We start from the raw sequence: 72,089 nt of genomic DNA on the forward strand, positions 1-72,089 counted from the left end.
AAATGGCGCAAATCATGAATGGGCAAGTGACTATTATTACACATGGAGCACTGGAAATAGATTAACTTCCCGATGCTTTGTCAAGTCTGCGTGACTGTCTTGCCTGAACACACATCCGTGGCATAGCTAAGACCACCTATTTCCACCTCAACGTTTCCCACCTCGGCCCTTGCCCCAGCTCATCCGCGACTGAAATTCTCATCTGTGCCTTTCTAGACTTAACTGCTCCAACACACTCCTGGCCGGCCTCCCAAATTCTGCCCCACATAAACTGGAGGTGATCCAAAACTCAGCTGTCCGTATCCTAACTCGCACCAAGTCCCACTCACCCATCACTCCTTGTGGTCGTTGACCTACATTGGCTCCCGGTTAATCAATACCTTGATTTCAAAATTCTCATCCTTGTTTTCAATTCCCTCCATGACCTCGCCTCTCCCTATCTCTTTAGTCTCCTCCAGCCCAACAACCGCCTCCCCCCCCCACCCCCCCCGAGATGTCTGCGCTCCTCTAATTCTATCTCCTTGAGCATCGCTGATTATAATCGCTCAACCATTGGTGGCTGTGCCTTATGTTGCCTGGGCCCCACATTCTGGAATTACCTGCCTAACTCTCTCTGCCTCTCTTCCCCCTTCAAGACACTCCTGAAAACCTACCTCTTTGACCAAACCTTTGGTCATCTGCCCTATTTTCTCCTTGTATGGCTCGGTGTCAAACTTTTTGACTTGGAATACTCCTGTGAAGTGCCTTAGGACGTTTCACTATGTTAAAGATATAAATAAAAGCTGTTGTAATTGTAGTTGTACATGATTTGCGACCAAATTATGTAAGATTTACGTTGAGTCCCTCTGCTCAGGTGTCAACCGCAGCTCCATGAATAACAACTCTCGCCACTGAGTCAGAAGGTCGCACTCCAGAAACTTGAGCACATAATCCAGGCTAATGATCCCAATGCAGTGCTGAGGGAGAGCTGCACTGTTGGGACGTGCCATCTTTTGGATGAGACATTAAACCAAGACTGCCCTCTCAGGTGGACGTAAAAGATCTCATGGTACTATTTCAAAGAAGAACAAGGAAGTTCTCCCTGGTGTCCTGGCCAATATTTAGCCCTCAACCAACAGATTATCTGCTCATTGCTGTTTGTGTGCAATTTTAGCTGACACCTTTCCGACATTACACCAGTGACTATAGTTCAGAAGAACTTCATTGGTTGCAAAGCACTTTGGGACGTCGTGAAAAATGTTGCATAAAAATAAGTCTATTTCTTTTGTTAAGTGCATTAATTTTGTTTTATTCATTCACAGGATGTAGGTGCTGCTGGCAAGACCAGCATTTATTGCCCAGCCCTAATTGCCCCTTGAGAAGATGGTGGTGAGCCGCCTTGTACCGCTGTAGTCCGTGTGGTGAAGATACTCCCACAGTGCTGACTTTGTTGTAGTGGTTTGGTACAACTGAGTGGCTCGCTTCAGAGGGCAGTTAAGAGTCAACCACATTGCTGTGTGTCTGGAGTCACATATAGGTCAGACGGGTAAAGATGGCAGATTTCCTGCCCTAAAGGGACATTAGTGAACCAGTTGGGTTTTCACGACAATCCAGTAGTTTCATGGTCACCATTACTGATACTCACTTTGTAATTCTAGATTTATTTGATTAACTAGATTTGAACTCACTTATCCGGATTATTAGTCCAGTAATATAACCACTATGTTACTGTACCACCTACAGGCCAGCAAGGTCCAGAGTCTCATTTCTACCTCGGATAGCTATGTTCTCGCTTCTGAGCCCAAAGGTCCTGTAGCATTGCCCCCTTGGTCTGGCAACACGATGACCCTTACTGTGTGGATGTTGGGGGAGGGTTGTGATCCTTCCACCCTCCTTCGGCTAACTCTCACAGCTGAATATACTGCTAGTTCTCACTGTCCTGGCTGATGCACCTCCCAGATGACAGTTCTTCATGTGTCAGTGCGATGCCCATGATTATGACACTGCACTGCAGCAAGAGTCGGTGGTCTTGAGAGAAGTAAAGCAGCAATATGGAAAAAAAAATCCTTGTGTGTTAAAATTCTATGGGCTAGAAATTCGCCCGGGGAGCGCTATCCACCTTATCGCCCAGGTGCGACATTGGCAACGACTCCCGGCATATTGGGCAGGAGTTTAGTGGCAGCGCTGCACCCCGATCTCCTGCGCTTCGAGATTGTGATGTCATCGGTGTGCGCATCGGACTGCTAGCACTCCGGCAGCGAGATGTAGTTTCGCCCCCTGCAACGGTGCCAGGTGATTACACCAATAACTGCAGAGGACACGTGTCGGGTGTCTGGCCACTACCGGGGCGAAAATTAAAGGCGAGGTGGCCGAGTGGGGGGGGGGGGGGGAAACAAAACTTACCTTTCCATTAGCCGCTCCAGATGTGGTTTCTTCGCGTGGCCCTGGCCGCGATCACTCAGCCCCGGTACTCTGCTCGCGTGACGGGATGATCGCGCGGCACTCCCTCCCACCGGTGGTCCAGGTAGGTGCTTTTTCCTTATGCAGAGTCGACAGCATGGGCCCTTCCCTTTAAGGGAGGGAAGGACCCCTCAGATGCCGCAGTGCTGCGTGGCCCTCTGTGCAGCGATACTCTGGCGTCCACCCCGTTAGTGCCCTCGGGAGGAAGTGCAGCCCATGATTTAGTCCTCCACCACCTTTCGGAGGCGGTAACCCGAATTTCTCAATGGGGCGGGGCTTCCGCACCTGCCGCTAAGTTTCTCAGCTCCCGGATGTTACCACCCCCAAACGGGCCCATAATGAATCCCACCCCCTTAAAATATTGGGTGCAATATAGTAAACTAAATAGGTCTCCAAGTTCAGGGGTTGGATTAATCCCCCAGTAAGAAAAGAAAATCAACCTAAATCGATATCGTTCAAGAACGAACTCTCACGATCATGGGCACCAGAGGCAAGTGCCTGGGAGTGACTGCCGGTAACCTCTGCTCCTGACCCCGCCACAATAACCAGTGTTGGGGGAGGTTCCATCATTTGTGTGTAACTGGCTATCCAAGTTATTGGGTGATGGGCCAAATGGCTGGCAGGGGGAGGGGAATGGGAACAGGCACCTGTAACTTGGTGCCAGCAAACCACTCATGGGCGTGCCTGCAACGCTAACATCATTAGAAAATATGTTGGCCAATTTCTTGTTAGTATTGAGATATTTTTCCGGGCTCCAGGTGTGGGCGGCCGGGATGGGGCCCCAATCTCACTGGGTCAAGGATCGGAATGCCTCATTGGACCCAGCGAATGAGTCACTCTGCATTACAGAAAATAATCGTGGAGACTGGGAGTTGGCACAGTTTCTGGTCCCTCCATTACACTCTGGGCAGAATTATGCTGGGAATGTGCCATTAGCAACACAGATTCTTGGCTCCAATATTTTCCCATAGAATTTTGCAACTATAGAGTGCCATCTCTGAATCTGTGATTAGTCTCTTGGTTGTTGACAAAAGGAAAACCGGCTAGTATTCTTCAATTAGGGCCATTGGATTTTTATGTCACATGAACCACTGCGGCATTGGTTTTATGCCTTATCCAAAAGACGATACCTCTGACACTACATCTTGCTGCACTCAAGGACCAGCCAAGACCATGGAGTTGGATTGGGGCTTCGAACCCATGGCCTGCTGAATTCCATCCATCCATCCATCCGTCCCTCCCTCCCAGAGCCAACATTTCATCATAGGCAGTCCCTCGAAATCAAGGAACACTTGCTTCCACTCTAAAAGTGAGTTCTCGGGTGACTGAACAGTCCAATATGGGAATTACAGTCTCTGTCACAGATGGGACAGACAGTCGTTGAAGGAAAGGGTGGGTGAGACTGGTTTGCCGCACGCTCCTTCCGCTGCCTGCGCCTGGTTTCTGCATGCTCTCGGCGATGAGACTCGAGGTGCTCAGCACCCTCCCGGATGCTCTTCCTCCACTTAGGGCGGTCTTTGGCCAGGGACTCCCAGGTGTCAGTGGGCATGTTGCATTTTATCAGGGAGGCTTTGAGGATGTCCTTGAAATGTCTCCTCTGCCCACCTGGGGCTCGCTTGCCGTGTAGGAGTTCCGAGTAGAGCGTTTGCTTTGGGAGTCTTGTCCGGCATGCGAACAATGTGGCCCGCCCAGCGGAGCTGGTCGAGCATGGTCAGTGCTTCGATGCTGGGGATGTTGGCCTGATCGAGAACACTAATGTTGGTGCGCCTGTCCTCCCAGGGAATTTGTAGGATCATGCGGAGACATCGTTGGTGGTATTTCTCCAGCGATTTAAGGATTGCCCTTGAGAAGAACCATTGTTATTTTTATAGCAGATTGGTACAACTGATTGGTTTGCTTGGCCATTCAGAACCCAGTTAAGAGTCAACCACATTGATGTGGGTCCGGAGTCACATATAGGCCAAACCAGGTAAGGACAGTAGTTTCCTTCCATAAATGTCATTAGTGAACCAGATGGGTTTTTAAGGCAGTCAGCTAGTTTCATAGTCACCATTACTGATACTAACTTTTTTAAAATTCCAGATTTATTTAATCAACTGAATTTATCCCCGCTTTCAAAAGCCACCTTAAAACATTTTGACACCACCTTTTTTCTTGGCACCTTGCTTCATCCCCCTCCTCCTGAGCACATGGCCGCCAATGGTGGAGTGATGAAATCGGGGATAAGCAAGAGGCCAGGACTGGAAGAACACAGAGATCTCTGGTGCCGTGGGCGGTGGGAGAGGTCTCGGGTGGGGAGTTTGGATATGCGCAGCAGGGTTTTGGGTGAACTCGTGTTTACGGATGGTGCAAGGTGGGAGGCCGGCCAATATAATGGGAACATTATGCAAATAGATATAGTGGAGTAAAGACCAGTTTAAACTCATGAAATGCTTCAGAACGCCTTGTACACTAGATGGAAATCCATGTTGAAAATCATCTGCAATAAATGACAGTGAAGTACATTGCACCTGCCGTGTTGACCTGCTTCTTGTGAATACAATAACACAAGTGGAACAAAAGTACCTTGGAAATGGAGCAGCAAAGCAAGAAAATAACACAACAGTTTATGAGAAGAAACATCTTGCAAAAAAAAACAGTGACACAGAACTAAATTTACTTGGAAAAATATCAACAATCAATTGACACGCTAACATTGTCACAGTGGGCAAAACTGATCCAACATTGACCTGATTTTGCTGACTGCGGTGGGTCCATGGCGGGTGACGTCAGAGGTGGGTCCTGACCCCGCTGCTGGCTCCATCTTGCTTTGTGAAATGAATTTCCCCTGATTGGGGCTTGTTAAGCCCGCCCAGCGCGTTTTCTGATCCCATTAGAGGAAGCGGGTCCTGTTGATGTCATGTGATGACACGTCATCAGCCAGTTTCCTTAAAGGGATCATGTCCACATTGATTTTAACAGTTGTGCTATCAGTGCTCTACTGCATTGAGGTGCTGTAAACACTGACAAGCACTGCACAGAGGGGCAGGGCTGCACCCAGGCTCTCCCATCACTCCCTCCATATGCTTATGGAGGGAGTCACAGCATGCAGGGAGTTTCTCCTCCCTTCCCATGGGTGAAAGAGACATCCCCAGGGCACCAACACAGCCTGGTTGCAAATTGCACAGGAGGACACAAGCCGGGATGTGGTCAGGAGGACCAGGCTGCAGTGGTGCAAACCTTTCAATGATCTCAGTGGATCACAAAATGTTCGGACAAAGCCACACTCAACCTCATCGTGCTGTGCCACTCATCACATCCCCATCACTCTGCCTTCCCAACCCTACTCCTGCACATCCTTACTCACACCAAGATACCTTGCACCTCTACCCCATTCCTCTCTATCTACATTATCACTTCCCCATCTCACTAGTCACCCCTCACACTCGCCCTCATCTGTGTCCAATCATAACAACTAACAACACACAAGGGTAGGGACTTGGGTCTTTTAGCCAACATTCATGTAAAGTTTATGTTAATGTGTTGTCAAACATTGAAACCTTTATTTTCAACAATTTCCATTCTTGGACAGATTTGTGTGCACCTTTTGAAGTGGCTTAGCGAGTTGCAGTGATGGTGAGACATAATGTTACTGCCCCACGTTGGTGATGAGTGTGAAGGGAATGGCTTGGGCATGGTAGGGATGTTTTATGCTACTGGTCTGGGGTGGTGCCAACCTGGCGCATCATGTGGCAGCCAGGGTGTACAGCGTCAAGTGAAGTAAATCTGGCCATGGTGAGGCCATCACTGGCATCCTGGGCAGCAATGTGGTTGGGTGCTGATGCCCTGTGTCCTGTGTAGGATCAGTTGATTGTGGAGATAGTTGGTGTTGGTGCTGGTGTGCCTGTTGCTGCTGATGGGGCTGATCGTGGTGGCATTCTGAGGGCCAAGGTGAGACCGTTGTGAAGGGCACCCCTGTTGATGGAATAGATGGCAGGTGAATTAGAGATGACAGAAGTGATCTGTCAATGATGAGAGAGTTCTTCTAATGAGATGAGAGAGAATGGAGAGTGGAAAGTGGAATGCTTGCAGAATCTGTGCTGGAAATGGACTGAGAAACAGCTTGCGGCTGAGGAAAGTGAAGATCTGTCAGCTGGGAGCTTTTACTGTACATTTAAAGCTGTCAAGGAATCAGCTGGAGCAATAGCCGCCCGACCAGCGTGGTTCCCGTGGGTGTGTAGTTAAACAGAAAAGGTAAGGCTAAATGTATTCTTAATGCTCTCTCAGCAAGGCAATAATCAGATTAATTGGGGTCTTGACCCGCTGTCAAAAAACACTTTGCCACCGATCGCACCCGCTCACCCCTCAAAATATTCCAGCTATTGTCACAGCAGTCAGCACTGGTCCAGAAACCTCCAAAGCAACGACTGTAAGCTACACTGCAATGGGAGGCTGGAAACTACCAGTACATCTGCATACTGACCTCCCAAAGAGACCAATTTGGCCATCAAACCTCTTCCTCCCACAGTCCATGGATGATCGTGATTGAGCACTCAACCAGCCCATTGAACCTTATCTGAGAAAAGGTTTCTCCAGAATCCCTCAACAGTAAATTAAAAAAAAACAAGATATAAAAACAGAATATTTCGAGGTTCAATCTATGTGTTGAGTGTGACCTGTAATGTATGTACATAAGGTCTGCCCACCAACAGGGGGCACTACCGTCGGAGGTCCTAGGGTCATAGGTACACTCGTGCTGGGCCCGGTATACCATGTGGACTTCACCTTTGTATCCTCACTTCTGGAAGCCTTTAAAGATTGATCAGGTCACACCTCGCTGGCTCACAGTACGGAGTTCATTGTATCATTGCATCCACCACATGACCCTTCATTAGAACCCCACCTTAACCTGTCTTTTATTTTCTGGTGCCGACTAGCCTGCTGTGAATTAACAGCATTTTTCTCTTGTTGTTTACAGAGTTCATGGATTTTCTTGTTCTCAATGGAGCATCTATCATATATTCTTGACTTGTTGATGAGACGAGTCTGTGATCCAAGCAGTTAAGCAGCGCACGTTTTCCATTCAATATCTGATTTGCCTCTCTCTTTTGAAGCTTCAGTCTTGTCCCGAACCAGGTATTCATCCAGTTCAAAAGGAGGCCATTCAGCCTGCAGTGCCTCTGTCGGCTCTTTGGCAGAGCTGTCCAATTAGTCCCACTCCCCCTGCTCTTTCTCCATAGCCCTGAAAATGTTTCCTTTTCATGTATTTGTCCAATTCTCTTTCAAAGGTTTCCATTGGATCTGCCTCCGCCGCCCTTTCAGGCAGAGCATTCCAGTATATCAGCTGCGTAAAAAAGATTTCACCTCATCTGCCCTCTGGTTGTTTTGCCAGTTACCTTAAATCTGTGTCATCGAGTTACCGACCCGATTTGATCTATTAATACCTCTCAATTTTGAACATCTTCAATTGAATCCGCTCTTCGCCTTTTCTCCTCCAGGGGAACATTTGTAGCTTCTCTCGTCGCTCCACTCAACTGATGTTCCTCATCCCTGGCCACCTTTCATATATCTCTGTGAGGAAAGAAAGACTTCTTTGTGGTCTCCAGTCTTACCCGAGGCTTGTTAATTAAATACCTGTTGCCTCCATCGTTTTACACCCACTACCTGCTTCTATGTACATTTACCATTCTCTGTATGGGCCCCCAAATGGCAGTGGTAAAGACCTAGGTCGCAACATGTTCACATCCTTGTGCATTAAGATGAATGCTGCCCTTGTAATTTTTTTGGTTGCCACTCTTTCCAAAAGGCGGCAGCTCATGGCAAACAATTTGACGGAGGGAGGTGATTGTAGCTGCGCTTGCTCGTCTTGTCACAGGTACATTGACTCTCCAGCTAGCATTATTGCATCATGATGAGGACCAAGGACCCTGGCTGGTTTTTATGATTAGGGGAAGCCAGCCATAGTGCCCCCACCCCCGTCCAGTGACGTCCCTGGTGGGATTGGTTAATTCAGTTCAAACAGGGAATTGGACCTTGCACCTCTCTGGTCTCAGTGATTCAGTTGCACACTAGATCACGCACATAACCAGGGTAAGCCTTTGCAGGAGCCCAGTACCTATATATTCCTTCATTTAATTCTTCTGGATTGTCTCCTTGATATCACTCACTCAGTGATTTATCATCTGATGCTATTTGACATTACTTTACAGTTGCTATTTTAACGCCAGTCATTTTTGGTAGGAAGTTGATGGGAATGGCATGCTACGAGATAAATATAGAATATTAAAGGAGCTTTTGAGCTGATAATTTAAGTAGCCTAGTGCTCTCGCTCTCTCATTTAACCCTCAGCCTCACATCCTCTCTCTGTCTCCTTTTCTGTCCCCTCTCATTTCCTCCCTCGCTCACTCACTCTTTTACGCTCCCTCTTTTGCCCTCTGTCTCTTGCTCTCCCTCTCTTTTTATCTCCTCTCTCTCTCCCCCTCTCTCTCTCTTGCTTTCTTTCTCTTTAACCCTCTCTCTCTTCGCTCTCTCTCTCGTGCTCTCTCTCTCTCTCTTCTGTCCCTCTCTATTCCGTATGTTTCATTATAGATAGAATTTTGCACACTCGGGGAATCCAGGGATATGGAGATTAGACAGGAAAGTAGAGTTGAGGTTGAAGTTCAGCCATGACCTTACTGAATGGTGGGCCAGGCTCGAGGGGCCTTATGGCCTACTCCTGCTCCTATTTCTTATCTTATTCTATACAGCTAACATGCCTCACTGTTCCTGAGGGAAAATAAAGAAAGAAAATCATAACCAAATCTTTTCTAAGCTGATTTAGCTGATGTAATGTTCTATTTTAACACCATGGCGATAACTTGATCTTTTGAATCCAATCAACACATTTTGCATGCATGCTTGTAAATGAGTTTCATTACTTGCCATTTCTGTTGCAGTGCATATAGATCTCTCTCTTTTTTAACTATTCCCTGGATTGGCTTACCTAATGCTTCACCTCATCTTTTCAAAGATTGTTGAAAGTATTTGAGTTATACAGGGTAGTAGCAATGTTTTGAATAATAACCAAATGTTAACCAAGACAGGTGGCTTTGATTAGAGTACCAGTACTTGTCCTGTCTATGCTATGCTGTCAATAGATAAGTATTTGAGGGAGAAAGGAACAGAAGGATATGCTGGAGATGGCAGGGGATGATGTGTTGTATGTGGATGCTGATGGGGTGGAAGTTGAGGACAAGGGGCACCCTTCTGTGGTTCTGGGAGGAAGGGGAAGGGGTGTGTGCAGAAGTGCGGGAAATAGAATGGACACAGTCAAGAGCCATGTCAACCATGGTGTTATGTATGTAAAACTTTACTAGTGTGTAAGACTTGCCACCAGGGGACGCACCTGTTGGAGACCCAAGGGTCACTTGCACACCCCGGGCAAGCAGGTATAAAAGGCAGTCTACCATGCTGCTCCCTCACTCCGGAGTTACATTAAAGAGACCAATGTCACAACAGTTTGAGCTTACAGTATACAGTCTTGTGGAGTTATTCTGAACGTAACACACGGTGGACGGGAATCCTCGGTTGAGGAAAAAGGAAGAGCTATCGGAAGCACTGGTATGGAAGGTGGTCTTGTCAGAACAGATACAACGGAGATGGACAAACGGGGAGAATGGAATAGAGGCCTTACAGGGAACAGGGTGGGAGGAAGTATATTCAAGGTAGCTGTGCGAGTCAGTGGGCTTATAGTGGATGTTGGTCAATAGCCTATGCTCAGATACAAAGAGAGGGAAATCGAGGAAGGGAAGTGAAGAGTCAGAGACGGACCAGGTGAAGGTGAGGGAAAGGTGGAAATTCGAAGGAAAGAGAATGAAAATTTTGAGGTGCGGGCGAGAGCAGGGAACAGCCTTGATACGGATTAGTCAAGCTGTAAACACAACCTTTTTCCAAATTATGACCATTTAATTAATGAGCTTATCAAAAAATCTGATTCTTTAAATTTATGATTATGTTAAACTGAAGTGAATCCCAAATTTAATCTGATGATCCAACAATTTCACATCCAACATTCATAAGGAGCTCACCCCATAGCAAAAAAAGAAAGATTTTTAGTTATATAGTGCATTTCACATCCGAAGGACATCCCAAAGCACTTTAAAGCCAATGAAGTATTTTTGAAGTGTAATCACTATTGTAATACAGAAAAAGTGGCAGGCAATTTATGCACAGCAAGCTCCCACAACCAACAATGCGATAATAAGCATATAATCTGGGTTTTTTTGTGATTTTGTTTGAGGGATAAACATTGGCCAGGATACCGGGAATAACTCCCCTGCTCTTTTTTGAAATAGTGCCTTGGGATCTTTTACGTCCACCTGAGAGGGCAGATGGGAACTCGGTTTGATATCTCATCCGAAAGAAAGCACCTCTGACACTGCGCTGGATGTTAACCTAGATTTTTGTGCTCAAGTCACTGGATCTTTGACCACCTGACTCTGAGGCAAGAGTGCTACCCACTGACTCATGGCTGACCAGAAAGCCTGGTATTCAAAACCCATTCTGCACTGATTTAACATGCCTCCGCTGTGGGAGCGTTGGTTGTAATGTTGCATTTAACTTCAGTGCTCCTGGTCTGGAGAAGATTCACTCCCGAGTTCCCATTCCTAATTCAGATTTGTCGGTATTAGATGAGGGCAGGATTGAGCTTGATTGTGATGGCTCAGTGGTTGATTAACCTGCCCACTCATGAAGAGTGGTGACTAAGGAACATTGGAACTGCACGAGGCCATTCTCTGCTATTCAATTAGTTTATAGCTGATCTGTGTCAAAGGCCTTTGTGAGATCGAAAAAGGCCATGTATAAGGGCTGGCGCCGCTCCCTGCATTTTTCCTGCAGTTGTCACGCTGCAAAGATCATGTCCGTCGTTCCCTGTAGGCGACAAAATCCGCATTGTGACTCCGGGAGGAGCTCCTCGGCCACAGGGAGAAGGCGGTTGAGGAGAACTCTAGTGACAACCTTCCCAGTGGTTGATAGTAGGAAGATTCCCCTGTAGTTGCCACAGTTGAATTTGTTCCCCTTTTTAAAAATGGACACGATCACTGCATCTCTGAGATCTCCCGGCATGCTCTCCTCTCTCCAAATGAGAGAGATGAGGTCATGTATCCGTGTCAACAGCGCCTCTCCACCATATTTTAGCCCCTCAGTAGGAATTCCATCCACACCCGTAGCCTTGTTATTCTTGAGCTGTTTAATGGCTTTGCCGACCTCGTGCAGTGTTGGGGTTTCACTGAGGTGGTGGCGGGTGGCATTCTGTGGGATGGAGTTGAGAACACTCGAGTCAAAGGCAGAGTATCTTAAATCCATTTACCCACCTTGATTCCGCAACCGTTAATAAACTTGCCCAATGAAAATCTAGCAATCTCAACTTTGAAATTTTCAATTGACCCCCAGCATCAACAACTCTTTGGGGCAGTGTTTTCCAGATTTCCACTACCCTTTATGTGAAGCAGTGCTTCCTGACATCAACAACTTCCATTGATATAGTGCCTTTATCATAGTAAAATGGCCCAAGGTGCTTCACAGGAGTATTTTCAAACGAAATTTAACACCGAGCCACGTAAGTAGTTTTGGGACAGATGAACAAAAGCTTGGTTGAAATGGTAGGCTTTAAGGAGCATCTTAAAGAGAGTGGAGAGGTTTAGGAATGGACATCCAGAGCTTACAGCCTGGGCAGCTGAAGGCATGGTTGTCAATGGTGGAGGGATTAAAATCAGGGATGTGCAAGAGGTGGCCTAGCGCTAATTTTAACGTTATGGCCCCTTGTTCTAGGCTCCCTTTCCAGAGGAAATAATTGCCGGGAATTTGCGGTGGGTAATGGTGTGAACTGTCAGCGTTCGGCGTCAGTGCCCCTCTGAAACTGACCGTAATTCAGGATTTAGCGCATGCGCAGCTAAAGGCGGAAACCCTGAAGTTGCAATCAGTCATTCAGTGCTCAGACACAGGCAGCGCTATAGAACCCCTCCACCCCCAATATATCAGTGGACCGCAATCAGCGGAACTGCCAAAAACGTAAGCTTTTCCGCGCTAATATCTGTTAAACATCCCATTAAATGTTAAGCCTTGTTGGAATAGGTGTAAATGGGGTTTTAAAAGCATATTGACTGCTAAATAACTGTTCTGGCCATGAAAAACTGATTTTATTTGTGGAATCTCAAATTTCTCCATTATGATAATTATATAGATTTTTTTCAAGATAATTATTTTTGAATTTTTTTCATGATATTTCAGCATCTACTGTAACCCCATGTGTAGGGCTAAATCTTTATTTTGCTCTCTAATATTTTTTAGAAGTGCGGATGTCAGTGCTTTTTATTTCCTGGTTTGCTGTCTGTGAGAATTCTTCAATGTGATTGGCTGCTTAAACAGCTTGATGACAACCCTGCTGCTCCAAGCTTGGAATCCCCTTTTGACATCGCTACAATCAATTTCATGTCGAGGAAGCTGAAGATCTCACCACAGAGAGATCGCAAGATCTCTGTGGGCAACATTCTGCGAGTTCCGTGGAGATCGCTGTCCCTTTGCCGCTGACCGCAAATTATGGGCCAATTTCTCTACCAAATCCATTCATCATCAATGAACGCCTCAACTAGATCAGCCCTTAATCTTCTATTTTCAAGGAATGCAAGCCGAGACTTGCATGAGGTATTTTAAGGTTGCCGCTGCCTTAGACATGGTATCCTTAGAAATGCCAGTACCTTTAGGGGCAGAAGCAGGTGAAATCTGTGGGTCAAGGATTGATTGAAAACTAAAAGGAAACCCTGATTAGCATTCTGAATAGTAATTCTTAAAGAATCGTCGTGCTAATGGCAGTGAAGCACTGAAAAAACTTTACAAATGCAAAACAGAAGACCCATTAGGCTCAATAATGGGAGTGGAGGAGAGCTGCTGTTCACTATTGATAAAATGCAATCGTAACAAAAGTGCGATTAAAAGGAGATAGCAGAAATATTCACTCAAGAATGTCACTCTTTAACAATTCTAATCCCCCCACCCCCCCATCTCTAAATCCCTTCAGCTGTGGCTCAATGGGCAGCACTCTCGCCTCCTGAGTCAGAAGGTCGTGGGTTGAAGTCCCACTCCAGGGACTTGTGGACTTGAGCTCAAACTCTTGGCTGACCCTCCCAATGCAGTGCTGAGGGAGAGCTGCACTGTTGAAGGTGCCGTTTTTCAGATGAAACGTTAAACCGAGGCTGTGCCTGCCCCCTCAGGTGGACGTAAAAGATCCCATGGCCATTAATTGAAAGAAAAACAGAGGAATTCTCCCCAGTGTCCTGGCCAATATTTACCCCTCAAGCAACCTCAACTTAAAAAAAAAACAGATTATCTGGTTATTCTCACATTGTTGTTTGTGGGAGCTTGCTGTGCACAAATTGGTTGCAGTTACAATAATTACTGCACTTCAAAAAAAAATGCTTCATTGGATGTAAGCCCTTTGGGGAATCCTGAGGTTGGGAAAGTTATTATGAGCAAGCTATTAATTAAATGGAGAAAGATTTCAAAGTGCTGCAGTGCAGTGGGACCGAGGGGTCCTTGTGCATGAAACACAAAAGGATAGTATGCAGGGACAGCAAGTGATCAGGAAGGCCAATGGAATCTTGGCCTTTATTACAAAGGGGATAGAGTATAAAAGCAGGGAAGTTTTGATACAGTTATACAGGGTATTGGTGAGGCCGCAGATGGAATACTGCGTGCAGTTTTGGTTCCCATATTTACGAAAGGATATAATTGCTTTGAGGCAGTTCAGAGAAGGTTCACTAGGTTGATTCCGGAGATGAGGGGGTTAACTTATGAGGAAAGGTTGAGTAGGTTGGGCCTCTACTCATTGGAATTCAGAAGAATTAGAGGTGATCTTATTGAAACATATAAGATTATGAGGGGGCTTGACAAAGTGGATGCAGAGAGGATGTTTCCACTGATGGGGGAGACTAGAACTAGAGGGCTTAATCTTAGAATAAGAGGCCACCCATTTAAAACTGAGATGAGGAGAAATTTCTTCTCCGAGGGTTGTAAATCTGTGGAATTCGCTGCCTCAGAGAGCTGTGGAAGCTGGGACATTGAATAAATGTAAGACAGAAATAGACAGTTTCTGAAAAGATAAGGGGATCAGGGATTATGGGGAGCCAGCAGGGAAGTGGAGCTGAGTCCATGATCAGATCAGCCATGATCTTATTGAATGGCGGAGCAGGCACGAGGGGTCGTATGGCCTACTCCTGTTCCTATTTCTTATGTATATCAATGCAAATTTTTTTCTCGTGAGATGTTCCTCTAACGCCCCCACCACCACCCCCGCCCTTTGTGTCTATATGCACTCTAGTAATGACTCCATGAGGTAAGGTATTGTACTTGAACTGTTATGATCTTAGTCCATTTATTGCAGCTCCTGAATGAGGGTACAGTAAGGTGAGCTCCCTTTTATACCTGGTTACCTGCAGTGTACAGGTGACCCATAGGCCTCCACCAGTTGCACCCTCTGGTGGTACAGTCATAGTGTATACAGTGTGAAGATACATTCAGTGGTCTTGTTTAACTGTACATTGAATGTACAGGGTATATACATATTTTATATATACACAACACCCCCCCTTCCCCCCTTCCCCTCTTCCCCCTTATACTATCCATTTCACGACTGCCTTCATAAGCTACTCCAAAACTCTGTTATCCTTTTGGGTGAGAATGTTTTTTCTAACTTCCCTTCGTAGTCCCACGTGTGCAGTTGGTCTGCTGCCCAAACAAACAATAAGTGGCTTGAATGGTGGTGCTTTGTTACTCCTAACAATTCTTGTCAACTTGCTTGACCTCGCCATGCTGTGCTAACTGGATTGAATATCTGTCTACTTAATAGACTAAAGGTTACGATGCAGATTCTAAACGGTAGACTTCTAGGTGCTGAGTTTTAATTTCAATCGGAATCCAAAATAAAAATCAGGCCTGCTGTGATATTTTGATGATTTTATTTAGGTAAAGCTGCCAGGATGAAGGGTTTGTAAATATTAAATCGTGGGTTTAATATGTAAAGCACGTAACTCCATTAACCCAGGTCTCGGGCAGCTTGTTGCTTTTCTCAGTTCAGTGCTGGAAAGTGTAAGGTTTTCAGACTTCACTGGCCTTGCCGACTGCTCCAGAAGGGAGCGCCTCCTAAATGGGGGAACAGCCATTTCCCCCCCGGAATGCGATGGGGAAGTCCGTGGAAAAGCAATTCTTGCATGTCTACTCGGGAAGAGGCTCAGGAGCCAATCTCTCCATTGGAAAAGATTCTTGGCCTGGGGAAGCTTCAGAGGAAGGAAAACGAAAATTTTTTTTTTCGATTTGACAGGCTGAGCAGCTCTAAACAGTTGGAGACCCTCAGAAGGGCTGAATACCACAGAATCACTACTATAGTCAGATAGTCGCTCTATCATTTTCTCTCTCTCTCTCTCTCTCTTTCAGGCCAATATTTATCCCTCAATCAACATAACAAATACAGTTTATCTGGTCATTGTCACATGGCTGTTAGTGGGAGTTTGCAGTGTGCAATTTGGCTGACGCATTTCCCATCTTCCAACAGTGGCTACACTCCAAAAATACTTCACTGGATGTAAAGCGCTTTGCGATGTCCGGTGGTTGTGAAAGGTGCTATATAAATACAAGTCTCTTTCTCTCTCTTTCTCGCTCTCTCTCTTTATCTCTCTTTCTCTCTCTTTTTCTCTCTCTCTTTCTCCCTTTCTCGCTTTCTTTCTTCTTTCCCCCTTTCCCTTTCCCCTTCCCCCTTTCCCTTTCCCTTTTTCTCTTTCCCTTTTTCTCTTTCCCTTTCCATCTTTCCCTTTCTCCTTTCCCTTTTCTCTTTCCCTCTTTCTCCTTCCCTCTCTTTCTCCCTTTCTCTCATTCCCTTTCTCTCTCTCTCTCTTTCTCTCTTTCTTCTCTTTCTCTTTCTCTCTCTCTAGCTCTCATCTTTCTTTCTTTTTTCTTTTCCATCTTTTCTCTCTTTCTCTCTTTCTCCCTTTCTCTCTTTCTCTTTCTCTCTTTCCCTTTCTCTCTTTCCCTTTCTCTCTCTCTCTCTCTCTCTCTCTCTTTCTTTCTCTTTCTCTTTCTCTAGCTCTCATCTTTCTTTCTCTCTTTTTCTTTTCCATCTTTTCTCTCTTTCTCTCTTTCTCTCTCCCCTTAAGCGAATGGAATGAATGCACCTGATCCATGGGTTGGAATATGCTGAGTTGCGCTGTGGGGATGTGGTGGGAATGGGTAGTGGTGCTGACTGTGACTGCTATCTTGGCTGTCCCTCTGAGCACCATACATGGATGCCGGCAGATGAAAAAAAAACATTCCTGGTGAAAATTTCAATGAACTACACCCACACTTTCCCACTACTCCAACAAATAAATAGAAGTTTAAAAACTGAAAGGTCAGCAGTTACCTTGCACTCCGGACGATATCGCCCCGGGATCATCGCTGAACGGACTACTTTCCGGCCGGACGCTACCGTCGGTGAAAGAGTGAATTTTCCAAACGCGCCGCTACAGGGACGTTGCGGACTTGGTGATGTCACTGAGTTGGAGACGCCGTTAAACCTTCACTAAAGTTCGCGGACAGCACGACACTTGGGTGGCTGGTGTTTAGCGGACCTTTAGCGCCCTGCTCTGGTGCTAATGGAAGCTCTAAACAACCGAATTTCAGCCCCTTTACATTTCACAGCATTGTTTTTGAGAGTGGCAGCCCGATGTGGTCCCCATTCGCCATGCTCTGTGCGTTGTCCACCGCGGGCTACTTGCCGATCAGGAGTGAACGTCCCTGCCGGTTTTTTTCCCCCTCTGACTCGGGAGCTCTGAGGCTAGCTTTAGAGGTGACCCAATAGATGCTGAAAAATAACTAAAGGGCCGGATGGCGTGCCTATTGCTAGCCCTCCCCAATCTGTTAAACTGGAATAATCTGAGAGACACGAGTTTAAACTGTGGAATAGACTGGATTTTAGGGGATACTTTTCCCAGAGAGCAGTGAGCCTCTGGACTACATTGCCGCCTGGTGCATTGGGTGCAGACTCTCGGGGGCTGAAATTCAGTTTTTAACGCCTCCCATTAGCGCCGGAGAGGGGCAGCTAAGTGCCTCGGCGGCGACCGGGTCCCTCGGCTCATGGTTAATTTAGTTGGGCGGTGGGAGCGGCGCCCAGACCTACCTCTGCGCGCTCTGCTGTCACCCGCATGGTGCTGTCACCGAGCGTGCAATGCCCCCTTGCCGCGGCGGCGGCGGCGAACTTAGATGAGTGCGATGGCCTTACCGGCAGGCGTCTGTACATCCCCAGAAAGGTGGTGGGACAGCGGGGATCTGGGGAGGCAGCGTCCAGGGGTCAAGGTAAGTGGTTAGGTTCATTTTTTGTAGCATTTATGTCTTAATGGGGCCAGTGGGGAAGTGTGGGTGTGGGTGGAGGGAAATTCACCGTCTGGGAAATTCAGTCGGCTTCCTGAGATCTTAGGCAGTCCCTCGGAGTCGAGGATGACTTGCTTCAACATTAAAAATGAATTCTCAGATGACTGATAAGTCCGATGCAGGAATTACAGTCTCTGTCACAGGTTGCACAGACGGTGGTTGAAAGGACGTTGGTTGAAACGTCTGTTTGTTGAAATGTTTGGTTGATGCGCTCCTTCCACTGTCTGCGCTAGGTCTCTGCTTGCTCCCAGCGAAGAGACTCCAGCTGTTCGGTGCTTTCCCGGATTATTCTCTTCCACTTTGAGCGGTCTTGGGCCAGGGATTCCCAGATGTCGGTGGAGATGTTGAACTTCTTCAAGAAGGCCTTGAGGGTGTCCTTGAAGTGTTTCCTCTGGCCGCCGGGCTCTCGCGTGCCCTGACGGAGCTCCGAGTAGAGCGCTTGCTTCGGGATTCTGGTGCCAGGCGTGCGGACGATGTGACCCGCCCAGCGGAGCTGATCAAGCGTGGTCAGTGCTTCGATGCTGAGGATGTCAGCCTGGGCGAGAACACTGATGCTGATGAGCCTATCCTGCCGATGGATTTGCCACTTTTCGCGCTGCTCGCTCATCTTTGGGAGGAAAAACTGAATTTTGCAGTTTGAGGCTGCACGTCCCGCCTGGCTCAACACTCAGCCGGTGTCACTGCCTCGAATACGGTCGCACCGAATTTCAACCCCTCTGCCTTTGAGAGGGAGCTGGGCCAGTTCATGATTGGGACAGAGAAGCCAAAATATAGACGGCAAGTGTCTTTTTATAAAGGACACTTAGTCCATGTGATCACCTGGACTGGTTTTGATCACCTGAGGGGATCGGACGGGTATTTTAGAGTATTGTTCTCAGTTGTGTCTGTTTCTCAGTTTTTGCCTCTCCCGGGAGATGATATGGCCGCGGGCGTGAGGGAAGGTTGAGCCACGATGCTCCGGCCATCATTAGAGTGGGGACAGGCTTGATGGACCAGCTGACCTTTTCCTGCCCATCATTTTCGTATGTTCGTAACCCCTTGCTGCAAGTCAGCATAGACGAGGAACTGGAACTTGGGATCAATGGCTTGTGGTCTGCCCCATGCGGTGCAATTAGTGAGCAAGATATCGGGGAGAGCAGTATAGCGTGGGAGCAAAGAAGGTTAATTGGTTAAACTGCTGCATTGCTTCTCTATCAATCAAGTTCATTCTCATCAGCAAAATGGTCTTTTGTAATGAGGGGACTTGACAGCAGCCAAGGCATTTCATGCAAATCGCTGTATTAGCAAAGTTGTTGATGACAAACAAGGTTATTGCAACACAAGCAAATTACCTTTTTTTCCCCTCTCATATCTGTAATTTTATAATCTCACGGGCGTCCTCTGAGATCCTCACCGCTGCAGTCGACAGAGTGCTTCAAAATAATTACACAACTTGAAGAGTTGTGTCACTTTTGCTATTTTTCTGAATAGAATTGTTGGAATACGAAAGGGCCATTAACATGACTTGCACCATTTAAAAATCCATTAAATGTGCTGTTTGCTGTTGAGGGACGAGAGTGTTGTAGACAGAAGAGGCGGCCATTCAGCGAGCTGAAACCGCGAGGGACTACGGAGCGTCCTCCTCCGTTTCGACTGCCCCCAAAAGTTTGTCACCATCCCCCGCCTGCTCTGCGACGACATGCAGGCCGTGACCCTGATCAACGGATCCACTACAGACCCAATCCATGTCCGGACTAGGGTCAAGCAGGGTTGCGTCATCGTTCCACTCCTCTTCTCAATCTTCCTCGCTGCAATTCTCCAACTAATGCTCAACAAGCTCCCCGCTGGAGTGGAACTAAACTACAGAACCAGTGGGAACCTGTTCAACCTGCGTCATCTCCAGGCCGGATCCAAGACCTCCCCAACCTCTGTCATCGAACTACAGTATGCAGGCAACGCTTGCATTTGCTCACATTCAGAGGCTTGTCGACATCTTCACCGAGGCGTACGAAAGCATGGGCCTTACAGTAAACATCCATAAGACAAAGGTCCTCCACCAAACTGACCACACCACACAGCACTGCCCCCCAGTTATCAAGATCCACGGCACGGCCTTGGACAACGTGGACCATTTCCCATACCTCAGGAGCATATTATCAGCAAGGGCAGACATCAACGACGAGGTTCAACACCGCCTCCAGTGCGCCAGTGCAGCCTTTGGTCGCCTGAATAAGAGAGTGTTTGATGATCAGGCCCTCATATCTGGCACCAAGCTCATGGTCTACAGGGCTGTAGTGATACCTGCCCTCCTGTATGGCTCAGAGACATGGACCATATACAGAAGACACCTCAAATCGCTGGAGAAATACTACCACCGATGTCTCCACAAGATCCTGCAAATCTCCTGGGAGGATAGTTGATCAGGCCAACATCCCCAGCAACGAAGCACTGACCACACTCGACCAGCTCCGTTGGGCGGGGCACATTGTCCGCATGTCCAACACACGACTCCCAAAGCAAGCGCTCTACTCGGAACTCTGACACGGCAAGCGAGCCCCAGGTGGGCAGAGGAAACTTTTCAAGGGCACCCTCAAAGCCTCCTTGATGATAAAGTGCAACATCCCCACTGACACCCAGGAGTCCCTGGTCCAAGACCACCCAAAGTGGTGGAAGAGCATCCGGGAGGGCACTGATCAGGCCCCCCACCCACCCTTTCCTTCAACCACTGTTTGTCCCACCTGTGACAGAGACTGTAATTCCCGTATTGGACTGTACAGTCACCTGAGAACTCACTTTTATAGAGTGGAAGCAAGTCTTTCTCGATTTCGAGGCACTGCCTATGATGATGATGATCCTGTTCCGCCATTCCATTAGATCATGGCTGATCTGTATCTTAACTCCCTCTACCTGCCTTGATTCCATGTCCCTTAATACCCGTGCCTAAAAAAAAAATCTATGTCTCAGTTTTGAAAATTTTCAATTGGCCCCTCAACCTGAACAGCATTTTTGGGGGAGAGAGTTCCAGATTCCCACCACTCTTTGTATGAAGAAGTTCTTCCTGACACCACCCCTAAATGGCCCTGCTATAATTTTAAAGTTCTACCCCCTTGTTCTGGGCTCCCCCGTGATGGTTCTTCCTGGCCATTTGCGCTGAAGTCTATGTTTGGGTGTTATTGGACATGATGATCTGCCGGTGGGCCACACTGCAGAGATGTAGAGTGCGGATTCTGTCTTTTTTTATCCTCCCCCAATCTCTCTCATCTCCTTTCACGGTGAGCCTCCCAATCCTGGCGAGATGCGAGTCCTAAAGACAGGGGAAAGGGAGAGTTAACCAGAGTGGTATTGGTAGAAGTTCCTTGCAAGTCCGTTCCTTTGCTCCCTTGACGTCTGCACTTTCTCGACATGCAGTCAATCCTCACAACATCACTGACACAAACACTCTACAAGATGGCTCCATACAGAATCTGTCATCATGTGATTTTATCACATGACCCTTTTATTGTATTTACATCAGTAGTTGCAGTGCATCAGTAGTCCACTAGGTGGAGCTCTCTATTACACAAACCACTTCTCGCGCTCGTTGCTTTCACTTCAAGTTGCTGGATGTGGATGTCAATTTCTTTGTCAATAAAATTAAATCTACAAGTTAAAGATCAAGTGTATTGGATGTTAGTTGAGGGATAAATTTTGCCCAGGATAACGGGAGAACTCTTCTTCCAATAAGGCGCTGGGATCTTTAACATCCACCTCAAGAGGGCAGATGAGGCTTCGTCCTTTCTAGAGTGTGAATATTAACGTAGCTTGGCTCAGTTAATAGGGCTCTTGCTTTCTGAGTCGGAGGTTTGTGAGTTCAAGCCCTGCTTCAGGACTTAAGCACATAATCTGGGTTGACGTTTCACAGATAGAGGCAGCCATCTTCCAGTTGCGACATCAAACTGTGTCTATGTATCTTTTTTTTTTAAGCGCGATAAATTTGCGGTTTGCCCAGATTGAACATTGGTCCCTCCGTGAACACCACTAGAAATGGATTTACTGGTCATCAATCTCCTTCTTTGTGTGTGGGATCTTACGGTGCTGTGGTGGCCAATGTTACGTCGGTACTTCTGTGTACGCTGCAAAGAGCTTTTGAACATCCCGGGGACATGAAAGATTCTATATAACTGCAATATCTTTTAAATTCAGAGTCACGTTGTAACTAGTCTGTAAAGCAGGACTGCAACCTACATCTTCTTCAATAAATCCATTGATGCCGCATGACCTGTGATCCCTTTTGAACATGGTTGCCACTTGGGAGTGCAGGATTAGTGAATCTGTGCTTTTTTATCTTAACGATTAACTTACCAGTTTTATTTTTTTTTAAATAAATAGCTCTTGCAGTTCCACGTCTTCAGTTATTAAGCATCACCATGCTGGACAACAGTCCAACTATCCTGGTGAGTAAAGCTGCCTCCTGAATGTAATAACGCCTCGATTTCAAAATTCTCATCCTTGTTTTCAAATCCCTCCCTGACCCTCGTCCCTCCCTATCTCTGTAATCTCCTCCAGCCCCACAACCCCCCGAGATGTCTGCGCTCCTCTAATTCTGTCCTCTTGGTCATCCCTGATTATAATCGCTCAACCATTGGTAGCTGTGCCTTCTGCTGCTTAGGTCCAAGCTCTGGAACTCCCTCCCTAAACCTCTCCACCTCTCTACCTCTCTTTCCTCCTTCAACACGCTCCTTAAAACCTACCTCTTCTGACCAAGCTTTTGGTCATCTGTGCTAATTTCTCCTTATGTGGCTCGGTGTCAAATTTTTTGTTTTATAATACTCCTCTGGAATGCCTTGTGTCATTCTACTATGTTACAGGCGCTACATAAATACAAGTTGTTGATGCACCAAGACAAACCAAGAATGTCCCAAGTCTCAAGTTCAGTTCTTCATCTTGGATGAATTAATTGATTCCATCCATGAGTACAATCCAGGGGCCTCGACACCCTGAGGTAAGGGGTGAGGGGTGGTGATAATCAACTAAAAGTATACCCCCCCCCCACCCCCCCGTCTCCCCACCCACCCGATTGTCATCCTGCGACACTGGTGCAAAAGTTCAACTGTCTTTGCATGTACCAACCGTTGGGTTGGGGAGAGGAGAGCGGAATTTGGAACTCCACTATCTGAGCAACCTGCCAGGACTCCCAGTCGAGGCCCACATGTGAAGTGATGAAGTTGTGAAGAGTAAACTGCCAGCAGTTTTGTTTTAAACTCCGAGACCAGCGAGAGGAGGAGTGAAATTGGAAAAATAATGGCGCAGGCTTTCCGTGGTATAAGTGGCCCGCAAGTTCCGGGATTCCTTGTGCGCTGCGCTTGCATGAAAACTCTGAACTTACGATCTGTCAAGTTTCAGCTTGTACAATTGTACAAATCCGAAGGAAATGGGCATTTGCTGGCAGAGGGTATTGGCCCAACATTGATCACCCACAAAACACTTCCGCCCGATAAAAGCAGGCATAAGGCCGCCTCTTACCAGTGTAAGGGATTAAATAAATGTTAAAACGATTTTTAAATCCTTTAACCATTCAAAAACTTTGGCCACTTTAAAAAAAAAAGTTTACATTTACATTTTTTCTTAATTAAATTTTTGTTTTAAATGTTTAGTTGAATTGTATTTTAATTACTTTTGACCAGGTGATGATTTATTTTAATTTCAGTGTTGTGATAGTGTTTTTTAGGTGATTCCTAATCATGCTTATGGCGATTCTGCAAATGGAATCTCCAACAGCATCATGGAGATCCCCCTTTGTGATTGGTTGGGCCGGCCCATGTGATCCCAGGGATGCTTGCGAACCACCTGTTCCCCGGGAAACAAGGGCCTTTATGCAGGCGTTTCCTGCAGACTCAGGAGCGCGAGCCTTCGGAGGTCCCGGGCCATCGGGTCAGCATGGATTGTACCCGCGGATCGAGGCATGCGCCCGCGGGAAGCCTCCGAATCATAATTTGAGGCCCATTATTTTTTTTTAAAATAATGTCCGAGAGGCGGGAGTGCGTGGTTGGTGAGGCCTATAAAAGGTTCAGCGGCAGCGAGAGGCGGCGGCAGTCCGAGAGGCGGGAGTTCGTGGTTGGTGAGGCCTACAAAAGGCCCAGCAGCAGCGAGAGGCGGCGGCAGTCCGAGAGGCGGGAGTTCGTGGTTGGTGAGGCCTACAAAAGGCCCAGCGGCAGCGAGAGGCGGCGGCAGTCCGAGAGGCGAGCCGGTGCAGCTGCAGCGGGGAGAGAAGGCAAAAAAGAAGTCGAAAGAAATCAAAAGGTGACGTCACAGCCAAGGGGGTAAGTGATTGGCTGGTGATTAGTGAGTAGTTTTTCTTTTTTCTCTTCGATAACAGTGAGTAAACTTTAGCATTGTTGTTGCTTATATAAGGGTTAAGTCATGGCAGGACAGCTCTGTCACGTGATATGCTCCTCCTGTACCATGTGGGAACTCAGGGACGACTCCAGTGTCCCTGACGACTACGTGTGCGGGAAGTGTATCTGCCCCCAGCTCCTGACGGACCGCGCTGCGAAGTTGGAGCTGAGGGTGGATTCACTCTGGAGCAACCACGATGCTGAGAATGATGTGAGTAGCATGTGTAGCGAGTTGGTCGTACGGCAGGAAAAGGGTCCACAGCCACATAGGGAATGGAAGACCAGCAGGAAGAGCAGTGCAAGGAAGGTAGTGCAGGGGTCCCTTGTGGTCAGCCCCCTGCAAAACAGATACACCGCTTTGAGTACTGTTGGGGGGGATGACTCATCAGGGGAGGGCAGCAGCAGCCAAGATCATGGCACCGTGGCTGGCTCTGTTGCACAGCAGGGCAGGAAAAATAGTGGGAGAGCGATAGTGATAGGGAATTCAATTGTAAGGGGAATAGATAGGCGTTTCTGCGGCCGCGACCGAGACTCCAGGATGGTATGTTGCCTCCCTGGTGCAAGGGTCAAGGATGTCTCGGAGCGGGTGCAGGACATTCTAAAAAGGGAGGGAGAACAGCCAGTTGTCGTGTGCACATTGGTACCAACGACATAGGTAAAAAAAGGGATGAGGTCCTACGAGACGAATTTAAGGAGCTAGGAGCTAAATTAAAAAGTAGGACCTCAAAAGTAGTAATATCGGGATTGGTACCAGTGCCACATGCTAGTCAGAGTAGGAATCGCAGGATAGCGCAGATGAATACGTGGCTTGAGCAGTGGTGCAGCAGGGAGAGATTCAAATTCCTGGGGCATTGGAACCGGTTCTGGGGGAGGTGGGACCAGTACAAACCGGACAGCAAAATTCTAAAAGGACAAAGGGTGTTAAAAAAACAAGCCTGAAGGCGTTGTGTCTTAATGCAAGGAGTATCCGTAATAAGATGGATGAATTAACTGTGCAAATAGATGTTAACAAATATGATGTGATTGGGATTACAGAGACGTGGCTCCAGGATGATCAGGGCTGGGAACTCAACATCCAGGGTTATTCAACATTCAGGAAGGATAGAATAAAAGGAAAAGGAGGTGGGGTAGCATTGCTGGTTAAGGAGGAGATTAATGCAATAGTTAGGAAGGACATTAGCTTGGATGATGTGGAATCTATATGGGTAGAGTTGCAGAACACCAAAGGGCAAAAAACGTTAGTGGGAGTTGTGTACAGACCTCCAAACAGTAGTAGTGATGTTGGGGAGGGCATCAAACAGGAAATTAGGGGTGCATGCAATAAAGGTGCAGCAGTTATAATGGGTGACTTTAATATGCACATAGATTAGGCTAACCAAACTGGAAGCAATACAGTGGAGTGGGATTTCCTGAAGTGCATAAGGGATGGTTTTCTAGACCAATATGTCAAGGAACCAACTAGGGGGGAGGCCATCTTAGACTGGGTGTTGTGTAATGAGAGAGGATTAATTAGCAATCTCGTTGTGCGAGACCCCTTGGGGAAGAGTGACCATAATATGGTGGAATTCTGCATTAGGATGGAGAATGAAACAGTTAATTCAGAGACCATGGTCCAGAACTTAAAGAAGGCTAACTTTGAAGGTATGAGGCGTGAATTGGCTAGGATAGATTGGCGAGTGATACTTAAGGGGTTGACTGTGGATGGGCAATGGCAGACATTTAGAGACCGCATGGATGAACTACAAAAATTGTACATTCCTGTCAGGCGTAAAAATAAAAAAGGGAAGGTGGCTTAACCGTGGCTATCAAGGGAAATCAGGGATAGTATTAAAGCCAAGGAAGTGGCATACAAATTGGCCAGAAATAGCAGCGAACCCGGGGACTGGGAGAAATTTAGAACTCAGCAGAGGAGGACAAAGGGTTTGATTAGGGCAGGGAAAATGGAGTCCAAGAAGTAGCTTGCAGGGAACATGAAGACGGATTGCAAAAGTTTCTCTAGATATGTAAAGAGAAAAAGGTTAGTAAAGACAAACGTAGGTCCCCTGCAGTCAGAATCAGGGGAAGTCATAATGGGGAACAAAGAAATGGCGGACCAATTGAACAAGTACTTTGGTTCGGTATTCACGAAGGAGGACACAAACAACCTTCCAGATATAAAAGGAGTCAGAGGGTCTAGTAAGGAGGAGGAACTGAGGGAAATCCTTATTAGTCGGGAAATTGTGTTGGGGAAATTGATGGGATTGAAGGCCGATAAATCCCCAGGGCCTGATGGACTGCATCCCAGAGTACTGAAGGAGGTGGCCTTGGAAATAGCGGATGCATTGACAGTCATTTTCCAACATTCCATTGACTCTGGATCAGTTCCTATCGAGTGAAGGGTAGCCAATGTAACCCCACTTTTTAAAAAAGGAGGGAGGGAGAAAACAGGGAATTATAGACCGGTCAGCCTGACATCGGTAGTGGGTAAAATTATGGAATCAATTATTAAGGATGTCAAAGCAGTGCATTTGGAAAGAGGTGATATGATAGGTCCAAGTCAGCATGGATTTGTGAAAGGGAAATCATGCTTGACAAATCTTCTGGAATTTTTTGAGGATGTTTCCAGTAGAGTGGACAAGGGAGATCCAGTTGATGTGGTATATTTGGACTTTCAGAAGGCTTTCGACAAGGTCCCACACAAGAGATTAATGTGCAAAGTTAAAGCACATGGGATTGGGGGTAGTGTGCTGACATGGATTGAGAACTGGTTGTCAGACAGGAAGCAAAGATAGGAGTAAATGGGGACTTTTCAGAATGGCAGGCAGTGACTAATGGGGTACTGCAAGGTTCTATGCTGGGGCCCCAGCTGTTTACAATGTACATTAATGATTTAGACGAGGGGATTAAATGTAGTATCTCCAAATTTGCGGATGACACTAAGTTGGGTGGCAGTGTGAGCTGCGAGGAGGATGCTATGAGGCTGCAGAGCGACTTGGATAGGTTAGGTGAGTGGGCAAATGCATGGCAGATGAAGTATAATGTGGATAAATGTGAGGTTACACTTTGGTGGTAAAAACAGAGAGACAGACTATTATCTGAATGGTAACAGATTAGGAAAAGGGGAGGTGCAACGAGACCTGGGTGTCGTGGTCCATCAGTCATTGAAGGTTGGCATGCAGGTACAGCAGCCGGTTAAGAAAGCAAATGGCATGTTGGCCTTCATAGCGAGGGAATTTGAGTACAGGGGCAGGGAGGTGTTGCTACATTTGCACAGGGCCTTGGTGAGGCCACACCTGGAGTATTGTGTACAGTTTTGGTCTCCTAACCTGAGGAAGGACATTCTTGCGATTGAGGGAGTGCAGCGAAGGTTCACCAGACTGATTCCCGGGATGACGGGACTGACCTATCAAGAAAGACTGGATCAACTGGGCTTAAAATCACTGGAGTTCAGAAGAATGAGAGGGGCCCTCATAGAAACGTTTAAAATTCTGACGGGGTTCGACAGGTTAGATGCAGGAAGAATGTTTCCGATGTTGGGGAAGTCCAAAACCAGGGGTCACAGTCTAAGGATAAGGGGTAAGCCATTTAGGACCAAGATGAGGAGAAACTTCTTCACCCAGAGAGTGGTGAACCTGTGGAATTCTCTGCCACAGAAGGTTGTTGAGGCCAATTCACTAAATATATTCAAAAAGATGAAACCCTTACTAATAGTGGGATCAAGGGGTATGGCGAGAAAGCAGGAAGGGGGTACTGAAGTTGCATGTTCAGCCATGAACTCATTGAATGGCGGTGCAGGCTAGAAGGGCAGAATGGCCTACTCCTGCACCTATTTTCTATGTTTCTATGTCTCTGTTTCTAAAACTAAATTCGTAATGGCTGACTGAATTATTTGACGTCAAAGTGGGCACCTTCTTTCTCTGGGTACGCTGGGGCCTGGCTTATTCGCTTGTTTACGTCAGCAAGCGACAACTGACGCTTGTTGAGAACGAAAGCCATTCATTGCCGCCCTCGTCCTTGTGCCGCGCAAGTATCTCCAACCTCGAGGGAGGAGGGTTGCTGTTTCTAAACAAGAAATTGCTGTGTGATCACAGGGTTTGTGTGACCTGCAGCCATACAGAGACCCGCAGTGTTCACAAATAAAGCCCCTTTTGTGGGTGAAGGCGGCAATCTCTGGCTGCTGCTCGCTGCATTTAGATCAGTTCCGAATTGGTCCTTTTCATCTTCTTTTGAAGGCTATGCAAGGGGGGTTGGTGGGGTAAGTGAGCGAGAAAGATTTGTTTACAAAGGGATCAGTTGTTTGTCGTGCTGGTGAGGTCATCACGCTCCTCTTCCAAATACACGACTGCAGGTTCTGATGAAGATCTCAATTTTTCAAGGAAACTAATTGCTGGGCTTCAAATGAGTGCAGCCGATGCAATAAAATGGTTTCCCTGCACAGATAGATGAAGCATAGAAAACATAGAAACATAGAAAATCGGTGCAGGAGTAGGCCATTCAGCCCCTCGAGTCTGCACCACCATTCAATAAGATCATGGCTGATCATTCCCTCAGTACCGCTTTCCTGCTTTCTCTCCATACCCCTTGATCCCCTAAGCTGTAAGGGCTGTATCTAACTCCCTCTAGAATATATCCAATGAACTGCCCTCAACAACTCTCTGCGGCAGGGAATTTCACAGGTTCACAACTCTCTGAGTGAAGAAGTTTCTCCTCATCTCAGTCCTAAATGGCCTACCCTTATCCTAAGACTGTGTCCCCTGGTTCTGGACTTCCCCAACAACGGGAACATTCTTCCCACATCTAACTTGTCCAGTCCCGTCAGAATCTTATATGTTTCGATGAGATCCACTCTCATCCTTCTAAACTTCAATATATAAAGGCCCAGTTGATCCAGTCTCTCCTCATATCCCTGGAAACAGTCTGGTGAACCTTCGCTGCACTCCCTCAGTAGCAAGAATGTCCTTCCTCAGATTAGGTGACCAAAACTGAACACAATATTCCAGGTGAGCAGAGTCCGATTTAATCCAGTGACTACATTTATAGTGAAAAAAATAGAAAAACTTATATAGACCATCAGATGGCTCAAGGCACTTTACAGCCAATGTAGTACTCTTTGAAGTGTAGTCACTGTTGTAATGTAGGAAATGTGGCAGCCAATTTGCACACAGCAAGCTTCCACACACAGCAATGTGATAATGACAAGATAATTGTTGAGTGATGTTGATTGAGCGATAAATATTGAAGCGGGCACTGGGGATAACTCACCTGCTCTTCTTCGAAATAGTGCCATGGGATCTTTTACGTCCACCTGAGAGGGCAGACGGGGCTCGGTTTAACGTCTCAACTGAAAGACGGCACCTCCAACAGTGCAGTACTCCCTCAGCACTGCACCGGAGTGTCAGCCTATATTTTTGTGCTCAAAACTCTTGAGTGGGACTTGAACCCACAACCTTCTGAGTCAGAGGCGAGAATGCTACTCACAGAGCAGGGCTGACACTAAGGCCGGACGTGCGTGGTATTTTTTCCACCAGCAAATGGCCACGCGACTACACACCTTCGGGGGAACGTTACTCGTTACACAATCGGATGAATCTTGACTCTCAGTCCAACAGCATTCACATATGAGGTTGAGGCACAGCAGGAAGCCTGTGGGAGACCTGTGAAAGTTAAAGAGTTGGGGGAAAAAAACCATTGTTAAGTGGCTGTAAGCAAGCCACTAATGATTAGAATTGGGTCCCCTGCCCTTGCCAGTCGGGTCTGCTCAGCACTGGTAGACCCGATATCGGGAAATGCAGGTGTGCACGTTTTGACAGCGGGTTCCAGACCAGCTGTCAATCATTTCAAATTTCACAGCTGACCCTGCACCAATCAGGTCAGCTGAGCCCCACAAAATCGTGGCCTATGTATCTGTTTTGCACAGTTAATGAAATAAATACCCAGCGCTCTGCCGAGTGGCTCTGAAATGTGTGTGGGGGTCACATTTTCACAGGTTTGTCGAGCTCTTGGCCAAGGGGGCCATCAGCCAATCCAGGCAGCAGGCGGTCGAGGGGGTCATTCAGCCCGACTGCCTACTTCTTTTCCGCGGTTATATCCGAGCCAGGGTGTCCCTGGAGATGGAGCACGCGGTGTCCACCGGTACGCTCGCGGTCTTCCGCGAGAGGTGGGTGCTGGAGGGACTGGAGTGCATCACCCCCAGCAACCAAATTTTTATTTCAATCACATGTCTAAAGTTGTCTAAGTTTGTCGGTTTTAGTGCCCCACCCTTTTTAGCCAGGGGGCACTTATATAATTTGTATTTTTGGTGCCCTCAAAAAAAAACAAGGGGGCACTTAATTGAAAGTTTTTAGAGTGTGACCCCCCTCTCCCTTTAATTAGGGGGCTGTTGATTATTGTTTCTACAAAAATAGTTGTGGAGCTGTTGCATTGTGAGTGCCTTGGCCAATCACGTGATGTCACAAGACTCAATAAAACCCCTGTGAGTTGGGTCTGGGTCATCCACGGTGAGGTATGCAGTTGTGAGCCTAGTGGATGAACTGGTAATGTGTAGTGTGATTGATAAAACCTTTGTTAATAAACCAATTAGTTCTTAATAGCAATGTGTTGCTATGCATTCGTACGCAAAGAACCCATGAAGCAAACACATTACAAACAGTGACTACGCTGCAAAAGTACTTCATTGGCTGTAAAGCACTTTGAGACATCCAGTGGTCGTGAAAGGCGCTGTATGAATGCAAGTCTTTTTTCTTTTATTACTACTGACATTTTAAATCTTTAAAATTTCCCATTGGATCCAATTTGAAGATTGACCAAGTTGGCTTTCTGCCAACTGCAGTTATACGGCAGTGGATGCGAAGTCAAAAGGGGTGAGATACTACATCTTGCGAATGGTCCTATACCTTAGCTCATTCATGCGTGATTGGCCGTAGTTACTCCATAACAATCTTTCGCAAGATTGGGGTCGAGTTTTTTTATACGATATGCAACAGGAAGACGAAACAATACCGCTTTTCTGGTGACCATGAGAAAGTGCTGTCTGCAGACAACTGTGGAAATAGGTTTTCAGAGAGTAGGAGTGCAGATTGTTGGCTTCAAACTTTGATAATGTTCAAAATTTCCTCCACTCAACAAACCCTTTCTTTCCAATCTACAAACACACAATACTCAAGGCCACGAATTCTCCCTAACTTATTTAATCTCTGGGAAGACGAATAAGTTCACTTTGGTCTGACTAACTCAATTGAAATGTAAACTCACAATATATATTATTCAACCCTGGAGCTGCATTCTTCAGCCATCGTGGTTAATGGAGCATTTAATCACCTGTCCTTCAACTTCTTTCAGAAGTATGGTTCTCCTTTGGTAAAATAGGTGGAGAAGCAAACCGCAATAGGCTGTCAGCTGCGGCTCAGTGGGTTGGGCAGGCCACATTGTCCGCAGGCCAGACACGAGAGTCTCAAAGCAAGCGCTCTACTCGGAACTCCTTTATGAAAGGGAAATCATGCTTGACAAATCTTCTAGAAGTTTTTGAGGATGCAACTAGTAGAGTGGACAAGGGAGAACCAGTGGATGTGGTGTATTTGGACTTTCAAAAGGCTTTTGACAAGGTCCCACACAAGAGATTGTTATGCAAAATTAAAGCACATGGTATTGGGGGTAATGTACTGACGTGGATAGAGAACTGGTTGGCAGACAGGAAGCAGAGTTGGGATAAACGAGTCCTTTTCAGAATGGCAGGCAGTGACTACTGGGGTGCCGCAGGGCTCAGTGCTGGGACCCCAGCTATTTACAATATACATTAATGATTAAGACAAAGGAATTGAATGTAATATCTCCAAGTTTGCAGATGACACTAAGCTGGGTGGCAGTGTGAGCTATGAGGAGGATGCTAAGAGGCTGCAGGGTGAGTTGGACAGGTTAGGTGAGTGGGCAAATGCATGGCAGATGCATATAATGTAGATAAATGTGAGGCTATCCACTTTGGTGGCAAAAACAGGAAGGCAGAATATTATCTGAATGGTGACAGATTAGTAAAATGGGAGGTGCAATGAGGCCTGGGTGTCATGGTACATCAGTCATTGAAAGTTGGCATGCAGGTACAGCATGTGGTGAAGAAGGCAAATGGCATGTTGGCCATCATAGCGAGCAGATTTGAGTATAGGACCAGGGAGGTCTTACTGCAGTTGTACAGGGCCTTGGTGAGGCCACATCTTGAATATTGTATACAGTTTTGGTCTCCTAATCTGAGGAAGGACATTCTTGCTATTGAGGGAGTGCAGCGAAGGTTCACACGACAGATTCCCAGGATGACAGGATTGACATATGAAGAAAGACTGGATCGACTAGGCTTATATTCACTAGAATTTAGAAGAATGAGAGGGGATCTCATAGAAACATATAAAATTCTGACAAGATTGGACAGGTTAGATGCAGGAAGAATGTTCCCGATGTTGGGGAAGTCCAGAACCAGGGTCAGTCTAAGGATAAGGGGTAAGCCATTTAGGACCAAGATGTGGAGAAACTTCTTCACTCAGAGAATTGTGAACCTGTGGCATTCTCTACCACAGAAAGTTATTCAGGCCAATTCACTAAATATATTCAAAAGGGAGTTAGATGTGGCCCTTATGGCTAAAGGGATCAAGGGGTATGGAGGGAAAGCAGGAATGGGGTACTGAAGTTGCATGATCAGCCATGATCATATTGAATGGTGGTGCAGGCTCGAAGGGCCGAATGGCCTACTCCTGCACCTATTTTCTATGTTTCTATGTTTCATGTCAAGCGAGCCAAAGGTGGGCAGAGGAAACATTACAAGGACAACTTCAAAGCCTCCCTGATAAAGTGCAACATCCCCAACGGCACCTGGGAGTCCCTGGCCAAAGACTGCCCTAAGGGGAGGAAGTGTATCGGGGAGGGCGCTGAGCACCTCGAGTCTCATCACCGGGTGCATGCAGAAATCAAGCGCAGGCAGCGGGAAGAGCGTGCGGCAAACCAGTCCCACCCACCCTTTCCCTCAACGACTATCTGTCCCACCTGTGACAGGGACTGTGGCTTTTGTATTGGACTGTTCAGCCACCTAAGGACTCATTTTTAGAGTGGAAGCAAGTCTTCCTCGATTCCGAGGGACTGCCTTTTGATGAGACGTTAAACTGAGGCCCTGTCTGCTCTCTCGGGAAGACGTAAAAGATCCCATGGTACCATTCCGAAGAAGAGCAGGGGAGTTATCCCCGGTGTCCTGGCCAATATTTATCCCTCAATCCACATAACAAACAGATTATCTGGTCATTATCACATTGCTGTGTGTGGGAGCTTGCTGTGCACAAATTAGCTGCTGCATTTCCTGCATTGCAACAGTCACTGCACTTTTTTTTAAACAGTACTTCATTGGTTGTAAAGTGCTTTGAGATGTGTGGCGGTTGAGAAAGGTGCTATATAAATCCAAGGCTTTCTTCTAAAAGGGACCACGCACGAGAAAAAAAAATTAGGGGGAAGATTGTCAACGAATCTCTTCATTTTCCAATTGGTATGAGAAGGCGGGGCTCTGCTGGGATGGACGTGTCGGGCAACCAATGGCGCGAGGGAGGTGGGGAGGTCATGTGATGAAAACTCCAGGAATATGCCCAACCAGAGTTGGCAAGCTCATCTCCCACAATGCAGTTTGAGATGCGAGAGAGGATGTTGAATGAATTACCAGCCAATCCACTCTCTCTGATAGCAGAACTCCAGTGCTGCTCACCTTGAACCACTCTTGTAAAGCAGCAATTCTGTACGGCCTTATATAAGCACAATGAAGCAAGCTAACTTGTTGCACAGAAACAGCGGGGAGCTGCGTACAATGTACCTCCTGTTTTCACGTGCTTTTGTTTCCTGGGAGCCAGGTATGATAATTAAGAAGTGGGTAGCATTGTCATTCAATCAAACTCTGCTGTTTGTTATAAATTATTGAATTACAGCTTTAAACTCTCAACCATTTCTTTGTTGTTGATAGTTAATACAGTTTTTTTTAATATATATAAATTCTTCAGTGAACATGTAGATATGGTGTAATGCACTGCTGTAGTAATAACCATTTATTTTCCCAGGACTAAAACGAGGATCCATAGTCGAGTGTGCATTAATGTGCAGAATAATAGGTGACTGCCAATGAGGCACAAAGTAGTAATTGAATTTACATCCTTTTAGCACATCATATTCCTGGGACTTGGTAACTGCCTCTCAACTCCCTCTCTCGCTTCTGTCTCCCAGAGTGGGGAATATTTTGAAACACTGTAGATGGTAATGCTAAACACTAGCAGTATAAGTGCTCCAATTAACTTGCATAGTTCCAGACACTTGTATGGCTGCATCCTCAGAAAGTTCTATGGGGAGTGCAACTAATTGGATGGATCTTTTCAAATAGCCGGCACAGGCACAATGCCGAAGAGTCTCCTCCCGTGTTGCAGTGTTCTATGATTCTATGGAGCCCCTAATGTAGTAAGGGAACATAGGAACAGGAGGAGGCCATTCAGTCCCTCGAACCTGCTCCACCATTCAATGAGATCATGGCTGATCTGTGACCTAACTCCATATACCCACCTATGGCTCATAGCCCTTCATACTTTCAGTGAACAGAACGCTAGCATCAATTGCCGTTTGCGGAAGAGAGTTCCAAACTTACACCACCCTTTGTGTGTAGCAGTGTAGCAGGGTGGGTAGAATTCGTGCCTCTGCTGTGATGTGTGCCAGCCATCTGTGTCGCCAAGCTGACACTACTACAGCCTGTCAGATTTGCTCGCTGCCTCTTCAAGTGTTGTAAACGTCATGGGTGAAAGCAGATAATAGTTTGATGTATACAGTATGATAGCAGTTAATAAGTGTCATGTTGTAGCAGAATACAATAACAGGTTAAGCAGTGCGATATCTCTCCATAACCTGCAATGAGATTTTTTTTTAAATGGCTAAGGTCATGTCAATCGCCTGATGCCACGTCCCATCGAGTTACACACCTGTACCCCATTCAATTATAGTTTTGTGTTTATCAAGGTGAGGGATGTTGATGATGCAGTGTTTCCTAACTTCACTCTTGAAATGTCTGACTCTAATTTTTAGACTATGCGCCCCTAGTCCTAGAATCCCCAACCAGCGTAAATAGTTTTTCTCCATTTATCCTATCTGTTCCTCTAAATATCTTGAAAACTTCGATCAGATCACTCCTAATCTTCCAAATTCCAGGGAATACAACCATAATTTTTGTAATCTTGTAACTTAATCCTTGGAGTCTGGGTTTCATTCTGGTAAACCTACGCAACACACCCTCCAAGGCCAATGTATCCTTGCGATAGCAGGGGAAGGGGAGAGAATATCTGGTCTATTCTTGGCTTGATCATCAGCGGGTTGCTGCATCGCCATGCTCTGGTGCGCAGGATGGCTGTGTTGACCTCCTCGGGAAGCTGGGGATGGGCCAGGAATGTGAACTTACCCGTGTTGCCCGACCTCCCGAAGAGCAAATGTCATGAAAGCTGCCAACGAAACAAAGACTTGTATTTGTAGAGAGCCCGATGGCGGCTAGTCGGACGGCCCGTGGGGTCCGTGCTTGCGGAGGGAGTGGGCTGGGTAATCAGGCCCCCTGGTGGCAAGTCACACCACCTCCCGGAGCCAGGCTGGGGGAAATGGGATCACGGAATCAGAGGTGTGACAAGTCACCTCAAAGCGCCGCGCAGTCACTGTCATTGTGTGGGCAACTCTGGCGGCCATTCTGTGCACAGAAAGATCCCACATGTGGCATGCGAGATGAATGACGCGTCGATCTGTATTTTCTTTGGTGATGTTGGCCAGAACACACAGAGAGGACTCTTCAAATTGTGCCTTGGCTGTTACATTTAGAATAACTCCACAAGACTACATCTTAAGCTCAAACTGTTGTGACCTTGGTCTGTTTATTGTAACTCCAGAGTGGCAAGGCAGCCTTTTATACCTGCATGCCCAAGGTGTGCAGGTGACCCTTAGGTCTCCCACAGGTGTGCCCCCTGGTGGCAAGTCTTACACATTAGTAATGTTTACATACATAACAGTGGGATCCTTAATATCCGACACAGGAGGCAGGCCGTTTGGCATCTCCGCCCAAACGACTTGACTTCCATCAGTGTGGCCCCTCCCTCAGCACTGCACTGGAGAACCATCGTAGGTTGCATACTTGAACACACAGCCCTCTGGCCTGCGAGTGGCAGTGTTGTCACTGAGCCAAGCTGCCCCATGTGTACAGTGCATCATTGCCGCATCCTTCCGTTCAGCTGCTACCTCACCTCCTGAGCCACGAAGCCCCATGCCGCCTGCCACTAGGACAATTGGGTGGGTGCTCTATTCCCGTGCCACTGTCAGTCCTGAGCAAGAACTGGCTGCCATCCAATTTTTCCCCACTGCCACTACTGTACCAGGCTGCCCAGCGCTTTGCCTGCTTGGCACCAATCCACACAGTTTCCCAGCTGAAATCTGGCAACTTAATAAAGTGTGGGTAGAATTCGTGCCTCTGCTGTGATGTGTGCCAGCCATCTGTGTTGCCAAGCTGATACTACTACAGCCTGTCAGATTTGCTCGCTGCCCTTTCAAGTGTTGTAAACGTCATGGGTGAATGCAGATAATAGTTTGATGTATACAGTATGATAGCAGTTAATAAGTGTCATGTTGTAGCGGAATACAGGAACAAGTTAAGCAGTGCGATATCTCTCCACAACCTGCAATGAGATTTTTTTTTTAAATGGCTAAGGTCATGTCAATCGCCTGATGCCACGTCCCAGCAAGTTACACACCTGTACCCCATTCAATTATAGTTTTGTGTTTATCAAGGTGAGGGATGTTGATGTTGGGGAACATCCAGCATTTTTAAAAATTTGTTCCTGGGATGTGCATCGCTGGCAAGGCCGGCATATATTGCCCATCCTTAATTGCCCCTTGAGAAGGTGGTGGTGAGCCGCCGCCTTGAACCGCTGCAGTCCGTGTGGTGAAGGTGCTCCCACAGTGCTGTTAGGGAGGGAGTTCCAGGATTGTGACCCAGCGACGATGAAGGAACGGCCGATATATTTCCAAGTCGGGATAGTTTGTGACATGGAGGGTAAAGTGGAAGTGATGGTGTTCCCATGCGTCTGCTACCCTTGTCCTTCTAGGTGGTAGAGGTCCCGGGTTTGGGAGGTGTTGCCGAAGAAGCCTTGGTGAGTTGCTGCAGTGCATCTTGTAGATGGCACACACTGCAACCACGGTGCGCCGGTGGTGGAGGGAGTGAATGTTTGAAGTGGTGGATGGAGTGCCAATCAAGTGGGCTGTTTTGTCATGGATGGTGTCGAGCTTCTTGAGTGTTGTTGGAGCAGTGGTCATTGAGGCAAATGGAGAGTATTCCATCACACTCCTGACAGGTTCCTTGTAGATGGTGAAAGGGCTTTGGGGAGTCAGGAGGTGAGGCACTCACCGTAGCATTCCAAGATGGGGTATAGCATGGATTCGATGCACAGGAGAACTCCCTCTCCTCCGCCTTAGCCAGTGTCTCAGCCCCAGCCACAGAAGAGCGACCCTAGTGTAGCCAAACATCCTGTGACAGGAATGGTATTGCTCATTTACTGACCGTTTCAAGCTATCCCAAAATTCATTTTCCTTGTGGACAACAGAGACCTTCACCCAATGAGGATGGGCCAGATTAGAACTTCGTTCCCTGAAGTGTCTAACCTACTGCACTGTTGAGTATTACCGTATGAATTATTAGTAACTTTCAGTATTAATTGCAGTTATGTTCTCCAACTGTGGTTCCTTTTCAATTCTGACTATTGCTACACTCTTCTGCTGAACAGTTAGAACATATATCCTCATCATCATAGGCGGTCCCTCGAACGAGGATGACTTGCTTCCATGAGAGTTCACAGATGTTTCAATAAAGGACCCGATGTTCCAGTCCTGAACTCCAGTTGTGGGGGTGGAAGATGCCTGTGCGTGGATTTTTTTTTGACGTCTGGTGACCGTTGCACACCAGCCACCACACGGGCTTGACAGAGCGAGGTCTTGGTCCAGAGGCAAGGGTTAACCAGGACGACTGGAGACCTGCTCTGTTGCACGGACCTAGTGCGCACACATATTGCAGTGTGGGCTGGGCCCGTGCTGCCCCTGAGCCCTCAGTTCTTCTGGGCCCCGTACCCTCATTCGCCGCACCTTCGCCCTCGATGTTCCAGGGCCCGGCGCTCCAGCTCTATTTATAGCCCCGACCTGCGATGGTGTTCTCACACAGGTCAGGGGGGCCCACATAGGAAACCATTTGACTGTACGATATCAAGGATAACTGTGAGGTAGGTGTTAGCCGTGCTTCAATGGATAGCACTCTCTTCTCTCGAGTCAGAAGATTTGGGGTTTAAACCCCACCCCAGACTTTAGCACAAAATCCAGGCTGACACTCCCAGTGCAGTGCTGAGGGAGCGCTGCACTGTCGGAGGTGCCGTCTTTCAGCTGAGACGTTAAACCGAGGCCCCGTCTGCTCTCTCAGGTGGACGCTAAAGATCCCACGGTACTATGTTGAAGAAGAGCACGGAATTTCTCCTCGGTGCCCTGACCAATATTTATCCCTCAACATCACTAAGACGTACATGAACTCATTGATGTTTGTGGGAGCTTGCTGTGCGCAAATGACTGCCGCACTCCCTACATTACAACAATGACTACACTCCAAAAAGTACTTCAACCCATTTTTGGATGTCCTTAATCTGTGGAAGGCGCTATATAAAATTTAATTATTTTTAATGATGCTTCTCTTGACATCCTTGAACTGTCTGAATTTTCCCTCATGGTCTCTGATGCTGAGAGTGCATTCATTGTGTCGTAAGCTGTCTCCAAGTAGCTTGGCTTCCCTTTTATTGTATAATGTTTCACAGTTTGACTAGGAATGGTGGGAAGTCTTTCTGCCGCATTTATGATACAATTCCAACCTGTGGTCCAGTGGAAATTTCCACGACCCCACTACTCCCTTGACTGCTTAATACTATAATATTGCAGTACTGAGCTATGGTCCACAGAGGGCACCAGTGAGCCATTCCTAACATAGGGTTCCCTCTAGTGAGGAGGGGAAGTATTGCAAGATTTCCTACCAAGGGCTTCCCCAATTTAATACAGGCCTGGAGTTTCCTGAAATGACGTAACCAGCAAGTTGCAGTGAAATTTACAACACCATAGTTGCCCTGCTGTTTCACCGCATGTTTCCAGGAAATTCCAAGTCTGTGTGTACAGGTCGTGACTTCGCTCTTCTCTCCAAGAAAGCAAAAACAAACTTGGGTCTTTAATGGCAAGCAAGCCCTGGAGTGGAGCGACAAGGCCAGTTCACAGATTGTACATGGTGCAAGTTACATAGGGGTACAGTAACATAGTGGTTGTGTTACTGGACTAATAATCCAGGTCACGAAGAATCTGTTGCTTTCCAATTGGGCGTGGGAAGGTGATGCTCCACAAGGATGAACATGTTGGGTAACCAATGGTGTGGGCATGAGGCGATTAAAGTCGGGAGGACATGTGACTAAACCATTTCCTCTGGTGGGGGCGGGGGACGGGGAGCCCAGAACAAGGGGACATAACCTTAAAACTAGAGCTCAGGAATGAAATCAGGAAGCCCAAAGATTAGCGGAAATCTGTAACTCGTTCCCCAAGGAAGTTGCCAATGTTGCCTCTCTTAGGAAACTAAAGATCCGATAGTTTAGCCAAGGGAGAACGGCGAGCATGAGGTACATCCAGCGTACAACACAATCTGAGCTCAAAAAATCTAGGCTGACACTCCAATGCAGTGCTGAGGGAGCGCTACACTGTCGGAGGTGCCGTCTTTCAGATGAGATGTTAAACCAAGGTCTTGTCTGCTCTCTCAAGTGGACGTAAAAGATTCCATGGCACTATTTCGGAAGAGCAGGTGAATTATCCCTGGTGTCCCGGCAAATATATATCCCTCAATCAACATAACAAAGAAACAGATTATCTAGCCGTTATCACATTTCTGTTTGTGGGAGTTTGCTTGTGCGCAAATTGGCTGCCGCGTTTTCTATATTACAACAGTGGCTACACACCAAAAGTGACTAAAGCACTTTGAGATGTCTGGTGGTCGTGAAAGGTGCTAGATAAATGCAAGTCTTTTTTTCTTTCTTGTATCACAAAAGGACGCTGGGTACTTATGAAAACATTCTGATTAGCGAGCACTGCCACAGGAAACGAATTACAAACCGATCCTGATTTTAAAACCAAGCTTCAACGCCCACTCTGAGCCCTCTGTGTGTCACGGAGCCTCCTGTTGAGTACAGTGCGGAGCAGTGTACCTGGGCGAGCAGTCCCCAGAGTCGTTGGAACAGGACTGCGTTCTGCTCCCGCGCGCTCCGCTCCCCATCGACCTGTTGCACAATGTGTCGGTCACACGGTCAGTATACGGTCACTTTGTGCTGAAGGAGAGTCATGATCATAAACAGTCCCTCGAAATCGAGGAAAACTTGCTTCCACTCCAAAAGTGAGTTCTCAGGTGACTGCACAGTCCAATACGGGAATTACAGTCTCTGTCACAGGTGGGACAGACAGTGGTTGAGGGAAAGGGTGGGTGGGGGAGTCTGGTTTGCCGCACGCTCCTTCCGCTGCCTGCGCTTGTTTTCTGCACGCTCTCGGCGATGAGACTCGAGGTGCTCAGCGCCCTCCCGGATGCTCTTCCTCCACTTAGGGCGGTCTTTGGCTCCAGGTGTCGGTGGGGATGATGCACTTTATCAAGGAGGTTTTGAAGGTAACCTTGAAGCGTTTTCTCTGCCCACCTGGGACTCGCTTGCCGTGTAAGAGTTCCGAGTAGAGCGCTTGCTTTGGGAGTCTCGTGTCGGGGCATGCGGACAATGTGGCCCGCCCAGCGGAGCTGGTCGAGTGTGGTCAGTGCTTCGACGCTGGGGATGTTGGCCTGATCGAGAACACTGACGTTGGTGCGTCTGTCCTCCCAGGGGACAGTTGGGAGCAGGGGGCTGAGCAAGCAAGTGAAGGAATGAGCGGGGAGTGAAAGCTTAGGAGTTACCCAATTGTGTGACGGAGTTTTCTCTCTTTTCCTGGGTCCCTGGAGACTCTGGGACAATCGGGAGGGTTGGCGACCCGTACAGCGAGATATCCGAAACCCCCGTCCTCGTGATTAACCCAATTGCTGGCAGGGCCGGAAGTTGCTGCCGGTTAAAGTCTACCATGAGAAGACAGGACATTAACTAGGCAGCGTGGTTTCCTGTTGAGTTAAAATCTCTCTCCCCCTGCCCCCCAGCACTCCCCCCCCCCACCCCGCCCCCTCTATCGTCTTTCTTTATTAAAAGTGAGTCTCGGAAAAAAGAGTAGTTAAAATGGTGGCTTTTGACAGAGTCCCACTGGTCGAGGGGATGTTTTGCTGATGGTGTACTGCTGTGCTTTTTCTATTTAAGCTCGTTCAGGTGGGATTCCCATTTTGATATAATATGAATGCAGGTCTGGGGCAAGTTAGCTTCTGTCATCGGGTGTAATGAATTGAAACGCTGGAAACAAACCCAGAGATACTGTGGCCAGTACCGAAGCTTGAGGCTTCCCTTGCGGGAAGACAAGTGTTATTAATAACTCACTTTGATTGAAGCCTTCTGAGATCCCATTAAGAGAAACTCCCCACTGTTTTAAAAGTTCACGCACCAAGTACTGTACATTACTGAGGAGCTGGAAGAATATATCGTTATTTTGTTCAGACCAGCTTGTGTTCTGTGGAACGTGAAGGCCATTGTGATGTGCTGGCTGAATGGTGTCTTTTATTATTCCACTGTCTCCATCAGTACTCTCCCCTCCCTTCGCCTTCTCCCAAAGGGACTGGACAGGTTAGATGCAGGAAGAATGTTCCCAATGTTGGGGGAGTCCAGAACCAGGGGTCACAGTCTAAGGATAAGGGGTAGGCCATTTAGGACCGAGATGAGGAGAAACGTCTTCACTCAGAGAGTTGTTAACCTGTGGAATTCTCTTCCGCAGAGAGTTGTTGAGGCCAGTTCGTTAGGTATATTCAAGAGGGAGTTAGATATGGCCCTTATGGCGAAAGGGATCAAAGGGTATGGAGAGAAGGCAGGAAAGAGGCACTGAAGTGAATGATCAGCCATGATCTTATTGAATGGTGGTGCAGGCTCGAAGGGCCGAATGGCCTACTCCTGCACCTATTTTCTATGTTGCTATGTTTCTATGACTCCTCCCTCCGTGCAGTGCCATGATCGACCCTGGGGTAGAGAATTCCAAAGATTCACGACCCTCTATCCGTGGCTGCATCAGAGATGTTGGCGATAGTGCAGTGATTGTGCCTTAGTTTCAAGCCAAAAGATGCTTGAGGTGCAAGGGTTGAAGATGGACTCAGACAGAGGTCACATTAAATGTAAACATGCAATATTTTTTCACAGTCCAGCATATTGGCTGATCCTTGCGTGGATCGGGAGAAATGGTACTTAAATTTAAAAAAATAGCAGGGTGGGGTAGAGCGTGAATTGATTTCCTGCTCAACCCTCCACAGTTACAACTTTCCCCAGCCAATGTTAGAAAGAAAGATTTGCATTTATACAGCCCCTTTCAGAACCACCAGACGTTCCAAAGTGCTTTACAGGTAAGGAGGTACTTTTTTGAAGTGTACTCAGTATTGTTGTCATGTATTCAACCAGCATTGTAACCCATGTATAAACTGACCTAAGTTGTACACCGTGAGAACACTGACCACTAGGTGGGAGACACTCCTAACCTGGACCTTCAGGTATAAAAGGGGAAGCTCCACCCACCTTCATCACTTGAGTGCTAAGGAATAAAGGACAGACTGACCTTCTCTCAAGCATGGGCCTCGTGTGCATTTATACTGTGTAGTAAGGACGTATCAATGGCGACAAGAAACTGGGATTTAAACCACGTGAGCATGGCCACTAGCAGAACAGACGAGAGGTACTGTGTTAAGGAATGGTTGGGACAGAGATTCAACATTGTTAAAGCAGCACACAGTTCTCCAGACAGACAAGGGCAGTCAGGCATGCCCCAACATGTAGTCGAACCCAGAGGGGGAGTTCGACAGAGACAATGGCAAGCTGAACAGCGATTCACGCCATTGCAAGGGACAATGCGGCCAGTAATGGGGCCATGGGGCCATCAACACCGATAAATGGTGCACTCAAGGACAATAACAGGGGCAGTCAGGGACGATCGACTTGTTTCAAACCGCAACTCATGCTGGAGGCGTGGAGGCATACATTCAGCCGGAGTTTGCAGAGATGAGCAAAATACCTGCAGAAATTGCAGAAATGGACACTGGGGGAAATCGCTGGAAGCTGAAGTTCAGCGAGTTCATTTGGAGCACGTATACAGTTCATACACCAGGACGCCACCGATAATGATGAAAGTGCTCTTCAATGGCATCCCAGTATCTATGAAGTTAGACACGGGTGCCAGCCAGTCCCTGATGGGTATCAAACAGTTCGAAAAGTTGTGGGCATCCAAGGCCAGGAGGCCAAAATTATCGCCGATTGACGCACAGCTACGGACTTACACAAAGCAGATCATTCTGGTGCTAGGCAGTGCCACGGTAGTCGTGACCCACAAAGATTCGGAGAACAGGTTGCCACTCTGGATTGTCCCAGGGGACGGTCCCGCACTACTGGGGAGGAGTTGGCTTGCTGTCATGAACTGGAAATGGGGCGATGTCAATGCAATTTCCTCTGTGGAGCGAGTATCATGCTCACAGGTCCTGGACAAATTTGACTCATTATTTCAACCCGGCATTGGCACTTTCATGGGGGCCAAGGTAGTGATTCACATAAACCCAGACGCCAGACCAGTACACCACAAGGCGGGAGCGGTGCCGTACGTGATGCGGGAAAAGATAGAAGGCGAATTGGACCGCCTGTTGAGGGAAGGCATCATCTCGCCAGTCGAATTCAGTGACTGGGCGAGCCCGATTGTGCCGGTGCTCAAGGCGGATGGGTCGGTCAGGATATGTGGTGATTACAAGGCCACCATCAATCGGGTGTCACTCCAAGAGCGGTACCCGCTACCGAGAGCAGAGGACCTCTTTGTGACGCTATCCGGTGGCAAACTTTTTTCAAAATTGGACCTGACCTCAGCTTACATGATCCAGGAGCTGGCGAGTGAGTCGAAGAAGCTGACCACCATCACGACACACAAGGAGTTGTTTGAGTACAACAGATGTCCATTCGGGATTCGCTCGGCCGCCGCGATCTTCCAACGAAATATGGAAAGCCTCCTCAAGTCGATTCCAGGGACGGTGGTTTTTCAAGACGACATCCTCATCATGGGTTGCAATACTGAAGAACACCTCCACAACCTGGAGGAGGTGCTACGCAGACTGGACCGTGTAGGTCTGCGACTGAAAAAGGCGAAGTGCATCTTCCTAGCTCCAGAGGTAGAATTCCTGGGGACGAGGGTAGGAGCAGACGGGATCAGCCCTATTGCATCCAAGACAGAAGCGATCCAGAGAGCACCCAGACCCCGTAACACAACGGAGCTGCGTTCATTCCTGGGGCTCCTGAACTATTTTAGTAACTTTCTTCCAAAATTGAGCACGCTGCTAGAGCCGCGACACGTGCTCCTATGCAAAGGTCGCGAATGGGTCTGGGGGGACAGCCAGGAAAGGGCTTTTAATAGAGCACGCAATTTGTTATGTTCCAACAATCTGTTAACGCTATATGACCCATGTAAGAAACTTGTGTTAACGTGCGATGCGTCGTCCTATGGTGTCGGGTGTGTGTTGCAGCATGTCAATGCCAAGGGTCAGTTACAGCCGGTTGCTTATGCCTCCAGGAGTCTGTCCCAGGAAGAAATGGGCTACGGGATGGTAGAAAAGGAGGCGCTCGCATGTGTATATGCGGTAAAGAAAATGCACCAGTACCTGTTTGGCAGGAAATTTGAGCTGGAGACAGATCACAAACCCCTAACGTCCCTTTTGGCCGACAACAAGGCCATAAATGCAAATGCATCGGCGCGCATACAGAGGTGGGCACTCATGTTAGCTGCCTATGACTACACAATTCGTCACAGACCGGGCACCGAAAACTGTGCTGATGTACTCAGCAGGCTCCCACTAACCACCACTGAGGGGGCAACCGAGCATGGTGCTGAGATGGTCATGACTGTTGAAGCTTTCGGAAGCGAAAGCTCACCCGTGACAGCCCGTCAGATTAAAGTCTGGACAAATAGAGACCCGCTATTGTCTCTCGTCAAGAAATGTGTCCTGAATGGGGACTGGGCAGCCACGTACAGGGCATGCCCTGAGAAATTTAAACCATTTCACAGGCGCAAGGATGAACTCTCGATTCAGGCCGATTGCCTACTGTGGGGAAACCGCGTAGTCATGCCCCAGATGGGCAGAGAGGTGTTCATCAGAGAAGTCCACAGTGGGCACCCGGGCATTGTCACGATGAAGGCAATTGCCAGGTCACACGTTTGGTGGCCAGGGATAGACGCAGATCTGGAACTTTGTGTTCGCAGGTGCAACACGTGTGCCCAGCTGGGCCATGCGCCCATGTGGACTACGCAGGTCCTTTCATGGGGAAAATGTTTTTGGTTGTAGTAGACGCCTACTCCAAATGGATCGAGTGTGACATTTTAAATTCAAGCACATCCTCTGCCATGATAGAAAGTCTACGGGCAATGTTCGCCGCCCACGGTCTACCGGACATCTTGGTCAGCGACAATGGCCCGTGCTTCACAAGCACTGAATTCCAGGACTTCATGGCAGGCAATGGAATTAACCATGTTAGAACGGCACCGTTCAAGCCGGCCTCAAACGGCCAGGCAGAACGAGCAGTGCAGATAATCAAACAGAGGATGCTCAGATTCCAAGGGGGTTCCCTACAAACCCGCTTATCACGCCTCCTGTTGGCCTATAGATCCCGACCACACTCGCTCACAGGGATTCCACCCGCAGAGCTGCTAATGAAAAGGACGCTCAAAACCCGATTATCCCTTATACACCCCACCATGAAAGAAATTATCGAGACCAGGTGCCAGTCACAATATCACTACCATGACAGGAATGCGAGGGCGTGATGTATTGATGTAAATGATCCTGTTTTTGTCCTCGACTACGCTGCAGGGCCCAAATGGCTCGCAGGCACTGTGGTTGCCAAAGAGGGAAATAGGATTCTGGTAGTTAAACTTACCAATGGACAAATCTGCCGCAAACATGTGGATCAAACAAAAAGGAGGTTCAGCAACCCCATAGAAGAAGCAGAGGAAGAACACGATATAGAGTTCACTCCACCACAGGTGACCGAACATCGGAACCAAAGGGAGGAGAGCCCAGTCACTGTGGGCAGTCCGGACAGGCCTGAGGCACTGCAAATAGCAGACACTCAGGCCAGCGCCCAACAACCGGAGCCCCAACTCAGGCGCTCTACAAGGGAGCGTAAACCACCAGAGAGACTCAACTTGTGATCCCAATAAGACTTTGGGGGGGGAAGTGATGTCATGTATTCAACCAGCATTGTAACCCATGTATAATCTGACCTAAGTTGTACACCGTGAGAACACTGACCACTAGGTGGGAGACACTCCTAACCTGGACCTTCAGGTATAAAAGAGGAAGCTCCACCCACCTTCATCACTTGAGTGCTAAGGAATAAAGGACAGGTCACAGACTGACCTTCTCTAAAGCATGGGCCTCATGTGCATTTATACTGTGTAGTAAGGACATATCAATTGTAATGTGGGAAACGCGGCAGCCAATATACGCACAGCAAGATCCTGCAAACAGCAATGTGATAATGACAAGATAATCTGTTTTAGTGATGCTGATTGAGGGATAAATATTGGCCAGGACACTGGGGATAACACACTGCTCTTCTTCGAAATAGTGCTATGGGATTTTTTACATCCACCTGAGAGAGCAGACAGGGCCTGGGTTTAAAGTCTCATTTGAAAGACGGCATCTCTGATAGTGCAGCACTCCACCAGAGTGTCAGCTTAGATTTTGGTGCTCAAGTCTCTGGAGTGGGACTTGAACCCACAAATTTCTGACTCAGAGGCGAGTGTGCTACCCACTGAGCCACTGGCTGACATGACTGATGTTAGTAATCTGCTCCAGCTTTATGGCCTCAAACACCCCGGCCAGTCCTCTGACTTGCGGCTCCTCCTATCCCAGCCTATATGGTGACAATTGCCTTGCATTTACGTTGCACTTTTCACACAGCAAGGCATCACAAAGTTCTTCAAAGAGGCACAAGGAGAAAAATGGATGCCGAGCCAAAGATGTGGATATTGGGAATGGTGACCAAAAGTCTGTTCAAAGAGCTGTGTATGGAGATGAACAGTCAAGGTAATTCCAGATATCTGGATTCTAAATTATGAGGAAAGGATAAAGAATGTTGGGTTGTCACCTTTGGCAAAAAGGGAAGATTGAACTTGGCCAAGATACCAGGCCCTAGACCAGGTTTGGATTTCTCTAGGAATCAGGATCCTTCTGCAGTTGTGAATTTACCAGGATTCAGGCACTTGTCCAATTCTGGACTTGACAAGGACTTGTACCTTTATGCCCAGTTTGTTGTCCAGGTTGGCAGACCCTTGACCAGGATTCAGGCCAGTGTCCGGCTCTGGGTTGACCAGTTTTAGCAGAGCATTGCCTCCAAAAGAAAAGTGAATCTGAGGAGGCTCGGGCTCAAGTCAGGAGGCTGCTGACCGAGTGAGCAGTTCACGGATTGAATTAACACCATGGAGGCAAAAACCCTGCAATCCTTGGAGAAACAGTTTGACAGTGTGATGAGGTGTTGTTTTTTGTTCTGGATGGGGGAGCCCTGGTAAGATGGATGGCCTTCCTCATCCACATCCATCGTGTGGAAGGGAAGCAGTTCAGTTCCAGCCCAAATGGGTGGGTTGTTACTTTATTGAACTCGCAGGCTGTGAGCTGCAGCAAGTGTTGTGAGATGGTCCATTGCCTAAGCAGCTATTTGTGTACTCGCCTGATAAGCACTCGGCAAGAACAGGACTTTTCAATCCAGAGACCATACTGGCACAACATGAGAGAACTGCACCGTGTGCATCAGTTGACTCTATTCTGCCCGTGTTAAGTGTGGAACCATCTTTTTTCTTCTAATCATTTAACTGAAGTAGCTATTTAAAAGATGTCAATATTAATTGCGTTACACAAAACAGATAATCTAATCGGTTATTAAGTGGCCATCAAGGATATTATGTTCAGAATAACTCCACAAGACTCTGTAGTAAGCTCAAACCATTGTGACCTTGGTCTCTTTAATGTAACTCCAAAGTGAGGAAGCAGCATGGTGGACTGCCTTTTATACCTGCTTGCTCAGGGTGCACAGGTGACCCATAGGTCTCCCACAGGTGTGCCCCCGGCGACAAGTCTTACACATTGGTGAGGTTTGCATACATAACAAAGGACTTGTATTGTGAGATTGCCGTGGGCAGGGTTAAGCTGACATTAACTCCCCATCCAATTCTCTTGTGTGTCTGGGGGTCAGCTCTCTTGTACACGCGCAGTACATCCTGGGTACGTGCTGCCCATTTCCCCACAATGTCTCCCCAATGCGTCTCTGTACCAGCACCTGCTCAAAAAGAAAATTCAAACCAAAGAGTTTACCCGATGGTTTTGATTGTTAAAGCAGGGGTGCGGCTGAGCCTGGGGAACAGGAATAGGCCACTGAGCCCCTCGAGCCCCTGTTCTGCCATTCAGTGAGATCATGGCTGATCTGTAACAGAACTCCATATACCTGCCTTTGCCCCGTGTCCCTCAATACCTTTGGTTAACAAAATCTATCAATCTCAGAGTTAAAATTAACAATAGCTCCAGCATCAAATGCCCTTTATGGAAGAAAGTTCCAAACTTCTACCACCCTTTGTATGTGTGTGTGTGTGTGTGTGTGTGTGTGTGTAGAAGTGTTTCTTAATTTCACTCCTGAAAGGTCTGGCTCTAAATTTTAGACAATATTCCCTCGTCCTAGAATCCCCAGCCAGCGGGAATAGTTTCTCTCTATCTACCCTATATGTTCCCCTTAATATCATGAAAACTTCAACCTCAACCAGATCACCCCTTAATCTTCTAAATTCCAGGGAATATGCCCGAGTTTGTGCAATCTCTCCTCGTAATTTGACCCCTGGAGTCCTGCTATCATTCTGGTAAACCTAGGCTGCACTCCCTCCAAGACCAATATATCCTTCCTCTGGTGCCGTGCCCCGAACTGCTCACAGTGCTCCAGGTGTGGTCTAACCAGGGCTTTGTATAGCTGGAGCATAACTTCTACCCCCTTGTATTCTAGTCCTCTGGATATAAAGGTCAGCATTCCATTTGATTATTTTCTGTACCCGTTCATGACATTTTAATGATTCATATACCTAAACCGCTCCCCCCGCCAAGCATTTTTGGAACTCCCGTTTTTAAACTTTTACCATTTAGAAAGTACCTGGTTCTATCCTTTTTAAGTCCAAAGTGGACGACTTCACATTTGCTTACATTGAAATCCATTTGCCACAGTTTTGCCTATTCACTTAATCTATCAGTACCTCTGTAATTTTATGCTTTCATCTACACTGCCTACAATGTCACCCATCTTTGTGTCATCGACAAATTTGGATACATGGCTTTCTAGCCCATCATCTAAGTTGTTAATAAATATGGTGAATAGTTGATGCCCCAACATCGATCCCTGGTCACATCCTGGCAATGAGAGTACCTGCTCATTATCCCTACTCTCTGTCTCTCGCCTCTCAGCCAATATCCTAATCAGGTCAATAACTTGCCTTATGACCTTCAACCTTAATTCCCGGGATGGCAGGACTGACATATGAAGAAAGATTGGATCGACTAGGCTAATATTAATTGGAATTTAGAAGAATGAGAGGGGATCTCTTAGAAACATAAAATTCTGATGGGATTGGACAGGTTAGATGCAAGAACAATGTTCTCATTGTTGGGAAAGTCCAGAACCTGGGGTCACAGTCTAAAGATAAGGCGTAAGCCATTTAGGACCGAGATGAGGAGAAACTTCTTCACTCAGAGAATTGTGAACCTGTGGAATTCTCTACCGCAGAAAGTTGTTGAGGCCAGTTCGTTAGATATATTCAAAAGGGAGTTAGATGTGGCCTTAACAGCTAAAGGGATCAAGGGGTATGGAGAGAAAGCAGGAATGGGGTACTGAAGTTGCATGATCAGCCATGATCATATTGAATGGTGCTGCAGTATCGAAGAGCCGAATGGCCAACACCTGCTCCTATTTTCTATGTTTCTATGTTAATTAACAGTGTCATGAGATCTAGGGGCCAAAATTGCCCTCAGTGGAAAATTGGGGAGGGCACTTCAATTTATCCGGAAATTTACCACCCGACGGGAGTTGGTGGGAAGAGCCATGAAATTCGGTTCCTTCACTCTGACACTGCCTCCCAGCACTTTGGGGCGCAGTTTGAGGCGTGTTTGCGAGGGAGCGGGGTCGTGTCCATCTGACGTGTCTCAATATCCCTTCCCTTCACTTCAAGGCCGCCATGGAGCTCACTGGGTCACCAGGGAGGGGTTTGGCCCAGGCCAGCAGCCCAGCACCCGAGCTGCCCGTTGGCGGCCCGGCTGAACCGGCGGCCATCATTGTCGGGCCGAGTCAGGGAGTCGACCGACAATTGAAATAAGATGGCGGCCGCGGCGGAGCGCCCTCCCCGTTAAGGCGGCTGCACCGTCCAGCCACTGGCAGCTTCCCGCCGAGCGAAGCTGTGAGTGGCACTGGCCGGCGGTGGCTCCCACGCTCCCACGGGGCAATTACCCCCGCGGGGCGGAAAAGGGACAGGTGCGCAGCTGACAATAGGTTGGAGTGCGAGGCGAGGCGGAAACACGGGGCGACGGAATCGTGTTTCTGCCGCCCCCGACCTGGGAGCAGTTGTGGATAGGTCGGCCATGCCCCTGGTCGGAAAGATCTTATCGCCCCATTACCATCTCTTAGAGATGCTAACGTGCCTTTTTATGAAGGGCAATTTCCCCCCCCCCCCCATGTACTATATTCTCAAGAGTTTGGAAGAATGAGAGGTGATCTAATTGAAACATACAAGATTCTAACAGGGCTTGACAGGGTAGATGCAGGGAGGATGTTTCCTCTGGCTGGGGAGTCTAGAACCAGGGGTCACAGTCTCAGAATAAGGGGTCGGTCATTTAGGACTGAGATGAAGAGAAATTTCTTCACTCGGAGGGTGGTGAATCTGTGGAATTCTCTACCCTAGAGGGCTGTGGAGGCTCAGTCATTGAGTATATTGAAAGCAGAGATCAATGGATAGTTGGATATTCAGGGAGTGAAGGTATTTGGGGATAGTGCACGGAAGTGGAGTTGAGGTAGAAGATCAGCCATGATCCTATCGGATGGCGGAGCAGGCTCGAGGGGCTGAATGGCCTACTCCTTGTCCTATTTATGTTCTTATAAGGGACTTTATCAAATGCCTTCACAAAGGAATCTTTCAGATGCTACTCCTGGCCTGATCTCGGCCAGACTGAAGCAGAATTGCTTTTAGCCTCAATGTCCCAGGATTAGGGAGGGATGGGGTTGGTTGTGGGGGGCGGAGGGGGAAACAGAAAGAACAACCTAGTCATTGGGTACCGCAACTGGGTACTGCCATGCTGATGCTGCAAAGTGCTTAACCATTCCCTCTGGCGAGTGGCTTACTAACCAGAGGTCATAGGTTCAAAATCATTTACACAAGATCTGGAAGTGAGAGGAAGAGAAATTATTTGATTCCGAGTTGTTGGGATCTGGAACGTTTTACCTGAGAAGGTGCTAGAAGCTGATTCCAGGGGAGTTGGATGGGGATGTGAGGATGAGGAACGTACAGGGTTACTGTTATGTATGTATGTTAATGTATGTACTGTAACACTAGACCACTGAATGTACCTTCCACCCTGTTTACACTATACCTGTACACCAGAGGGTGCTGCTGCTGGAGACCTAAGGGTCACCTGTACACTGCAGGTAACCCAGTATAAAAGGGAGCTCACTTCTTGGTGTCCTCACTCTAGGAGCTGCAATAAAGGACTAAGGTCACTACAGTTCAAGTACTGTACCCTTACCTCGTGGAGTCGTTATTAGAGTGCTTGCATATACTACAGTTACAGACAAAAAAGCAGGAATATGGGACTAAACACAATGCTCTTTCAAAGAGCAAGCACAGGCACGATGGGCCAAATGGCCTCCTTCTGTGCGGTAAGTGTCTATGATTTGGGCATCAAGTGAAGACTGCTCCAGGCTCCTCATGGTCCAGTCACATGCCCTGCTGACTCATTGGGTCCTCGCCCAGTTATCCGCCTGGTCTCCGATGTAGCCCAGCATCAGCTCCGAGAGTCAGTGGGGGTGGGCATCAAACCTAAAAGCAGCTATCGGGGAACGATTTTCCCCCAGCTGACACTGTGCTGCTCCTGGGTCAGTGTCGACTGTTGTACTCACTATATTTATATGACGCCTTTCACTACCTCCAGACGTCCCCGAGCCTTTTATAGCCAATGAGTTATCTTTTGAAGTGTAGTCACTGTTGGATACGCTGCAGCCAATTTGCACACAGCAAGCTCCCACAGACAGCAATGGCCAGATATTCTGTTTTTGTGATGTTGATTGAGGGATAACTTTTGGCCAGGACACTGGGGTAAAGTCCTTCTGCTCTTCAAAGTAATGTTGTGGAATCTTTTACGCCCACCCGACAGCAGACAGGGCCTCGGTTTAATGTCCCATCTGAAAGATGGCACCTCCGACAGTGCAACGCTCCCTCAGAGCTTCACCACAGTGTCAGCCTAGACTTTGTGTTCCAGTCTCTGGAGTGGGACTTTGAACCTACCACCTTCTGACTCAGAGGCGAGGGTGTGAGAGGCACCGAGCTACAGCTGACACTATAACAGGAAACCAATCCACTCAAACCTGATTCTGCAGCACTCCCGCTTGTCTCAGTGCTAGCTGCTGTGTCTTGTTTGTCGGGTTTTTGGTTTGTTTATATCATGGTAGAGTCGCTTGCGTTTGGCTGGGCTGGTGATGAGGAATCAGACACTCATTTATCCTGCGTCTTTGTCAGGTCTTGTGGCCGTATAACTGTCAGGCTTCAAAGACAAATGGCTAAAGCAATAGTATTTACAGCGAGCAGAATGGAGGAGTGCAGCTGTTCCGCAGACACTTCATCAGCTTTATCGACCTGGAAGGACCCAGTAATGTAAGGCAGTATTGATTGAGGAAGAACCACTGGGGCCCCATGAAGCCTACTCATGCGAATAGACCATTCACCCATCACAATGGCCTCGGTATTAATGGGAGGATGTGGAGGCGAACTCCTGCTCTATACCTTCGCTGACTCCCGCCCGGCACCCGGTCCGATTGACTGCCAGGTCGGCTGGCAGGAGTCGATGCAATTGGCAAGAGGCCACAGCTGGGGATGCGGAGAGTCAGTGGAAGGAAGGCTTTGCAGTGGAGATTGGGGGTTCCAGAGAGATCTGGTGGAGGGGGGAAGCCCAAGGTCTCCTTGAACGGTCTGTGGCATGCTCCTGATCCTGCTCCTCCTGGCCCATAAGGAGTTCTAAAAGGAGCAGATAAGAAAAGGAATAGGAACAGGAGTAGGCCATATGGCCCCCCCGAGCCTGCTCCGCCATTCAATACGATCATGGCTGAACCGATCATGGACTCAGCTCCACTTCCCTGCCCGTTCCCCATAACCCCTTAGCCCCTTATCGGTTAAGAAACTGTCTATCTCTGTCTTAAATTTATTCAATGACCCGGCTTCCACAGCTCTCTGAGGCAATGATTTCCATAGATTTACAACCCTCTGAGAGAAGATCTTTAATACGTGCCTCGGCTTCCTGCCTTGCATCTGTTGCCGGGCTGCTGACTGTGTCTGGGACTTCCCCCATCACCCCCCACCGCTACATAATTCTATGTAACATTTGCAGCAGGTCCCCGGGAGTGCATCAATATTCACAAGGAGTCCCGTGCGCAGAAAAATCCGCTGCTTTGAAAGAACAAAAGTATTTTAATTTTACAGCCTGTCACTTTACGCTATTACATGGTGCTGCTACTCACATTCCAATTTAGCTCCAAACAACTTCAAGCAATTACGCTATTATTGTTCAAGTTATTAAAATATAACGCATATGAAAGGTGGGTTCCTTCTGAAGCAGAACATTGTAAGCAGCGCAGAAGGAACGCCTCCCCTCTCACACCAAACCACCTTTGCGTTAATCTTCGTTACGATGCAAAATCATACAGCCGGACAAGAGAATGGAGAGCTACTTCCTTCTAATGGTGTGTTACATAGAATTACATGGACTTTTATAGCCCAGACACGGGGCATTTGGCCCAACGACTCTATGCCGGCGTTTATGCTCCCCACAATGTTACCTCCCACCTTACTTTATCTTCTCCCCCTACCAACATATCATAGGATTACATAGGATATACGGCACAGAAAAAGGCCATTCGGCCCAACAAGTCCATGTCGGTGTTTATGTTCCACTCGAGCCTCCTCCCATTTTTCCTTATCTAAATCTATCAGCATAAACCTCTATTCCCTTCTCCCTCATATGCTTGTCTAGCCTCCCCTTAAATGCATCCATACTATTCGCTTCAACCACTTCCTGTGGTAGCGAGTTCCTTCACCCAGAGAATTGTGAACCTGTGGAATTCTCTTCCACAGAGAGTTGTTGAGGCCAGTTCATTAGGTATATTCAAGAGGGAGTTAGATATGACCCTTACGGCTAAAGGGATCAAGGAGTATGGAGAGAAAGCAGGAATGGGGTACTGAGGGAATGATCAGTCATGAACTTATTGAATGGTGGTGCTGGCTCGAAGGGCCGAATGGCCTATTCCTGCACCTATTTTCTATGTTTCTATGTTTCTATGTTCCACATTCTCACCACTCTCTGGGTAAAGAATTTTTTTCTGAATTACCTATTGGATACCCTTCTATTCCTTTATCCTTCTATTCCTTTCTCCCACACATTCTTATCTAGATTCCCCTTAAACACATCTCTGCTAAGCGCTTCAACCACTCCATGTGACAGAAAGTTCCACATTCTCACCAGTGAGTTTAAAAAAAGGTTACTCCTCAGTTCCTTATTGGATTTGTTCATGACACACTCCTATTTCTGGGCCGTAGTTTTGGATATCCCTCTTGCTAATTTATTTGTTGAGTGCAACAACCAGTAATGGAAGGCCCACCCTCTGGAGATGGTGACCTCTCTCTCCTCCGACTCCACTATATTGATCCCTGGGATGATAGGGTTGTCCTCTGAGGGGAGATTGACTAGATTAGGTCTATACTCTCTGGGGTTTAGAAGAATGAGAGGTGATCTCATTGAAACATAAGATTCTGAGGGGAGATTGACTGATAGGATAGATGCTGAGAGGTTGTTTCCCCTGGCTGGAGAATTTAGAACTAGGGGGGCATAGTCTGAGGAGGAGGAATTTCTTCACTTGGGATTCTGAAACTTTGGAATTCTCTGCTCCAAAGGGCTGTGGATGCTGAGTTGTTCAATATATTCAAGGCTGAGATCGATAGATTTTTGGACTGTAGAAGAATCAAGGACTATGGGAATCGAGCGGGAAAGTGGAGTTGAGGGCGAAGATCAGCTAGGATCTTATTGAATGGCGGAGCAGGCTCGAGGGGCCATATAGCTCACTCCTTCTCCTAATTATTATGTTCTTATTGGGTCTTCAGAAATCTTGGCCCTGCTATCAAGAACTCTGTCCCTGTATCTTTCCACCTTCCTAATTCTCTTATAAGCCACCTCAACTAGCTAGTTCCTGGACCATGGTTCCAGCCATCTCTCCTAACTCTTCTGCCAACGCTTAGTGCTCGCTTTCCCTTCTCTGCAGAATGAATGGATGTTTTAATATTGTTAAAGGCGCCAGATCGATGCAACACCTTGTTGGTCTGCATCAATGTCTGATGTGTGTTTTCCCGGGCGGTGAGTTCGAGTCTTCAATCATGCCATTGTTGGCAGATTAAGTCCCTACTTGCAGGAAGAGAAAAGGAAAATAGTTGTGCTAAATAGCTAGGGAATTGAGGGTTATGGGGAGCGGGCAGGGAAGTGGAGTTGAGTCCATGATCAGATCAGCCATGATCTTATTGAATAGCGGAGCAAGCTCGAGGGGCCGAATGGCCTACTCCTGCTCCTATTTCTTATACTCTTATGTTCTTATATTCTTTCAAAAGGATCCTTTTACTAACTGTGTGGGAGTTATAATAGTGCTTCCATGACTTTGTTTCCTAAACAATAAGGAAATGGAGCAAAACTAGACTAGAAGGGGGTAAAGGAAAGGGGAACTAAAGGGACAGCAGGGGAAAAAGGAGGAACAGAGAAAGTGGGGGTTAGCGAGACACAGTCACAAGCTCAGGAGGGAAGGAGGGAGAACAACAAACAAAAAAAAAGACTTGCATTTATTTAATGCCTTCCATGATCTCAGGATGTCCCAAAGCACTTTGCAGCCAATGAAGCACATTTGAAGCATAGTCAATGTTGTAATATAGGGAAATACAGCAGAGAATTTGCGCACAGCAAACTCCCACAAACAGCAATGTGATAATTGTTATATATGCAGACTATAGATATATTCTCTGTGTAGTCACTGTATAGTTGCGTAAGATGGAGACTTGTTACCTGATGTACTATCAATAAAGTTTACACTGTGTATATACTATGCTGGCACCACTAGAGGGTGCAACTGGTGGAAACCGGGGTTTTCTGCCCCTGTGGCAGAGGCTGTCCACCAGAGGGCACTGTGGTGGGAGACTTGAGGGTCACCTGCACAGGTGTGCAGGGCCCAGTATAAAAGGCTGCCCACCATGCTTGTGCCTCACTCTGGAATTATGAATATAGGACCAAGGTCACTACAGTTTGAGTACAACACATTGCCTCGTGGAGTCATTCATAAGTGCATTACAGACATAACAATAATGATCAGATGGTTGTTTCGGATGTTGATTGAGGGATAAATATTGGCCACAACACCGGGAAGAACTCCTCTGCTCTTCGCCATGGGATCTTTTACGTCCACCTGAGAGAGCAGACGGGGCCTCGCTTTAACATCGCATCCAAAAGACGGCACCTCCAACAGTGCAGCACTCCCTCAGTACCGCGCTAAGAAGTGTCAGCTAGATTTTGTGCTCAAGTCTCTGGGATGGGACTTAAACCCACAACCTTCTGACTCAGTGTGCTGCCCACTGAGCAACGGTGGGCAAAGAGGGTAGACTAGTGAGAATGCATTAAAAGCAAAGCGAAGGTGTGAAGGGATGGGAAAGTAAGGGAGGGCAAATGAAAACGAGAAGAAACTAATAAACAGGAAATAACAAAAGAGAAATGAAGAGAACAGCACTGGTAGAAAAAAAATCTCACCTATTTGAAAAGCTGTAAGCTTGTGATTACTGTGAAAAAGGCAGAGTACAGACAGCAAGGTTCCATACAAAGATTCATTTTATAAATGCTAACATTATGATGACAGTAACCAATTATGCAAGCTGGCAACCCTGGAATCGCTAGCTGATTCAGCACTGATTAAGCTGGGTGATCCGGATACCCGAGCTCTTATTAAAGTCACAAATAACATTCTTTGTGACTAGGACAAAGGGAAACCATCCCTCCTCATCCTTCTTGACTTTTACTTTGACACGGTTGACCACTCTATCCTTCTCCAACACCTCTCCTCTGTCATCCAGCTGGGTGGGACTGCACTCGCCTGGTTCCATTCTCATCTCTCTAATCACAGCCAGAGATTCACCTGCAATGGCTTCTCTTCCCAGCTCCGCATCGTTACCTCTGGTGTCCCTGCCAAGGATCAATCCTTGGCCCCCTCCTATTTCTCATCTACATGCTGCCCCTTGGCAACATCAGTTTCCACATGTACGCTGATGACACCCAGCTCTACCTCACCACCACTTCTCTCGACCCGTCCATGGTTTCTAAATTATCAGACTGCTTGTCTGACATCCAGTTCTGGATGAGCAGAAATTTTCTCCAATTAAATATTTGGAAGACTGAAGTCATTGTTTTTGGTGCCCGCCACAAACTGCATTCCATAAGCAGTGACTCCATCCCCCTCTCCAACATCGGTCTGAGGCTGAACCACACTGTTCATAACCTTGGTGTCATATTTGACCCTGAAATGAGCTTCCGACCTTATATCCGGGGCGTAACTAAGGCCGCTTATTTCCACCTCTGTAACATCATCCGTCTCCGCCCTTGCCTCAGCTCATGCACTAGTGAAACTCTCATCCATGCCTTTGTTACCTCTAGACTTGACTATCCCAACGCACTCCAGGCTGGCCTCCCAGTTTCTATGCTATGTAAACTTGAGGTCCTCTAAACCTCGGCTGCCCATGTCCTAATTCGCACCAAGTCCCGTTCACATATCACCCCCTGTGCTCTGATTTACCTTGGTTCCCGGTTAAGCAACGCCTCAATTTCAAAATTCTCATGCTTGTTTACAAATCTCACCATGGCCTCTTCCTTCCATATCTCTGTTTTCTCTTTCAGCCAAACAACGCCCCCGTACCCCCCCAAGATATCTGCCATCCTCTAATTCTGCCCTCTTGAGCATCCCTGATTATAATCGCTCAAACATTGGTGGCCATGCCTTCTGTAGACTAGGCCCTAAGCTCTGAAATTCTGTCCCTAAACCTTTCTGCCTCTCTACTTCACATTGCTCCTTTAAGATGCTCATTAAAACCTACCTCTTTGGTCACCTATCCTAATTTCTCCTTATGTGGTCGGTGTCAAATTTTCTGACTGTGAAGTGCCTTGAGATATTTTACTGTGTTAAAGGCCCAATATAAATGCAAGTTGTTGTAGAATTTAAAAACACTGACAACTAACCCTATAATTATACCCAATAAACCGCGCCTAATTACGTACACACTGGCCTTGTCCCTGTTGAAAGTTAAAAGTTGGCATACAGGTACAGCAGGCGGTGAAGAAGGCAAATGGCATGTTGGCCTTCATAGCGAAAGGATTTGAGTATAGGAGCAGGGAAGTCTTACTGCAGTTGTGCAGAGCCTTGGTAAGGCCACACCTTGAATATTGTGTAGAGTTTTGGTCTCCTAATGTGAGGAAGTACATTCTTGCTATTGAGGGAATGCAGCGAAGGTTCACCAGACTGATTCCCGGGATGACAGGACTGACATATGAAGAAAGGCTAGGCTTATATTCACTGAAATTTAGAAGAATTTGAGGGGATCTCATAGAAACATATAAAATTCTGACGGGATTGGACAGGTTAGATGCAGGAAGAATGTTCCCGATGTTGGGGAAGTCCAGAACCAAGGGACATCATCTAAGGATAAGGGGTAAGCACTTAAGACTGAGATGAGGATGTGGTGAACCTGTGGAATTCTCTACCACAGAAAGTTGTTGAGGCCAGTTTGTTAGATATATTCAAAAGGGAGTTAGATGTGGCCCTTATGGCTAAAGGGATCAAGGGGTATGGAGAGAAAGCAGGAATGGAGTACTGAAGTTGCATGATCAGCCATGATCTTATTGAATGGTAGTGCAGGCTCGAAGGGCTGAGTGGCCTACTCCTGCACCTATTTTCTATGTTTCTATGAAGAGTATTCAGTTGTGAACCATGTGTTATCTGCAAGTGTTGGTTCTTGCAGCTACAAGATCAGTCTGTTCCCAAGTAGTAACCTGCAAGTTCAACAAATAAGGCAAGACCCAGCATGTCACAAGGACATTTTGACTTGTATCAATCAAATGGCTGATGGAATATTGGCCTTTATTTTAAGAGAACGGGAATATAAAGAGGAGGAATTTATGCTTCAGTTGTATAAAGCTCTGGTCAGACCTCATCTGGGCACTACACCTCAGGGAGGGTATATTGGCCTTGGGGAGGGTGGTGGGGAGGGCAGTGCAGATTCAGAAGAATTATACTGGGGCTTAGAGGGTTAAATTATGAAGATGGGTTGTATAAACATGGATTGTATTCCCTTGAGCATAGAAGATTTGAGAGGCGATCTAATTGTGGTGTTTAAAAAGATAAAATGATTTGATAGGGATGATAAAGTGACAACATTTCCTTTGGTGAGGAAACACTTCTTCACTCAAAGCGGTGCTAGAATTCTGGAACACTTTCCCCCCCTCCCATGCCCCTACCCCAAAGGCTGTGACTGTTGGGGGTCAATTGTAGCTTTCAAGACTGAGATCGATAGATTTTTATTCAGCAAGTGTATCCAGAAAAATAGAGCAAAGGTGAGTAAATGGATTTGAGGTGCAGATCAGCCATGATCTCATTAAATGGCAGAGCAGGCTTGAGGGGCCTAATGGCCTACTCCTCCTGTTCCTATTACCACTGTTTCTTTTAATGGGCCCAGTATCCTGGCCTCAAGTATCCTTAATGGCAATTGGTTCAGATGTTGATCACGCTCCTCTATGAATGAATTTAATTCCTCGTGCAATTATACCGAGGCGACCAGAAAGTGTTAAATGGGTGCAAAAGTCTGCTTATGAACTAGTGGCACTGATTGTTAATCTCAAACCTGAAACCATCTTTCTGGTGCCCTTGTATTCTTAAAAAATCATTCATCCCATTCTGAAACAAAGACTTGTATTCATCCAGCATCTCATCACATATGATTGTCAAGTACTTTACGATTGTGAGAAATAACCAGTTTATGGCTAGCTCTGGTCACTTTAAATAATCAGGGTTGACTGCAGACCAGTATGCTGGTATATTGTGTTTAATCAGAGCTTGAGGTGCAATATAACACATTAGTTATACAGCAAAAACAAATGACCATGACAAGTGCTGGCAACAAGAAGATTGTTTATTGCTGTCATAGTGCAGAACAAGAACATAAGAACATAAGAAATAGGAGCAGGAGTAGGCCACCTGGCCCTCGAGCCTGCTCCGCCAGTTAATAAGATCATGGCTGATCTGATCATGAACTCAGCTCCACTTCCCTGCCCACTCCCCATAACCCTTCACTCCTTTATCATTCAAAAATCTGTCTATCTCAACCTAAAATATATTCAATGACCCAGCCTCCACAGCTCTCTGGGGCAGAGAATTCCATAGATTTACAACCCTCTGGGAGAAGAAATTCCTCCCCGTCTCAGTTTTAAATGGGCGGCCCCTTATTCTAAGACTATGCCCCCGAGTTTTAGTTTCCCCTATGAGTGGAAGTATCCTCTCTATGTCCACCTTGTCAAGCCCCCTCATTATCTTTTATGTATAGGTTGGGCCTATACTCATTGGAGTTCAGAAGATCACCTCTCATTCTTCTGAACTCCAATGAGTATAGGCCCAACCTACTCAATCTATCTTCATAAGTCAACGCCCTCATCTCCGGAATCAACCTAGTAAACCTTCTCTGAACAGCCTCCAATGCAAGTATATCCTTCCTTAAATACGGAGACAAAAACTGCACGCAGTATTCTAGGTGTGATCTCACCAATACCCTGTACAGTTGTCGCAGGACTGCTCTGCTTTTACACTCTATCCCCCTTGCAATAAAGGCCAACATTCCATTTGTCTTCCTGATTACTTGCTGTACCTGCATAATAACTTTTTGTGTTTCATGCACAGGGATCCCCATATCCCTCCGTACTGCAGCACTTTGCAATGTTTCTCCAATTAAATTTTAATTTGCTTTTCTATTTTTTCTGCCAAAGTGGATAACCTCACATTTTCCCACATTATGCTCCTTCAGCCAAATATTTGCCCACTCCCTTAGCCTGTCTATATCCCTTTGCAGATTTTTTTGTATCCTCAGAATTTGCTTTTCCACCCATCTTTGTATCATCAGCAAACTTGGCTACATTACACTCGGTCCCTTCATCCAAGTCGTTAATATAGATTGTAAATAGTTCAGGCCCCAGCATGGATTCCTGCGGCACCTCACTAGTTACTGTTTACCAACCGCAAAATGACCCATTTATCCTGACTCTCTGTATTCTGTTAGTTAACCAATCCTCTATCCATGCTAATATATTACCCCCAAACCCGTGAACTTTTATCTTGTGCAGTAACCTTTTTTGTGATACCTTATCGCATGCCTTCTGGAAATCTAAATACACCACATCCCCTGGTTCCCCTTTATCTACTCTACTTGTTACATCCTCAAAGAACTCCATCAAATTTGTCAAACATGATATCCCTTTCATAAAACCATACTGACTCTGCTTGATTGAATTATGCTTTTCCAAATGTCCTGCTACTGCTTCCTTAATAATGAACTCCAGCATTTTCCCAACGCCAGACGTTAGGCTAACTGGTCTATAATTTCCTACTTTTTATCTGCCTCCTTTTTTAAAAAGGGGCGTTATATTTGTGGTTTTCCAATCCACTGGGACCTCCCCAGAATTCAGGGAATTTTGGTAGATTACAACCAATGCAGCCACTATCTCTGCAGCCACTTCTTTTAAGACCCGAGGATGTAAGCCATCAGGTCCAGGGAACTTGTCCGCCTTTGGTCCTATGATTTTACCGAGTACTACTTCTTCAGTTACAGTGATTGTATTAAGTTCCTCCCTCCCTACAGCCCCTTGATTATCCACTATTGGGATGTTTTTAGTGTCTTATACCGTGAATACCGATACGAAATATTTGTTCAACGTCTCTGCCATTTCCCTGTTCCCCATTATTAATTCCCCAGTCTCATCCTCTAGGAGACCAAAATTTACTTTAGCCACTCTTTTTTTTTCCTTTTTATCTACCTGTAGAAACTCTTACTATCTGTTTTTATATTTCATGCTAGTTTACTTTCATAATCTATCCTCCCTCTCTTTATCATTTTTTTAGTCATTCTTTGCTTTGCTATGACATTTGTACGAAACCAAAACAGTTGCACATTCCAAGCATCTATCTAGCCATTCTGGTACCAGCCTGAGGAGACTTCTTGTTTCCAGTTCTAACACAACCATGTAAACACAGCATTATTTGCATCAGTTTCATTCGCATAACCATATGTGTTTAGGTATCCCTAATTTCTCACACGATGAACCACCTTTGACCTGCAATCACTGCTATTGCGCAGATAGATACACCAGCCACTTTGTGCTCAGTAAGATCCCACAAGCTAACAAGAAGAATATTGAACTGTTTTCTAAAGTGTGGTTTCAGGGAGGAATGTTGGCCAGGTTGCCAAGAGCATGCCATGCTGTTCTTCAAAAAAGCGCCATGGAATGTTTAACAAACAAGGCGTCAATTTAACATTTCTTAACCTCTTTAAAGGATGGCACCCATGTAGCACTCTCTCAATACATCCGAGATTGTGACTTGAACCCACAACTTCTTGACTCAAATGTGAGGGTGTAAATGCATTCCCATTCATCTGTTTTCACAAAGGAAAGGGCAATGCAGTTACTGCTATCGAGGAGGGGTGTGATATTCTGAATGAAATAAATATAGTGAGAGAGGAAATATTACGGGGTTTGGCAGCTTTGAAAATAAATAAGTCCCCAGGCCCAGATGAAATGCATTCCAGGCTGTTGTGCGAAGTAAAAGAGGAAATGGCAGAGGCCTTGACCATCATTTTCCAGTCTATTGTGTTCCTAACACAGATGAGACGGCACACAGGGAGGTTAAAGTAGCAGTGACCTCAGTCTTTATTAAGACACTGCAGAGTGAGGAACAGGCCTTAGGGGTCGGCTTATATACAGTGCTCCCAAGGGATGCTGGGATCTCTTGGGACTTCAGGGGATGCGCTCCCTGGTGGCGGAACATGGGAGTGCATGCTTTATAGATATATAACACAGTCCTCTTTGGATCTGAGCATGGTGCCAGAGGATTGGAGGACTGCTAATGTAGTAGCCTTGTTTAAGAAGGGAGAAAGAGATAGGCTGTGTAATTACAGGCCTGTCAGCCTAACCTCATTGGTGGAAAAATTATTGGAAAAAATCCTGAAAGACAGGATAAATCTACATTTGGAAAGGCGAGGATTAATTAAGAACAGTCAGCACGGATTTGTTAAGGAAAGATCGTGTTTGACAAACATGATTGAATTTTTTGAGGAGGTAACCAAGAGGGTCGATGAGGGTAGTGCATACGATGTAGTATATATGGACTTTAGCAAGGCTTTTGATAAGGTCCCGCATGGTAGACTGGCCATGAAGGTTAAAGCCCATGAGATACAGGGCACAATGGCAAGTTAGAACCAAAATTGACTTGGAGGTAGGAAGCAAAATGATTGATAGATGTTTTTGTGACTGGAAGGATGTTTCCAGTGGGGTTCCGCAGGGCTCAGTACTGGGTCCCTTGCTTTTTATGGTATATATCAATGATTTAGATTTGAATATAGGGAGTATGATTAAGAAGTTTTCAGACGACACTAAAATTGGCTGTGTGGTTGATGATGATGAAGAGGAAAGTTATGGGCTGCAGGAGGATAGCAATCTACTGGTCAGGTGGGCAGAGCAGTGGTAAATGGAATTTAATTCAGAGAAGTGTGAGGTGATGTACTTTGGGAGGGCTAATAAGGAAAGGGTATACACATTAAGCGGTAGGCCACTTAATAGTGTAGATGAAAAAAGGACCTTGGAGTGCTTGTACACAGATCCCTGAAAGTAGCAGGTCAGATGGATAAGGTGGTTAAGAAGGCATATGGAATGCTTGCCTTTATTGGCCGAGGCATAGAATATAAGAGCAGGGAGGTTATGCTTAAATTGTATAATACTTTGGTTAGGCCACAGCTGGAGTACTGCGTGCAGTTCTGGTCGCTTTATTATAGGAAGGACGTGATTGCACTAAAGAGGGTGCAGAGGAGATTTACTAGGATGCTGCCTGGAATGGAGAATCTTAGTTATGAGGACAGATTGGATAGGCTGGGTTTGTTCTCATTGGAACAGAGGAGGTTGAGAGGAGACCTCATTGAGGTGTACAAAATATTGAGGGGCCTGGACAGAGTGGATAATAAGGACCTATTTCCATTGGTGGAGGGTTCTATTATGAGGGGGCATAGTTTTAAGGTGGTTGGTGGAAGGTTTAGAGGGGATTTGAGGGGGGGCTTCTTTACGCAGAGGGTTTAGGGAATCTGGAACTCGTTGCCTGGAAGAGTGGTGGATGCAGAAACCCTCACCACTTTTAAGAGATGGTTGGATGGGCACTTAAAATGCAGTAACCTGCAGGGTTACGGACCTCGAGCTGGTAATTGGGATTAGACTGAATGACCTTTTGTTGGCCGGTGCAGATATAATGGTAAGTACTGCAGGGTATCGAATACGGTCAGGGTGATCTCCTGGACTAGTTTCGATCACCTGGATGGGTCGGAGAGGAATTTTCCCAGATTTTTTCTCCCTAAATTGGCCTGGGTTTTTATCTGGTTTTTGCCTCTCCCAGGAGATCACATGGCTCCGGTTGGGGTGGAGTGTAGAATGTTTCAGTATAAGGGGTGTCGCAGTTGTGTGAGGCGGACTGGTTGGGCTGGGTGCTCTTTGCCTTTCCGTTCTTGTTCATAGGTTTATATGTAACCTTTAGGGCTGCTGACCAAGGGCCGTGCGGCTCTTTGTCGGCCGGTGCGGACACGATGGGCCGAAATGGCCTCCTTCTGCGCTGTAAATTTCTATGTTTTTCTATGATACATTTTCTCTCTCGCTTTCTTTGTGTCTCTCATTCTCTCGTATCTGTTCCTTCTCACTCTTTCCTTTCTGTCAGCTGTGGCTCAGTGGGCAGCACTCTCGCCTTTGAGTCAGAAGGTTGTGAGTTCAAGTCCCACACCAGAGACTTGAATACATAATCTAAGCTGACACTCCCATTGCAGTATTGAGGGAGTGCTGCACTGTCGGAGGTGCCGTCATTGGGATGAGACGTTAAATCGAGGCCCCTTTCTGCTCTCTCAGGTGGATGTAAAAGATTCCATGGCACTATTTCTAAGAAGAGCAGAAGAGTTATCTCTGGTGTCTTGGCCAATATCTATCCCTCAATCAACATAACAAAACAGAATATCTGGTCATTATCACATTGCTATTGTGGGAGCTTGCGATGCACAAATTGGCAGCCACATTTCCTACATTGCAACAGTGACTACACTTCAAAAATACTTCATTGGCTGTAAAGTTCTTGGGGCATCCAGTGGTCATGAAAGGTGCTATATAAATGCAAGTCTTATTTTTTCAATGCATATCCTTTTTCTCCTGTTTCTCTGTATTCCCCCTTCCTCTTTGTCTCTCGCACACGCTCTCTTTTTTTTCGCTCTCCCCTGTGCTCTATCTCCTAGTTTCACCTTGCGGTGATGAAGTCTACCTCCGTGATCCCAGAATTCTGAGTGGATTTCAAATAGCCGGAGACAATTATATGTGAAAACTTTTATTGAAGAATGAAATCTGTGCCTCAGAATTTTGGGAAAAATAAAATAAAATTCGAACAGGAATGGGATTGTGATTTTCCTTGACACGGTGAATATTGTTGTCTGTCAGTATAAGTCAAATTGCACTTACTCTCTATTATGTATTGTCCAGGTACATTAAATGTGTAAGTACAATGGTGCGCCACAGAGGGCGCTGTGGTGGGAGACCTGAAAGTACCTGCGAGACAGAGTATAAAAGGCTGCTCAGCACACCTGAGAGGCACTCTGGAGTTGCACAATAAAGGACTAAGGTCACAGCAGCTATTACCAGACCGTGTGGAATCAGTGATTTGAGTGCGACATACATTACACTCCCCATCTGATTAATTTAGCATTTTCTCTGCAGCTTATAATCTCCTGTTCTTTGCTGTGATGGTAACCTACCTTATTCACAGAAAGGGCATCCTAATACGATAACCCTCATACAGTTTGGCTTCAAGTTCCTAAATAATGCAAAACATCTGCATATCTTCGTTTAACACACAACTACACATCAATACCTACAATGGGATCCAGACTGAAGATGAAAGCTGACAGCCCCACTTGTATCTTGTGTGTTTCCTGATCCTCTCTTGTTTTTTGATAAATGATTAAAGAGAAGTCGAACTGCCGCTTCAGACAAGAATATTCCTTTGTTTTATATGCAACATTGCTGTGGGGTTGGCTTGGTCATTGCTGGCAAGCGGACTCACTGCTCCCAGATCTCTGCAACAACTACTGCGGGTGGCTCAGTGGGTAGCACTGTTGCTTCTAAATCAGATGATGGCAGAGGTGGGGGGAGGGGGGGAATTGATCTAGTCTGACGCTTCAGTGCAGTAGTGAGGGAGTTGGAAGTGCCATCTCTCAGATAAGACTTTAAACTGAGGCCCTGCATTCCCTCTTGAATGGCAGTAGAAGATCCCATGGTGCTATTATAAATCTGTGGAATTCTCTGCCCCAGAGAGCTGTGGAGGCTGGGTCATTGAATATATTTAAGGCGGAGATAGACATATTTTCGAGCGATAAGGGAGTAAAGGGTTATGGGGAGCGGGCAGGGAAGTGGAGCTGAGTCCATGATCAGATCAGCCATGATCTTATTGAATGGCGGAGCAGGCTTGATGGGCCGTATGGCCTGATCCTATCCCTATTTCTTATGTTCTATTGGAATCACAGTAGGGGAGTTTTCCTGGTGTCTTCATTAATATTTATCTCTCAAACAGATTATCTATTTATCAGGTGATTTATCTCATTGCTGCCTGTGGGACCTTGCTCTGCAAAAGATTGTCTGCCGTGTTTCCTTATTTTAGAACAGTGCTGACACGTCATTGGCTGCGAAGCACTTTAGCACATCATGAAAGGTGTTGTTAGAGTGCAAGTTCTTCCTTCTTTCTTGGACTGTAGCTGAGACCGTTCTGTTCCAAGAATCTGTGAATCCGTAAACTTGAGCTCATCCAAAACTCGGCGCCCGTGTACTAACTCGCACCGAGTCCCGTTCACCCATCATCTCTGTGCTCGCTGGCCGACATTGCCGACTCTTCAAATTTAAAATTCTCAACTTGTTTTCAAATTCCCTCCATGGCCTTGCTAACTCTGTAGCCTCCTCCAATTCTGGCCTCGTGCGCTTCCCCAATTTTCAACGCTCCACCACTGGTGGCCCTGCCTTCAGCTGCCTGGGCCCTAAGCTCTGGAATTCCATCCCTAAACCTCTCTGCCTCACCTCCTCCTCCTCCTCCTGCTGTAAGATGCTCCTTAAAACCTATCACATTGACTAAGCTTTTAGCCACATGTCCTAGTATCTCCTTATGTGGCTTGGTGTCCATTTTTGTCTGATTAACGCTTCTGTGACGTGCCTTGGGACGATTGTATACCATGTTACAGTTACTGTACAAGTACAAGTTGCTGTCTAAGCTCACTGCTTCACCATAGTAATGCAGTTTGGTGCACAGTAGCAATAAAGAAAACAAACCAGTTCAGAGGATGCAAAGCTGGAGGGATCGGGCTTGAGTGGTAATTGATCTAATAGCAGTCTGCCCGCCAGTTGTGGGCCTCTCATGATGTGTGGCCGTAGAACACAGCATGGAGAGGAAAGTAGAACCAGTTCACCCATCAAAGTAAGGCTTTAGGTGCTGTTATCAATCTCCATTATGGACACAATTACATGTGGAGATACCAAAGGAGCAGTGGAGCAACAAGTACCTCATTTCTCATGAGAAGCTGAAAAGAAATGCACAATTGACCAGACAGAATGGTGTTTAAAAGAAATAATGCACTTTTGGACCCTGGCCTGTGAACATCTCAGGGGGGCTTCTCCAGTGCTGCTGAGATTATTCATCAAAGTTTCAAAATGTTTTTTTTTTTGTTTTTGTGCGCTCCATAAGTTTGGAATGACTTTTTCCAAGACCCAGAATGTTCCCTCGTTATTTTCTGCTGTGATAATCGGAAGTCATCATTGTGGTGTGGGTCCGATTTGGTTCCACTTGCTTTTCCCAGCTAAGGTCCATGAACTAACCTCCCTGAAGTATCTCGCACACACTTTGTGGTCTCATCCCTTTTTTTCGGGTCTTTTCGCACATGTCCAAGATGCTGAATTATAACCTATAGTCACAGACGTGCTATCGTATCCATCTCGCAGACTGAAGTGAAATTGTCATCACATTTTGCTTATGTACTCGCTTTCCTGTTTCCACCAGAACTAGGGGCCATCATATTTTTTTCATTCATTCACGGGATGTGGGCGTCGCTGGCAAGCCCAACATTTATTGCAAATCCCTATTTGCCCTTGAGAAGGTGGCGGTGAGCTGCCTTCTTGAACCACTGCAGTGTGTGTAGTGAAGGTACTCCCACAGTGCTGTTAGGGAGGGAGTTCCAGGATTTTTGACCCAGCGGCGATGAAGGAATGGCCGATATATTTCCAACACAGGATAGTGTGTGACATGGAAGGGAACTTGGAGGTGGTGGTGTTCCCATGCGCCTGGTGCCCTTGTCCTTCTAGGTGGTAGAGGTCGTGGGTTTGGAAGGTGCTGTTAAAGAAGCCTTGGCGAGTTGCTGCAGTGCATCTTGTAGATGGTACACACTGCAGCCACGGTGCGCCGGTGGTGGAGGGAGTGAATGTTTAAGGTGGTGGATGGGGGGCCAATCAAGCGGGATGCTTTGTCCTGGATGGTATCGAGCTTCTTGAGTGTTGTTGCAGCTGCACTCATCCAGAAAAGTGGAGGGTATTCCATCACACTCCTGATTTGTGTCTTGTAGATGGTGGGAAGGTTTTGGGGAGTCAGGAGGTGAGACATTTGCCGCAGAATACCCAGCCTCTCACCTGTTCCGTAGCCACAATATTTATGTGGCTGGTCCAGTTAAGTTTCTAGTCAATGGTGACCCCCAGGATGTTGATGTTGGGGGATTCGGCGATGGTAATGCCATTGACTGTCATGGGGTGGTGGTTAGACACTCTCTTGTTGGAGATAGTTACTGCAGATATATAAGATATAAGAAATAAATATAAGCTAAGAACTCATAAATCCAATAGGGAATTGAGGAGAAACCTCTTTACCCATAGGCTGCTTATTTTTTCCTTCCTTACCTTTTGGAATACCTTGTAGACAGGAATATTAAGCACCCAATCATTCTACTCCTTTGAGCCAGGTCTCTGCTATTCATCATCATCATAGACAATCCTTTGAGGAAGACTTGCTTCCACTCTAAAAGTGAGTTCTCATGTGACTGAATAGTTCAATACAGGAATTACAGTCTCTGTCACAGTTGGGACAGACAGTGGTTGGAGGAAAGGGTGGGAGGGGAGTCTGGTTTGCCGCATGCTCCTTGCGCTGTCTGCGCTTGGTTTCTGCATGCTCTCGGCGATGAGACTCGAGGCGCTCAGCGCCCTCCCGGATGCTCTTCCTCCACTTCGGGCGGTCTTGGGCCAGGGATTCCCAGGTGCCGGTGGGGATGTTGCACTTTATCAAGGAGGCTTTGAGGGTTCCCCTGAAACGTTTCCTCTGCCCACCTGGGGCTCGCTTGCCATGTAGGAGTTCCGAGTAGAGCGCTTGCTTTGGGAGTCTTGTGTCGGGCATGCGGACAATGTGGCCCGCCCATCGGAGCTGGTCGAGTGTGGTCAGTGCTTCGATGCTGGGGATGTTGGCCTGGTCGAGAACACCGATGTTGGTGCGGTCGAGAACACCGATGTTGGTGCGTCTATCCCCGCAGTGGATTTGTAGGATCTTGCGGAGGCAGCGCTGGTGGTACTTCTCCAGCCTTTTGAGGTGGCTACTGTATATGGTCCACATCTCTGAGCCTTACAAGTGGGTGGGTATCAGTACTGCCCTGTAGACCATAAGCTTGGTGCCAGATTTGAGGTCCTGGCCTTCCTTCCTCCGGCGACGTTCTGTCTTCCTTCCTTCCTTCCTCCAGCGACGTTCGGGCCTCCCCCCGGTCGCTGGTCCCACTCAACCGCGGAGCCCCTGGTGAGCACGTGGTGTGCACAATGGCTGTGGCCACTCTGACCTCCTTCCACAAAGTGGACCTCTGGCCATCCCAATGCCTGCCCTCAGTCAGGAGCTAATATCTGGGAGAGGGAAGCATTACTTCAAATCTCTCAGCCCCACTCTCCACGCCTCGGATCTCTCTGCTATTGCCACTACATAATAGTCCCATGTGACGATTCAGTCTTATTTACCCACTTGCACCAGAATGACCAACCTTGCATTTGCCCCCCAGTATGATCCCTCCAATATCTGAACTATTCTTTACACTAGTTCCGTTTGTCTCTTCCCAGTTCCCCCTCTTGTATTTCATCCTGGTTCATAGAGCTGAATAACACACTTCACGGTCTGGCAACTCAACGGGCCATTGAGAGCCCTGAGAGAGATATTTAGTGAGCCGTAATTCATGACCTGGAAATTGCCATGCCCTGAGTGCACTTTTGATTTAGTTGTTTCTCCGGAGTCCGGTGGCTGGTGATTTCAGATCCCAAGGGGGAGACACGGCGACACGATGAGCTCCACAACTGGTGAGGGAACGCCACACCTGGTAGGGGTACGTTCCTTGTGCTCCTGAAGGTGAGCGTTGCAGTAGGGAACAAGGTGGATGCAGAGAGGTTATTTCCACTCACAGGGGAAACTAAAACTAGGGGACATAGTCTCAGAATAAGCCCATAGCCCATTTAAAACTGAGATGAGGAGGAATTTCTTCTCTCAGAGGTTTGTAAATCTATGGAATTCTCTGCCCCAGAGAGCCATAAAAGCTGGGACATTGAATATATTTAAGGTGGAGATAGACAGATTTTTAAGCGATAAGGGAGCAAAGGGTTATGGGGAGCGGGCGGGGAAGTGGAGCTGAGTCAATGATCAGATCAGCCATGATCTTAGTGAATGGCGGAGCAGGCTCGAGGGGCCAAATGGCCTACTCCTGCTCCTTGTTCTTATGTTCGTAACAGCAAACGTTCTCGACCAGTGCCAGCATCGTATACGGGCTGAATGAAACACATCGTTATGTACAGCACAAAGAACCCTGTATTCCAGGTTTAAGATTCCTTCATTCTAGCTTTAAGAACGAGCATTCCTCACTGCCGCAAAAAGAATTCTTTATTATTTCTGCTGCACCCCAGGCGTCCTTGTATCCTCTGTGTTAAATTGCCAATTTGGATTCAACTGATGCTAAATTTTC

Source organism: Pristiophorus japonicus, chromosome 11, assembly GCF_044704955.1.
Source record: "Pristiophorus japonicus isolate sPriJap1 chromosome 11, sPriJap1.hap1, whole genome shotgun sequence".
Lineage (NCBI taxonomy): Eukaryota > Metazoa > Chordata > Chondrichthyes > Pristiophoridae > Pristiophorus > Pristiophorus japonicus.